The 72,089-nt window shown below is 43.0% G+C and overlaps 2 protein-coding genes across 13 annotated transcripts in view; one reads left to right on the top strand and one right to left on the bottom strand.

Moving 5' to 3' along the window:
- Positions 1-5,869, bottom strand: part of POLA1 (DNA polymerase alpha 1, catalytic subunit) — a 348,901-nt gene extending 343,032 nt beyond the window's left edge. For 4 of the 10 annotated variants that reach the window (XM_039494445.1, XM_039494462.1, XM_039494452.1 and 1 more), the window contains exon 1: positions 5,679-5,867. In XM_039494445.1, coding sequence (XP_039350379.1) covers positions 5,679-5,706 — 28 coding nt within the window. In that variant the 5' untranslated portion in view covers positions 5,707-5,867. Of the gene's footprint in view, positions 1-5,678 lie in introns of all 10 variants that reach the window. The other 6 variants (XM_039494437.1, XM_039494480.1, XM_039494475.1 and 3 more) reach the window with 3 other exon arrangements.
- A 17,545-nt stretch (positions 5,870-23,414) lies between these two features.
- PCYT1B (phosphate cytidylyltransferase 1, choline, beta) lies at positions 23,415-69,064 on the top strand. Of its 3 annotated transcripts, none has more exons than XM_039489820.1 (8): positions 23,415-23,732; positions 37,567-37,666; positions 41,535-41,651; positions 43,784-43,935; positions 46,107-46,185; positions 53,243-53,385; positions 58,386-58,574; positions 65,634-69,064. In XM_039489820.1, the coding sequence occupies exons 1-8, from the start codon at positions 23,616-23,618 to the stop codon at positions 65,844-65,846; spliced, it is 1,110 nt and encodes a 369-aa protein (XP_039345754.1). In that variant the 5' UTR covers positions 23,415-23,615; the 3' UTR covers positions 65,847-69,064. The 3 variants fall into 3 exon arrangements, with proteins under 3 accessions (XP_039345754.1, XP_039345769.1, XP_039345762.1); XM_039489828.1 differs by having other exon boundaries at positions 23,658-23,732; positions 37,595-37,666; XM_039489835.1 differs by lacking the exon at positions 58,386-58,574 and having other exon boundaries at positions 23,515-23,732.
- Positions 69,065-72,089: the final 3,025 nt, after the last annotated feature.

Below are 72,089 nucleotides of genomic sequence, written 5' to 3'. Positions count from 1 at the left end.
GTGAGGTGGAAGGCAGTGATGGGGATTTGAGGTAGCTCAGGGCATGCAGGAAAAGCACTGCTCTCCCTCAGTCCCTGCCCTGGCCGGGGCTACAGCACAGACAGGCGCTTCTCTCCCTCGGCCCCAGCCCTTTTTTTTTTAAAAGGGAGATCTTGTGTTACAGCAATTAAATGTTTCTATTCTTTGTTCTGCAATGCCCCTGTTAACACGTGATTTATGAGGCTAAACAGTACTGGTACTTTATCTGCCAGAAATATATACCTTATTCAGTCTGATCCACATCCAAGATTTATACAAGACCGTGAAATCCCCACCTTTAGCCAAAGAAAAATACCTTCAAGGTACCACAGAATTTTCATTTCATTTGGGTGAGAAATCTCCGTTTAGGTTCAGCTGTGCACTGCCAGCCACCAGATTAAATTCTGAGCAAAGGGAACTGCAACCTGAAATATGGGTTGCACATTATAGGATTTCATTGTTTCCCACCCTTAAGGAAAGCCTGTTATGTGCATAAGACTTCAGTCTATGCATTTGCAACAGTGATAAGGAAGTCGTTCTAATATGATCCAATTGAAGAGCCAAATCCTCAGCTGTGTAAATCGAAGTAGTTCCAGTGACTTCATTGCTGCTGGACACCAGCTGAGGATCTCGCCCTAAAACGTCAGATTCCAGGAAATCTTTACAGTCCCTTTTACATGTACCATTGGCCATACCTATGATAACTTAAAAAAATTATATATATGTTTTTTGTTTGTACTGGTGGCGCACATCCACACATTACCTTGATATTGGCGCTGCATATAACAGAATTCATTCCGCACATGGATGGAAAAATTAGCGGGAACATTGGGCGGGGCTGAGCAGGTTGTAGCCAAAGAGCTAGAGCCCCAGACTGTGTGTGTTCACTGGCTGCCTCAGCCAGGAGCCTGAGGCTACAGTCTGCGCCGGCTCTGGCCCTTTGGGTGGAGCAAAACTTAATAATCTAAAGTACTGTCAGGCCCAGCGGAGGGGCTATGCACTAAAAACTACTCAGTGTTCTGCCCCAATCGAGGGTGGGGACAAGTGCCCCAAGCTGTTATTGCTATTGGAGCTACAGGCGGCTTACGACTCAGCCCCGCCAGCGCGACCCAAGCCCGAGGGATACCACCCAATACAGTGAGGCAGAGTGGCCTCCCTCCCCACTGGAGGGCGAGGGACCACTACAGTATCCATCTGCCAGATTCACTGAAGTCAGAAAAATCCTCCTTGGACAGGCATGATACCATAGAGGTCAGGGTCTCCATCTGAAACTATTTGCTTCATCCACTTGTTGAATCATTTGAGGTCTAGAATGGCTCAGATTCCTCCTGTATGCTTTTGAACAATGAACAACATGGGGTACGCCTTCCCTTTGGAGTCTCTCCCTGCTCTGCTCACGAGCTCCTGGTCTATTTTTCTCCCAGTGGAGTTGCAGCTGCTCTGGTGGGCAGGGGATCCCACCTGCCTCCCCAGCTCATGGCCCGGGGACTAAACAGAGTTAGAGACCGAAGGCTGAGCACAACTCACCATCTGACAAGGCCAGGAAGGCTGTCTCATAGACGAAGCACTGTTTAGATTTTGTTCAGTGCTTTTTAGGCTGCTCAATCATATCAAAAAGGTGTAGAGGAGTCAGCAGTGAGGTTCCGGGTGGGTTCAGTCATCTGACTAAAAACCAACCCAGAGAGGAGGAAAGGGCTAGTGTGGAGACCACTGCCCCCCCCCTTTCAAAAAAACCACACTGAAGGTAGACGATAGGAGGGTGCAACAGAACTGCCATCCACATGCTACTGCGGAGGCAGAGAATCTGGCCGCAAGTGGGTGCAGAAAAGGCATGAACAAAGCAGTGGTGCCAAAATGCTGATCCAGTGCCATGAAGCAGCTGAGTGAGGAGAGTAGCCCAGACATCAAGGATTGTTGGAGCTGCTGAGCTGCAGAATAGGTAGATTGTGGTAACAATGCACCTATAACAGACTCAGGAAGGGAAGGGTGATAATTGTTAAGCTGCCACCCAACCTCCTTTAGGGGTGCATCAACTGTCACTATCCATGATTTGGAAAGGAAGGTTATTTTAGAAATCTAACTTTCTTCTTTATGCTTTTATTTAGTCTCTCACTGACAAACAGTCCTAGAATGCATCAGGCAAGGTATTTTCAGTAGAGACAGGGAAGTATTAATACCATTATACAAGACACTGGTAAGACCTCATCTGGAATACTGTGTGCAATTCTAGTCTTCCATGTTTAAGAAAGATTAATTCAAACTGGAACAGGTGCAGAGATAGGCTACAAGGACGATCAGAGGAATGGAAAACCTACCTTATGACTTTCCTCCATAAGGAAAACCTACCTTATGGAGAGGAGACTCCAAGAGTTTGGCTTGTTTAGCCAGCCAAAAGAAGGCTGAGAGAAGATATGATTGCTCTCTAATCAGAGGGATAAGTAGCTGGGAGGGAGAGGAGTTATTTAAGTTAAGCACCAATGTGGACACAAGAACAAATGGATATAAACTGGACATCAAGTTTAGACTTGAAATTAGACAAATGTTTCTAACCATCAGAGGAGTGAAGCTCTGGAACAGCCTTCCAAGGGGAGCAGTGGAGGCAAAAAAACCTAACCAGTTTCAAGACCAAGCTTAATAAGTTTATGGAGGGGATGGTATGACAAGACTGCCTACAATGGCATGTAGCCCATCTGTGACTGCTATTAGCAAATATCTCCCATGGCTGGTGATCGGACACTAGATAGGTGTCCCACCGACACAGCTTCCACCTCTTGTAGAGGTGGAGTAATTATGCTGATGGGAGAGTGCTCTCCTGTCAGCATGGAGCATCTTCATCAGACACGCTACAGCAACGCAGCTGCATCAGTGTAGTGCTTCTAATGTAGACCTGCCCCCATGTTATGTCAGACTAACAGATTTATTCTTTTAACCCACACGACTGAATAAAATGTAAAGACCTGTTCTAAACCAAAATAGGTAATAAAGTAGCACATTGTCAGTTACTGTTTGCAAAGCTCTATCACTGAGGTCCAGAACCCACACAAAGTTCAACAGAGGTCAACTCCCACTAACTGTAATGGAGCTCATGCAGACGCAGTGGTACACCTTCACAAAGCTCTTTGCAAGATCTTGCCCTGATTATATCGAGGGCCCTACCAAATTCACAGGATCTCCCACTGTTCTACCCAGCCTGAATGGCTATAAGCCAAAATGTCAGATGCTGAGTAGGATCTTTACTATGGGACCTCCCCCCACCACCACTTTTTTGGTCCACTGAACATAGCTGGACAGTTGCCTCTGAAGTATTTGTTATAATATTGATAAAAGTTTTTACAGCTTTGGAATAATTTGTCTGCCCATGAGCGGGACCAGAGGGGGAATGGCCAGAGCAGCAGCAGCATCAAAATGCCACTCTGCCTCTGTGAAGCTGCAGAATGAGGAGAGCAGCACAGATGTCAAAAATTGGGGAGGGGCAGGGTCTATATGGGGATGTTGTATTTGGGCTCCCCTTGAGCATGTCTTGGATTTCTTTGGTGGGGGGGGGGAGGGGTAATGCTGCAGGATCTGCATGCGGTGAAAATGCATCCCCCACAGCTGCTGACTAGGAGCAGAGTTCTGAAGGCATTGCAGAAGTGAGGGCAGCTATCAGCCCCCCAACCCGGATGGGAGGCTGCCAGGAAAACCAGAATGTATGGTAATCCATCCCCCAATACCCTGCGACCCTCACTTCTGCGCTGCTGTCGGCGGTGGTGCTGGCTTTAAAGCTTGGCCATTGCTCTCCAGCTCTGAAGGCAGCACCAGACAGCAGCAGCACAGAAGTAAGGGTGGCAAACCCACGACCCACCCCTACAATAGCCTTGCAACCCCCACCCCAACACTTTTTTGGGTTGGGATCCTCATGGTTACAACACCCTGAAATTTCAGCTATAAACATCTGAAACTATGAAACTGACTATTTTTAAAACCCTATGACCGTGAAACTGACCTTATAACCATTCAGAAGGCTGCTGCACAGATTATTTTCCTAGCCTGCTTTGACCATGTCACCACTCTTGTTGCACCCCATCCACTGGACCCTCTTTCTCTACTGCATCAAACATAAGTTATTTGTCCCCACCCTACCTTCACTATCAAGATGTTGACTCCTGCCTCCAATCTACCCATGGTGCCAGCCTCCATTGCCCACTTGTTAAATTTTTGATCAAGTGCTGTCATAGAATATCAGGGTTGGACTAGATGACCTCCTGAGGTCCCTTCCAACCCCCTGCTCAAAGCAAGACCAATCCCCAGACAGATTTTTGCCCCAGATCCCTAACTGGTCCCCTCAAGGATTGAACACTCAACCCTGGATTTAGCAGGCCAATGCTCAAATCACTGAGCTATCACTCCCCCCCACCTTCTGTTTGGTCGTGATGAATTTTAATTTGCATGGGTCTGAACACTACAGCTATGTATACACTTCAGAAGAGTCACTGGAGCCAGAAAAATCATGCTTTCTTCTATGCTGCTCCTCATACTTAGGAGAAGCTACCCATAAACATTTGCAAAACCAACACATTATCCTTCTTAAAACTCTCCTTTGCTGTGATACCTACCAAAATAAAAACTTGTTAATGGTTAGGTTGCTACTATGCTGAGCCCATTGCCTATCATGCTAACCAATACTGTCACTGTCTCTTGGTACCCCCAGTCTGTCTGTATCCAGGTATTGTCCCTTATCTGATACTAGACTGTAAACTCTTCAGAGGCAGGGATCATCTTTTTGATCCATGTTTGTACTGCACCTGGTCCTGGTCTATGATTAGGGCTCTTAAGTGCTATAACATAAATAATAGTGGTTTCTAGTTATTGTTAAGCCAAAACAGCAGTTTAAAAAATGTTTATGTCAAATACGCAGAATTAAACTTTACTTAGAGTGAAAATACCTCAGTGCATGCAAACAAACTGAATACAATTTCTCGGTATCCCAATTTTGATTTTACTAGATTTAGAGGGTGAAGACATTCAGGGCTCAAAACAGTGATGTTAGGGCTCAAAACAGGGATATGAGAAAAGTCAGAACCTATCAAGTATAGAAAACTGTCCTAAAAACAATGACATCTTGTGGGATGGGGGGAAAGGGACAGTACACTTCTGATAGGCATGATTTTAATCTACACTAGGCTTTCATGAAACAACGGGTTTCTTTAAAATTAAAAAGGGTTAGTTCTCTCTTTCCTGTGTTTACTTCATGCACTTGACAGCAATTCAGGTACAGCCATTTACCTCTATGTATGAGCTTAAACCCAGGCCAAAAAGAAGAAAAACCATTCTTGGGGAAAAAAAAGTGATGCAAAACCACAAATCCAGCAGGATGACACAGGGACCAGTGTCAGCACTAGCGTCTTTTAACACGCCGGTGTGTTCATTTTTAAAGACAGACTCGATTTCAACACACACTCTCCCTGTCACCTTCCAAGGAGAATCTTGGGGACACCAATGAAGTGCTCCCCCACCCCCCAAACCCTCCCCAAAGCGGCCACTCCCAACTGCCCCTCCCAGGAAATCGGAGACACGCTCCAGGGGAGCCCAAACACAACCCCCCCCCCCTCCCACCGCCGCGCCCCGGGCAGCTCCTGCAGCTCTGCCCCCGGGCTGCGCGAGCCCCGCCCGCCTCTCACCGCCGCGCCGGCTCTCGCTCTCCGCCATGGCCCCGAGCACGCTCGCGCCAACGCGCCCGAAAGTGGCGCGAGACAGGAGACCCAGGCGCCCCGGCCGGACGGGCAGCCAATCAAAAGCCGCGGCGAGTCTCGTCTTTCTGCAGCCCGCCCCGTTCCACCCTCTTGTGCAGGTCGAGGGGAGGAGCTGGAGCTGCGCGCGGGCGCACTGGGTGTTGCGAGTAATCTCTGTGTTTGCGGCTCCGGCTGTGGAGGAGAGAGGCGCGGGCGGGCGGCTGCTGCGCCCTGACTGGAAGTTATGGCCAGGCTCACCGCCAGCGGCGAGAGGGGGTTGCCATTTATGGACAGGCGCTCCTGGGGGGCGGTCGCCCCTGAGTTCCAGGGGAGTAGGGTGAGGCCTTTTGTGTCCGGGGAAGGGAATGAAAGGACACAGCTATGGGGCTATTTCCTCCTCCTGGCTGCAGGGAAATAATTTGCAATTTGTAAACTCATGCTGGAGGCTGCAGAAAAGAGCCATTTCAGCCCACGCTAGGGGTGGCTAGGCACCAGCATTGCTATCGCTGCAGCCTGCACCTAGGCCAGGGCGGTTCATGTGCCCTGCTGGCCCATGGGTAGGGCGCCTAGGTGCTAAACGTGTGTACGTAGTAAAACTAACATTTCACAGCTTGCTCCCTCAGTGTATGGATAGAAAATGAACAGGGCCAGCTTTAGGCTGAGTCCCCCAAATCGGGCCCCGCACCCTAAAGAAGAGCGCCTAACTTAGGCACCTTGTTAATTTTTACTCACCCGGTGGCACTTCAGCAGCAGGTCCTTCACTCGCTCTGGGTCTTCGGCAGCGGGTCCTTCAGTGCCACGGAAGACCTGGAGCACCAGTGGGTGAGTCATCCCTGCCGGGGCCCATTGAAACTATTCAAATCAGGTCCCGCACTTCCTAAAGCTGGCCCTGAAAATGAAGGCTTAATCCACAGCATTTGTCCATAGGAACAGGAAAAAGTTGAGCCATTTGAATGAGGGCCCTGATGTAAGCCAATTTAAATCAGTGGAGTTACACCAAAGATGAATTTGATCCACTAAGTTAACTTCCCCTCCTATGTTTCAGAGAGCAGACATCTGATCTTTGTCCATTGCAAAGAGAAATCAGCAATCAATGAGGCTAGAACAGTGTTTATACCAGCTTGGTAATCCATCGATCCGATGATGACAAATCTGTGCAGATCATCTGTTGTTGGTCTCATGGTGTGCCCTCTGATGACTATACAAGCCAATTCTAGAGGTGCACATTTTGCTGCAGATGTTGCATGGGAAGTTCGCAGTCAGTGGGTTGTGTGCTGCTGGTGCTCTGTGACGTCGTTTGCGTGCCTCTTGTAGACGCCAGTAGCGGTCTTCCTCAAAGGCGATGCAGGTATTCCTGACTGTTGCACGCCACTGTGTTCTGTCACTGGCGGCGTCCTCAAGATCCCTAGGTTTGATACTGCTGTACTGCAGATTGGCTTTGATGGTGTCCTTGTAACGTTTCCGTGGACGACCTATATGCCGGATGCCCTGGGAGAGCTCACCATACAGAAGCTGGCGGGGGATTCTGTTGGCATCCATGCGGCTGACATGACCGGTCCAACGTAGCTTGTCATTTCGATGCTTGTCATCTGGGCTCTCTCTCGAGGACCTCAAGATTGGGCACTCTGTCTTGCTAGCGGATCTTCATGATGTTGCGGAGGCAGCGCATGTGGAATGCTTCAAGCTGCTTGATGTGACGCCTATATAGTGTCCATGTTTCACACCCGTACAAAAGAGATGAAAGAACAACAGCTCTGTACACAAGTAGTTTTGTTGACATCCGGATGTTGTGGTGGTTTAAAACTTTGACATGCAGACAGCCTCGGTTTATACCATATACAACTCATAAATTCATCTGCAAAGGATCAAGGAAATATGAAGGTTCCAGATTACCTTAAAGTCCTCAGTCCCTTGGTTAGAATGCTCCCATCAGTATATGTTCATAGTCCAGAGGCTGGAGCAGGAATAAAAAACACTGTCTAAACACCTTCCATCCCCCGCACCCCTTCCTCTTGAGGACTCCTGACCAACGTAACAGCACAATACACATGCTAACAAACTTAAACAAAGCCTTTGTTTAAGTTTGTTAGCATGTGTATTGTGTTGTTAAACCCACATAAAGAATGTATGTCTTTCCAAGCTGTGTTCTGCTCCAGTAAGGAGCAGAGTGCAGCTCCCTCCCGCCCACTCCAGAGGGTGGGGAAGCCTTGCCTCCCCAAGTCGTTCCCCATACCCACTAAAAATCTCTTGCCAGTACTGCGTACTGGAGCGTACACCCTATTTGCACTCCTGCCTCGAAATCAAAAGAAGCTGCAGGATTCCTAATCAGCAGAAACTGTGGCTTGTGTAACTTAATCATTTCAATGGCCAAACCGAACACTGTGAGAGCAGAGGTAAGAAGGACTAACTGGAGCTAAGTCACAAAGCAGAGCAGAGTACTGGCCTTTTGCATCAATCTTGCCAGTAGTGGAAGATGCTGACTCTTGGCAGAGGGCTTATTTGGGGGAAGACATTTCCTCCTGCTGCTTAGCACCAGATTTCTAAATTGACCAAGCAGCTGGGGACAAGGCAAAGAACCTTGTCTCCTTTTTCCCTGTCCACAACTGGGGGAGCATACCTCAACTTTGCCTGTGTTACTCCTATTGCTACGTGGATGTCTTCAGTCACATGCATCAGAGCAGTGACCCAGCTTCAATCCAGGAGCAAAGCTGGGGTCTGGAAAACCATACATTTAACCTGAAATTACACGAAAATAAAAATTATTTGAAATGGTTTTTAAAAGCCTCCGTTGAGATTTTACTAAACTTTTACTATGTTTCAATTGATGGGATCTCCCTGTAACAAAGTGATATTTAGGGCCCTAATGAAGCTTTGTGGTCAGCATTTTCTATTGGGATGATGTGACCTTTGACTTTTCTTCAGAATGGCAGTTTACCAGCAGTGCTGACCAATCACAATCCATATTACTCAATCCCTCATTTGTATACAGATTGTGTTCATTTGAGACGCACAAGCTGCTCACAAAGGGAGAAATGCGGTAACTCCAGAAATGGTGTGAGAATTCCTAAATGCACAGACTGCTTATAGCCCTTCATCTTTTCAGCATCTGAGTGAGTAGGATGTGCACCATCATATACTTGTTTCCCTGCTGGTGCTAGGTCCTTACAGAAATGGTAAGTAGGACAATATTGTTTATCCTCCAAAATCTACTCTTTATGGTTCTAAAACAGACTGATGACAACTATTTTACTTCTTTACAAGAGGATTGGATATTCTTTTATATAGATTAGTGAACCTGTGCTGTGAGGAAAGAAGGAATGCTAGTTTTTAATCCTAGTTTCTTACCTGTTTACGAGCATTTTACCTACCACTATCAGAACATTGTTGGCTCTCCTTGTCATACTGAGTCTTAGACCATGAAGGAACATTGAAGACAATAAAACAAATTCTTGAGCTACCTATAAATAACCCTCTTCCACTTGGATGTGTGCACATTTTCCCCAGTGTATCCATTGCCTCTTTAATGTGTGTACAGCACAAGATCATAGCATTGAGGAAAAATGGACAACAAGCAAACTAGACATTAAAAGAAATTAGTCCAGTACTGCCAATCCCAAAGGTTCAAAATTCATGAGTCAAACCCCCCAAAATCATGTTGGAGGTCTCTGTGTGTGCATGCACATATGTGTGTGAGAGAGAGAAGATTATTGGTCTTTTTGGTCTTTTCGGTTTTTGAACTGCCTCTGTCTGGCCTCAGTGTGTGTAAGACAGTTATTGATGCCAACTCTCTGAAATTTATTGAGTAAAGTGATTGTCGCTCTTACTGCAGGAGCTCTCACTCCTCCATCTGCCAACTAGAGTTGCCAGTTTTGGTGGGACATATTCCTGGAGGTTTCATCACATGACAATCTTTAATTCCTGCAGACTCCAGGCCAGTCCTGGAGGGCTGGCAACCCTACTTCCAACCCCCAAACCAGTCCTGTCCCCACCCAGTCCCCACATCAAATCTGCCCCCACATTAGCATGACAAGGTGGGTGAGGTAATATCTTTTATTAGACCAACTTCAGGTAAGAGAGAAAAGCTTTTGAGCTTCAGGAAGAAGAGCTCTGTGTAAGATCAAAAGCTTTTCTCTCTTACCAGAAGAAGTTGGTCTAATAAAAGATATTACCTCACCTACCTTGTCTCTCTAATATCCTGGGGCCAACATGGCTACAGCAACACTGCAAACCACATTAGCATGTCACACCAGTTCTGCCCGTATCTCAGCTCTCCATTCACATTAGTTCTGTGCCTCCAGGCCCCTCCATCAGTTCAACCCTGACATCAGTTTTACCCATCTCTCAGCCCCCTCACATAAATTCTGCCCTCAGATCAATTCAGTGTAAAATATGTAAACCATTTCAACAGTTTGTTCATTCAGTGTCTTTGTAAAATACTTTGGAATTTTGAACTGGTCACATTTTTTTTTAAATTTAAGCAAAGTAAATCCATTCTGGCTCTGTGTCATCTGTTGTATACCAGAAGAACATCTGTCATTCAGGCAGTACCAGCATTTGAGTCAGTACACAATGACACAGTTAATTTATCAAACAAATTGTTGCCAAAGCTCCACTGTGGGACAGTGCAGTTTAAACAATGTCCTTTTCACTAATGCCGGGCCAGTTCTGATATTCAGTTCCGGAACAACAGCAATGAGTTTGTTTCCCAGAGCATAACAAGTGCTGCAGAAAAAGGGACTGAGGGCTGCAGAAAAGAAAAACAGCTAGTCAGATTTGGGTCTTCATATGCTAAATGGCCTTATCACAGCAGATTAGTTGGAGCTGATCTTTAACCTCTCGAACAATTTGGCATGACCTTTGTTTTAAGTACAAGAAGTGGAAATTTCATTTTGTGCTCAAAGTAACACAAGGTCTGATCAAGGAGAGTGTGAAAGGAAGATGGTAGGCTGCCAAAAACGCAGGACAGAGGAGGAAACTCAGGATATCTATGCACCCAAATTTCAACAAAAGGTGATTTAGATTTTTTTCATGTTTTTTTCTGAAAACTATAACAAACATACAGTTATGAATAGTAAAAATTAGGAATTATCATTGCAGCCTTAAGAAAAGCAAATAAAATCATTAATAAGAATTTTTTTTCATCAGCTCATCTTTATGTCTAGTTGTAGTATGTACTTGATCCTAATAAAGTGTAGTATTATTGTAAGATAAATAGTTAAAATAATACTTCCTGGTTGAGGCATTGTACACCAAGTTTATACTTGTACATGTTAGAATCTCTTGAAAATGCAGGAGTAATATTTTAATAGAATGCAGGCAGATCATAAATTATAGCAGTGTTAGCAAATTTCACTGCCATACTTTGTTTAGAAATGTCTAACCATTATTTTATCACTTTTATATACTATATATCTTTTAGTGCATGTCTATATATGCACATGCACACGCACACATATTCAGTGTGCATATAGTTCAGTAATTCTTTTATTTCTTCTATGTATTGGTCTGAATTCAGTCTTGCTGTAACTCCATTATCATCAGGGTTTATACCAGGGATGAATTTGGCCCTTTGTAACTATTCCAGGAATGACTTATCAAACTGTGCTATTTATACCACATTGCAACATGACCTATTTAAACTAATGTAACCCTTAAAAATGAAATACTTCAAGGAATTTTTAGAAGAATACACCTTTATAATGAGACTAGATGAAACAACAGGTTTCAGATAAGGATCCTGATGAGAAAGGTTTCCCCCCGTATATGTGCCACCTACTTAGGTGTTATGTTTGTTTCTAAAACATGTTATTTTTCATGTATAGTTAACTGATTGAATCACCAAAACGAAGTGTGTATTTTTTCATTTATGTTTGTGTAATATTCTGGTTAAACATCTATATTTAAACTGCAGCAATCTGCCTGTTTACTGGGTCTTCTGTCTGTTAGACACTGTCTTCATACTCCACTTTAAATCACCTGTTAGGGTCAGGCTGAAGAGAAATGGAAATTGAAGTGCAGACATGAAGCCTTAAAGCCATCAGATTCAAACAGTTCCTAATGCAGTAGGCTATGAAGCTGGAAGGTAAAGTTCAAGATGGCACAGTGGCAGACACAGCTTTTTTGTTTTATGGCCTGACTGCATTAGTGACACTGAAAGAGTCAAAGAAGAGTAAGTGAGCCTGATGAGAACACTTTTTGAAAACCACAGGCAGGCCAATTTCTTATTGCAGTGACGTTAAACTAAATCAAAATAACTCCATTGACGTTAATGGAGTGACACTGGATTTACATCACTGTAACATAGCAGTTTCCAAACTTTTTGAGCTAAGCTCCCCACCCCTTTCAGATGCAATGTTTGGTTATACTCTCCAATACCTACCCCTCCCTGCTCGGGTTTTTAGGGTGGCGGAAGATGAGTGTGATGGTCTCTGGGATCAGAGCCAGCACTGGGCATGGAGGCACTGATACTGACCCAGAGGCTGGGTGGCCCACTGTGAGTCAGGGGGTGGACGTAGCTCTCCCTCCCCCCAGAACGTTGCTCTGTGCCCCCCTCACGGGGCATGCCCCATAGTTTGAAAACCTCTGCTGTAACAGATATCAGAATCTGGCCACCTGCCTATTTAAAACCCTATTCCCATCCAAACCGAGAAGAAAAATACAAAATATTATAATATAAATTAAATAGGGAAGACAAGCCAGAGCAAACTCACTGAGAATGAACCTTTACATTATTATAATGTCTAACAATTAATTCTGGTGCCAGTGGCTTTCAAAGCATGTAGTTATTGCCACAGCATGAAAGTCTCTGTTTTAACCACTTTCAGCACTCTCACTCTACAGTTTCACAAAAATGAATAATGAATATATAAGCAGCACATTATTGCAGAGAGCCTGTTACAATCCAAGCCCTGGCTGAAGTTCAAATACACACCCACTGGTGAACTAGAAATAGATGCGAGTTCTGAGTTAGCTCAGTATCTGTGTGTTCACTAATTCAAGTTTTTTCAGTAGATAAAAGGAGATCATCATGATAAAACATATAGTTTCAAATAACATAACATTTCAAATAATTAGTAGCTTACTACTAAACACACTAAGGCTTCAGTCTTGCCATTAGATTTGTGTGTGTGGACCATCATACCCTTGTAGATCTTATTGCAGAATCAGGGTCTAATTTATCAAAACAAAAACTTAAACACTGAATTGCTTTCACCATTTATATTTGGTTATTCTTTTGCATTTCAATCAGTTTGGACAGTGAAACTACACAAGCCAAACTTCATTCTTGTCTATAGTCACTTGAACTTTCTAGTCCATACATAGAGATATTGGTATTTTTAACAACATTTGGCCTAATGACAATAGATTATTATTGTATTTATTCAAAAATTCTCCTCATGCTAAAACTGGAAAAAGAAAATGATTAATCCCACTCCACCTTTCCCTCTGCTTGCCAAACATTATTTATAACCTCCCCTTCACACTTTAGCTAGGCTTGCAAACCCCTTCATATGTCTGTCTTCCTCCCTTCCCATTAGGATCATGGTTTGCTTTATCTACATTGTATCAGTCTCTTGCTGCAGCCTTTTCTTTGTGAAACTGTCTTCCCAAGGTGGCTGTGCTCCAGGGTAGTGTCTTGGACCATGTTTGTTTTGTTTTTTATTCTATTCTCAGGTTCCCCATGCCCTCTCTTGATGTTTAGAGAAGACTATTTCTGCAAACTCTAGGGCGTAACTCCTTTGATTTGTCCAAAGATGAGATGTACCAGTGTGGCATACCAGCCCATATTAGCTCACTTCAAATACAGAGGTGAAATTCACAAAAATACCAACACTGTGTTTGTACATGAGAGCCAGGAAGTGAAAATTGTCTAGTTTCATTGTCCATTCTGAGTAAAATGCAAAAAATAAACTATAAAAATAGGCCTGGAACTTTCATGGAGTTACTGTGAATATGCTTGGATGAGGTCAGCAAAGCGTTATTAAAATAATATATCATCAGTGTAGACGGTTATAATGTTGCTTGCATACTTAAAGCATAGTGTTGGATAGGAATGTATATTAGGCTAAAATTTTGTCTTACATTTAATATTTGTGAGCTGGAAATTGTACTATATTTCTTCCCGTCTCCCACAGCACCACTATATAGTAAAAGTAGACAGTCTCTTGTGCTCTACCTTTGGCCTTGTCTACACACAAAGTTGAGAAGCTCAGGCCTTTCTGTTCACTGAATGAGGCAAAGTTTAGTGGAGACATAGTATAGTTCCATATATAACATAGTATTGATCATGTAATTAAAAACTATCATAATACATACTCACAGTGGAGCCAAGTTAAGGTTGTACAGGCAGCCTTAATTCTGGCATTTCCTAACTTTTTGGGTGCTTGACTTCGCAACCTTAATAAATATCCTTTTAGCATAGCTTTTGTGTGTAATTTTGTAGTTTATTAAACTGTAAGCTGAGAAAAAAAGCTTTCATGCCATCATATTGACGCTATCTGGTTCTTCAGCTGGGTTAGAACATTTATATCCACCACACAGACCTTTGCCACATGAGCTACAGGAGTAACTGATAGCAATAGTAGGTTGTCATCTGCTATGTGGACCACCACTAGAAAGGGAAGAGGAACACACTTAGCTAGTAGTTTTCACAAATATATTCAGATAGCAGATACATGATTCCATTCCAGGCTCTGTGGTGAAGTGGGCACAGACTCTTCTGCCCAGGTCCCCCAAGTTTGACTCCTTGTGCCCCTTCCCTTAAAACCTGTCCCTGTCCCATTCCTGTCTCTTCTTTGTTCTCAATTCCAATGCCCAGCCCTACCCCAGGTCAGAGCAGCTCTTTGGGAATGACACACACACACAGTCCAATCAGCACTAGGAGCTATGAAAGTCTCAATCATACTCATTAAGATTGAACTGTTAAGCGATTTTAGCAGCTAAAATCTAACATCTCTACTGAGCATGTACAAATAGTGACTTTTCAAAGGCTTATAAGTTGCCCAAATTTGGGTGGATTTGCGGGAGGATGGCAAAAGATACCTCCCTGACACAGATGCCACTCCCCCTACCAAATTTTGAGTCTTTGCTCCAAAGCAGGGGGGGGGGGGGTTCTAGAGCATTTGAAAGAAAAGGTCTCCAGAATTATTTAACATTGGTAAACCAACATATTAGATCCTAGCCTTGTTCTTGGAAACTGCTAAATCATTTTAGCTGAAATTTTTCAAAAATACTGAGCCTGATGCAGACACCAGGCTTGGAAAATTTCAGCCCAAATTGTTAAAGATTGGAAAAATTATAAGCAACTGAAAACAGGGTCTTATAATAGAAAGTGTCAGGCAACCTTAATAATAGGCTGTGCTATTTAGATTTTATGAGTATAGTTGTTGATCCTTTGAGTTCAAAGATGACCATAACATCACTGATTGATTTGGTTTTGTGAACATCTGAGTGGGTGATCAGGCCAATTTGAGCTTTGAATTATCTGGGGCACACTGAATAAGAGATGCCACTATGGGTTACTTGATTAATAGCAGACATGCTGGTGCTCTGAGATTCACGCTGCTGGCACTTCTGCTCTGCCTCAGTATTTCTCCTCTGCTCATAAACTGTAGCTCCAATATGGATGAGACTTCACTAGGTAGAACGATCATGAGTGAGATATTCCCAAAACTGTGTCAATGTTGAAACGCCTCCAGGATAATTTGAGGGAGTCTTTGAAAGGTTTCCTCTGGCCTCTCTGAAAGTGCTTTCCCTCCTTTAGCTCACCACAAAAGATCTTCTCTGACAGTCACTCAACTGACATTCTGGTGACATGGCCTGCCCATCTCATCTGTGATTTCATACACACACATTTTTTAAATAGGAAATTTATCTATTTTCTTCTCAGGTTATTTCACAAGTTTATAACAGTAAGTAAGCAAGTTTTATGTGAGCATCACAGCAAAGATGGCCCTTCAGAGGGGAACTCGAATGCAGCAGGGATAGGATCCTTTCAGATGCACCCAGAAAGTGCACACATCTGGGGTATGGGGTATGAAGGTATGGAGACATTTGTATGAAAATCTGAGAAATGGCCAACCAAAGCTGGCATCATTAGTGGAGCAATTGGTGTTTGGGGTGATTCTGAACAGGGCCAAGTGCATAAGTAGGGAGGGACAAGTTGTAGAGGGAAAGAGCTTTGAAGATAGACTCAAGAAGCTTGAACTTGAGACAGTGGAGGAGGAGAATGCAGCAAACAGTCTGAAAACAGGTGGGGGAGAAAATGATCAATACTATGGACAAGGAAGGCAATTTTAGCAATAGCATTTTGTGTAGATTTGAAGTAGCTGATGTGCATGTCAGGGAAGCCAGAGAGGAGGAGGTAATATTAATAAAAAAAGAAGACATAATGAGGGTCTGGATGTGAGCTTTCACTGAAGGGATACAGAGAAAAGAATGGATTTTAGCAATGTTGAGGAGAAATAAGCAATAGAATTTGGACACGAAAAAGAAATTGTTGTTCTTCAAACCCAATAGGGAGGTAAAGGCTCTAATTTAACTCTTCCTAAGGCCTCCAATTTTGGAAATGTTGAAATGCTGTGTTGTAAATTTCTGGTGTGCATCTCTAGTATTAACTTGGGGCCAAATTCTGAAGCCAATGGGGTAGTTGTACATGTGTGTATAATTTGTACCCATGTCTTTGGTTCTATGGCCTATTAACAGCTAGCTGAGTTCATCAAAATGCTTCACAGTCTCATCCCTGGGCATTCAACAGATGAATCTGACTACAGAAATGTTTTTTTGGCAATCCGTCCTTCCTTGACAACCAGATAAGTGAAAACCTGCTTGTTAAAATTAGCAAAGAGAATCAAGCCAGCCACTCAGCTAATGACAGAAATGGTAGGTCTACTTGGTCTTAACACTAATTGGTCAGCTATTTATGTATCTAACAGAAGTGCAAGTGTAAGATACAAACTGTTATCTTCTTGGGAGGAAATCCACTATCATTGCTCATCAACTGGAACTTTGTTCCAAATTAGTTTACAAAAGCAGTGCATATAAAGCCCAATCCCCTTGGGGGGAAGCAGGAAATGGGGGGGGGGGATAGGGATACATAGAGAGGCCATAGCATGGGGGAGGGAGAATATAGGATCCTGGTATGGCAGGAGAGAGGAGAAGGGTGCGCACACACACACACACACACACACACCCTGGCTGGTGAGTTTGGGACCGTGGTATGGAGGAAGGGGAAATAGGGATGCACGCAGATCCCTTGGCATTGGTAGAATGGGGGACTCTGCAGTAGGAGGAATGGGGGCAACAGAGCTCTTGGCATGATGAGAGGGAGATTGGGGAATCCTGATCTGAGTGGAAGGAAGTACACACAGAGCCATTGGGGATGGAAGAATGAGGAACCCTCATATGGGGGAAGTAGTAATGGGTGGCACACACAACCACTGGCAGGGGCAGATTGGGAAACCTTGATGTGGGGAAAAGAGGTAATGGGGGATATGGAGGAAAGTGGGAAATGGGGTCACACAGAACCCCTGGCTGGGAGAGACTGGTAGACCTGGTACATTGGAGAAAGTGGAATATGAGGGAGAAAGGGGAGAATGGGGGAACACAGAGCCCCCGGTATGGGGGAAAAGGAGAATAGGGGTCACACAGAACTTTTGTTCTGGGGGAAGGGGTAGAGGGGTAACACTGAGTCACTTAAATCTAGGTGAATAGGAAAATGACACATGAGAGCTTGTGTGTTTTCGGGGTGGGTGGGAGTGGAGAGGAAGTGAAGAGCCCCTGGTGTGTGCAATGAGTTTGGCCTACAAAAACCAGAGTGCATGATCCCCTACCATAGCAAAGTTCTTCATGTAACTTCTGCAAAATGTGTATTAAAGGGCCACTATTAAAAGCCCCTGTTTTCAGGAGTTTATGACTGTGATAATTCACCTTGTGATAAAGTTATTTGTACGAAGTGTAGATGTCTATACATTTAAATTATGTAATTAGAAGTAAATTAAATCTTACAGGCTTTGTGCCTTCTGACCATACCTAGTTCACTATGTATTTAAAAATATGTTTTCAGATAAATGGGAACACTGGAAAATAAGCAAACTTTATATACACACATGTTTTGTCACATGCACTGAGTCCAGTGGGATTGTACTGGTGCAAATGACTGGAAATTGATCAATGGCCCTGTTGTTGATGCAAAAGAAGGAATAGAACCCAACTCGCTCTCCTAGCTGTGGTAGCTGTACAGAGCTAACAGGAGTAAAAAGCCATAAAAATCTTATTTTGTCACTAAAGTCAGCAGATATGACTCAGAAGAAAATCTGTTGAGTAGGCAGGTGCTGTTTTTACATTAACTTTCCCGAGTAGACTCACATTTCTCAAAAGCCATAAACATGAGTATATAAAACAAGAACTCAAGTATATGTACTACCAAATCTCCATTAAAAATGATATCCAGGTTGTAACAAACAAAACTCACTAACTCATAGAAGACTGCTATTCTACCTTTACTGTTGTTCCCTTTCTTCCCCCACGATGTGAGTTGCTCTTAACTTGGAATTTCCTGACTTCTTAATTTAGGTCAGAATATTATTTTAAAATAATGAAAATGCCACCCTTTGTTGTCCAGGGGGTAGACTAAGCACTGTGAGAAAATCACTTTGTTTTGTGACCTAAAGCAAATCATTCAGGACCCAATTCACTAAAGCATCATGTTGAGGACAGCACTAAAATACATGATTAAAAGCAAGCATGTGCATAAGTTCTGTCCTGGATTGCAACATTAACTGCTCTCTCCCAGACTGGCCCCCATGCAGTCAATGGGACTACTCACATGAGCAAATGTATGCACATGCTTAAATGCTTTTTGGGATCAGGACCATTATCAATATGTAAAATGGGTATAGTATTATCTACCTCAGAAGTGTTTTATGAGGCCTAAATAATCTTTATAAACCACATATAAATCTTTGGATGAAGTGCTTATAGAAAAGTCTGACCGAATTTAATATGGTAACCTTTTTACGGGTCCTTTAAGTCTAGAGAATTTATAGAAATTTGTATCCCTTCTATAGAATGACTCAAAAAGTCTATAGAAAGGATATCAGGCTATATACAATTCTATATATTTTAGAATACTTTCTAAAGAACCCTATCATATTTCTATAGAACCTTAATGATTTAACCTTATTAAATTTAATAAAGGCATTTCCATAAAAAAGCCTTTATTAAAGGGCAACATATGTTTATTAATTATTTTTTCTGTTCAGACAAATGGCAAAATATTTTAATCAAGATTTTTCCCCCAAACTGGGATATACAATGAGCAGCAGCACTTCTATCTTGCATCATTGGTATAGTTTAGAGAGGCTGTAGTATTACTGCAAGAGAGAACCATTATTCTTTAATGCTGCAATAAGATGAAAAAATAGCTGTACTGTAAACTGTAAATCAGAATGTGGACAAGATTTAATATGCAGACCTTAAATGAAATGAGTATAATTTACCCTTCCCTGCACAATGCTAGAGTAATGGACTTTGCACAGTTAACTAAAGAGGAGCATGAAAAGAAGAAGAAATTTACATTGCCAACTCACACACAGCCATTGAGCTGGAAAAATAGCTACATCCCCTCAGCATTCCCTGATGGGGAGGGGTTTGGACCACTGGGTCCAGCTGAGTATATATCAAGTGGTACTCCCACCTCTGCCAGTTATTCTCTCCACACTGGTCTTTTAAGAGCTGGCATGCCTGGAAAAGTTTGCCGAGGGCTGCTTATGTCGACACTCTGCCCAAGTGCCAACCTTACTCAGCCCCACTGTGTGATGTGAAGGGCCCTGCATTTACTTTCCACATCTGGGTGAATATTACCCTAAAAAGCACTGTATTTGTTTCTTAAGGAAATGAATAACAAATTAAGGTCATGGTGCTTCATTAATCATGTTTTTAATTATTTCTCCTGAGAATGTCTTTAATAGTGTGTGGCAACTTAATTACAAGAGAAAAGATTCAACAAGGGGGTTTAGTGACATCAAAAACAAAAAACCCAAAACAAAAACAAAACATGTTTTGCCTTGTTCAGAGTTTGCCTCTTTTTAATGTGTTTTCTCCTTTCTTTCCCCAATCCAGTCTCTCCCTTGCACTCTTTTTGCATCTTCTCCCTTTTACATGCCCTTTCTCATCTCCTCTTCTTCATCCCCACCTCCCACTCTCTTTTGAAGAGTTCCTCTTTTCCTCTTCTCTACTGCCTGTGCCATGTCTGATATGACATTTTAAATCAAGCTGCCTATTTATGAAGAACGATTGTGAGTCATGGTTCTCTTATAGTTCATCATGGTGTCAGCTCACTTTAATTTCCATTTTCCTTTATTAAGCTTGAATTGGAGCAACAAAATCTTCAAATTATGTTTTAAATAAAAGTTAAATGTAGCCACCATGGCTAAGTGCTACTGAAAGCCACATCTTTCAGACTATTACATTTCAAGCCAACCAATGTATTCTCTTCATTACAAAAGCACCAAGTCAAAGTTATCCTGACATTACTGCTGTGTACAACAAGTCTGAGAAAATCTGGTATATCAGTAGTGAAAACCCATAACCTATGTGTCATAAAATGGCCGTACAGGACGACTAAAGAACAAGTCAATTCTTAAGAAGACACTGTCCAGATTCCTACCCTAATCACATGGGGTTAGGGGTTTAATTTGTATTTTGCTGTGGTAAAAATACTTGGTTATATTTTGGACTGAGGGCACATTTTGGATCAAAGGTCTAATCCCTAAAACTGTGCCACTTTCTGTGTATCTATAACACAAATACTTTTTGTAGAATACTAAATAAATTTCCTTTATATCAAAATAGCAATTTTAGTTTTATTACTGAAAACTACAAGCACATATAATGATTAGACTTTTCCACATAAAGTGAAAAAAGCACATACATACATCAAAGCAGGAAAGAAATCTACAACTATGGATGTAGGGGCTTGGAACGGTTCCTCTCTGTCTGCATCAGAGGGAGGCCACTATGCCTCACTATGCCACTTAACAGCTGAGGGCCAATCAACAGGGGATTAGCACTGTAAATCAATAAGGAGTCTATAGCCAGCTCTCTGATTGGGCCAGGCAGCAAACACAGCCAGACTCAAGCCCTCTGGGCAGAGCCAAGCAATATTAAGTAGTCAGGCTCAAGCCCTCTGGCTGGAGCAGAGCAAAAGTAGTCTTTGGCAGACAGTAAACAGTTAGGCTCAAGCCCCCTGGGTAGGACAGAGAAGAAGCAATCTATGGCCGAGCTCCCTGGCTGGGGTAGACAGCAAACGAATACAGGCCATGTGGCCTAAGGTGGAAGGCTGCCATCTGAGGGGTTGGTTTGGCAGCTGGGGGTAGGGAGACCTGGGCCCACACTACTCTACCGGCTCTCAGCCCAGGGCCCTAACAGTGGCGGGATTCCCTGCCACTGGGTTAGTGGGGATCCTGCCAAAACATGCTGACTGTAGTTTCAGCAAACAACTGGACTAATGTCTGGTTCCCCTAGGCTACTTCCTACCCCTACCTACTCATAGGGCTTCATTCCTCATGGGCACTCGGGCTCCTGGGGACTCGGCAACTGGCAGTTCCAGCAGCTCCTTGGGGTATTCACCAGGTAGCAGCACCTCCTCGTATTCCTGCAGAGGCAGGGTTGATACAGTTCAGTCCCTGGTTCAGGGGCCAGCAGCAAGGAAGCAGTGTCTGACTCCGTAACTGGCTCTTCCTCAACTGAGTGGGAGGCCTGGCCTCTTATACTTCCTGTTCCACCCTCTGCTTCCAGCACAAGGGGCAGGCCCAGCATGGCTCCACCCACTAGGGGGCAGGAAGTGGTTCCTCAGTGTCTGTGTCAGAGGAAGGCCAATTCACCTTTCTACAATGGATAATAAATGCCAATATCACATATTCAATACATCCTTATAAATGGTCTAAGTACAAGTGTCAGGAACTACAAGAAAATATATTCAGTTAGTGGGAGAAGTAAACAAACATATTAATCAAAGATTCTACTACAGGCTCCATTACTAGCTCAATGAAGGACAAGCCACTCAACTGTTTATCAGATTTCTCATTCTCTCTCTCTACTAAGTGCACCTGGTGGTCTGAATTGTAACAATTAGAATTTGTATTCTGAGTCATTTGACTTTGGAGAGGTACCATAGCCTGAAATCATGTAAAAGATATAAGTTGACTGTTTTTCCTCTAAAATGTCAAAAAGAGAGTGGCAGTAGATTTTTGCTTTCAAGCTACCTTCAAAGTCCAACTCTCAAATCCCTTTAGTAAAACATAGCTTTGCAGATTTTAGTGGTGTGCTAGGGAGCAAGTTTCAAACATTTACGACTGTGTGCAGTGCTTACTACCATGAGTGGCTGTGGCTAGATGAGCAGGTCTAGATAACATGGTGTTAAAAATATTAGTAGTCAGTCTTTGTTTGCGCTTCCACAAAGAATAGCAAAAAGCGAGCTCTATCAGTAATTAATCACCAGTGGACAAAGCCACTGAAGACACTGGAAATACAGTAGTAAGAACTATGCAATATGATAAGTGTTAGCATGAACAGGACCGGATAACCAGTCCCTCTCTATATCTATTTTTCACTAATTGATTCCGCATGTAAAGTTTCCACTCGGAGGAGCTGTCCTTTCAGCACCAAAGAACCACAAAGACATAAGTCAAGAAAGAACAGCAAAGCCACATAAGACTGGGTGAATTAAGACTCTCTCTATATAAACAGCATTACTAAGTCAGTAGTACACATCCTCGGCAACAGAATGCTGTATAGGTCACTGATCTTTAGTTAACAGGTATATCAAGCTGTTAATTGCCTTGTGATTTCAATTTAGAAAACCAATACTTTGTATTTTTATAGTGCAATAAAGAAAAAGATCTCAGAGTAAAGTATTATTAGCCCACTTTATTGTGAAAATTGAAGCAGATATAGGTTAGGTGACTTGCCCCTGTCACATGGGAGGCTAATGGCAGAGTTAGGACAGTTGTCTGACTCCCAGTCTTACACCCTGTGCATGGACAAGCTTCAAGCATGGGCAAGCTTCAATGCAAGCTTCACCACATTACCTTACCATTGTGTCTCAGCCAGGACTTTAAGGAATCACCTGGACTCTAGAATGAGCTTTTACATGCATATCTGGTATCTGTATGTAACAATTTGTAATTGTGCCCGCTGCAAGTATGGGTTTTGTATGTGCAATAAATGCACAGATTTTTGCACATGCATCTTAGTCCCCATATATAAAAATGTGGTCCTCAGTTTTTTGTCTATAAATCTCCATCCAACAGAGTGCAATACTAATTAAAGCTTGGTTACATGCACAAAAATGAGTACATTTCTCCATTAATCATGTCAAATGGGGGTATAATTTGGGAGAATTTTAATATGTATCTTGGGAAGGGGAGTTGTCTGATATGTAGAGTGCAACTGTGTTTGTTCACATTAACAAAAGTCCTAAAGTGCTAAATAAACCCTCCTTCCAAAAGTTCTGGTGCTGTGTGTATCAATCGCTTCTCGGCCTTCTGGCTGGGAAAGCATTATCTAAATTGTATCTATTGTCAATACAGCACATACATCAGATGGAGTGGTACTATGGTGACAGTAACCAACCAGAAGACATCATGCAAATGAGAATACTGTATCCCACACCAGCTGCTCTGTTGCTGACTGGTTGTTATAGTGATAAACTAAGGCCTTGCCTCTTCGCTTCTCCTTGAAAGAAAAACCTTTAATTCCTCAAGGGAATGGAGAGAGAAGAAAGGTGAGGTGGGGGAGGGAATTACATGACAAAGAAAAACATTATCTGGCTGCAAAGAGAACAGCAGAGAGGGCATCGCGGAGAAAAACAAACATTCACTGGCCATGCCAGTGCTCACCACCGATGCTGAGTCAGAAACAGGTATCCCAAAATCCCTTTCTAATGAGCTTCTTTCAGAAACCATGGAGGAGATAGAACACACATGCCCTCAGCCTCGGTTGGTAAGTAAAGCCAAAGATGCATGTATTTGTCACCGAAGAGCTCTTTGCCTTATTAGAATGTAAAGGAATCAATTGTTCAAAGATTTAACATGTAAATATGAATTCAACTGCAGCCTAACCTATCTCAGCTGATTATGCTTAGGGTCTGCACTGGGAGAACTTGGATTTCAAAAAACTATTGTGCCAGCTGTGGAAAAAATACAGACTATTTAGGATGATTGTGTTTTTGTCTGTGAGGAAGAGGTTAATATTCTGTTATGGCAGGTCTCTTTCTATAACAATGTCGGAAAATGTAAAAATGGCATTTTTCCTTAGCCTTTCTTAGGTTCGGATTTACAGCAAGGCTGTTCATTGTATCCTCGCCTGTTCTTTGTCTTTGTGCTGACTTTGGGAAATAAAATGACAGATAAGCAGAATTGCCACATCCCTGAATAAAAGACAGTGAATTAAGGATGCATGTGGGGGAAAAAATGATATGGCAAGATCACTCACATTTCTAAAAGGTTCTAATGAGATTTCCAGTGTACACTTCCATGATTTCACTTCAGGTATAGAAAGCATGTGACTCAGGAAAGCTGCATTAAAAGAAGAGCTGCAGATCTTAAATAATTAGTGTATGACAACAGTGCATTCAGAGAAGCTGGCTGCACAAACGGTAGAGAATTCCTTTATCGCTGTACGTCTGATGTATTGCATTAAAAACCCTCTTCCACCATCAGTGTTCAGTTTCACTCCCAGGGTTCTGCAGGTTCATTCTGCATCAGGCAGGATTCAGCTCTTTAACAAATAAGACAAGATAATGAGGTGTTACTGGCTGCTTTTCTAAAGTCATAAAGAACTTTGGAGGGCAGGCTTCTAATGAGATTTAGGGCTCTAAATTATAGTAAATGCCACCAATCCTTTGTATCTGAGAGGGGAGCTTGCCAATTGATTACAAGAGGCTGTTTGAAGGGGCAGTGTGGAGAAATGGGACTGAGGGGGGGTGGGGTGGGGAAGGTGTGTGATAATAAAACAAGTTGTTAGTCTTTGACTGAAGGTGACAAAAGGCTCATCCAGGCAACCCAGGCCACTTCACAGTCAAACAAGCACAGGCTCCATTCAGGGTGCTGCAGCCTAAGTGTAAACATCCTAGAGCTGTGTATTTTCATGTGCTAATCTTTCTTACATTTGGAATGTTTTTATTGTTGTTCTGCATTTAAGATTGTCTGGTTTATTATTCTAGACAAGGGTAATAGTTAACCTTTCCCTATATGTGTTACCACAAGGCATGGATAATGATGATACATATGAAAGAAGCCTGAGAAATGGATATCAATAAGGTGTGACACTATGACTTATGCAATAGTTTGGCACTGGAAATGAGATCATTTGCCACCAAAATTAAATCACAACCTTAACTAAAACAATTTAAAAAAAATCCAACTTCAATAATTACATTTAACATCATATTTCAAATATTATACTGTTCTGACAAATAGCAACAGTTGCTGGAGTTGGCCTAAATTAACATTTTCCACTGCTCTTCTTATAATTAACTAACAACTTTTTTAAAAAAACTGTTAATTTATAACTGGAAAGGCTTTGGGTGGGCTTTTGTTAATGTTTGTACTGCACTGTGTTTACTAATGCTGTTTGTTAAGGTTTTTCTTCCACATAATACAACACTTTTGAATACATTATATCCCTTCTATCCTGCCACATAAAAAGAATTTAAAGGAAGAAATGTCAGTGTGAAGCAGGTATTTACAGTATCAGTCATTCCAGCAGAATTCCTATGGAAATGAAGGTGGCAACCAAAATACATGAATAAAACAGGAACTCATAATGATCTGTTTTAGAGCTTCATGAATATTAATAAATCAGTAATGACAATAGAGACACTTGGAATAAAGATTTATAGAAAACTCATAGTTCCAAGATGAGATTGTGGGACTAAATATCTGCCTTACCTCCATACTTGCTGAAAGAAATGTGCCAGGGTTGAAATAGAGGAGAAGTCAGAATATTTAAGAATACAATATACTCCACCTAATAGTGAATGGTCCTGAATATTTAAGAATACAGTCCACTATCCCCATGATAGTGAATGGTCCTGACTTCTGCTTAATCAGAACTCTTTTGGCAAAAGTGTGTCTTAAAGTGGAAACATTGATAGCCAATGGCCAGAAGGGTTAAATGGAACTTAACAGAGTAATAAAAGGCTTGAATTTCTAAGCTTTGTTCTTTATGTACAAAAATGATAAAGATTAAAAGAACTAATAAAGATAAACTAAAGATGGAAAGTAGTGTATATGTGACCAGATCCTTATCTGGTGTAAGTCACCATAGATCCATTGAAAACTATGGAACTATGCCACTATATCAACTGAGGATTTAGTCCATTATTCTTATTCAGCACAGTACTTGATTTCATTTTAAGTCTTTTCAGATTTTTTAAATAGCCTCTTTTCTTAGTTGCTGAACCAACTCCTTTGAGGTCAATGGGAGTTGGGTTGGATCATTAATTGGGACAGCAACTTAACTGGGATACAAGGCTCTCTACTGGGAAGTCCTAATTAAAAGAACTTTACTATAATTCTATTACACTGTATTTTAATTTGTTACCAGGCGATTATGTAATACTGGTGAGCTGAGTTTGTGTTATTTACAAATGATTTTTTTTTCATGCAGCTGGGTGGTCATTATGTTGGTCTGAGAGTAATGAATAGTCAGCGTGCCCTGAACTTTTTGTATAGGCTGTTTAAAAAACAAACAATTTTTAAAATCTAAATATACATATTCAAAATTAGATCAAATAACATGAAATGCTTGAAGAAAGTGTCCATTAATTAATAATGAAACTTTGCATAGGTCAATACATATTTTCACAGAAGCAATAGGAGTTAGTAGGACTTCATAAATGGATATTTTGTATAGTAGATATCTACTGTTATTGGCTTTTAATTACAAAAAGAATTGCTTATTTGGTTCCCCAAAACAGCAAATATTTTAATTAATATCTGTCACAATGTAAATATTTCTTTTTCAGTCAGTCAATCCCTCTGACTTTATGTCATGGAGGCTGCCATCTTGGCACGGAGTGTCACAGTAGGATTAAAGGAAACTTCTGTGTCCTTCAGTGAATGAGGAAAGCAGGAGACACTGAAGTAAGTTTTCAGGTAAGTTTCAATGTGTATTGAAATATGAGTTTTTCCTATATATAGCACTGTTTTTATTTAAATTGCTATGACTTTCTTTTTTCTCCAGGCACTGTCTGGGATTTTTGAACTAAAAAAAGCCAGTCAGAGGCTCCACTAAGAATTCATATTGAAGTAGATACTCCTTGTTCCATCCTTCCCTCTAACTTTGCCTACTCTGTGTTCCCTATTTTCATGCATCTGCCTGCCAATTAATAGCTCCGTTCTTCACACCCCTTCAGTGACCTTTGCCTCAGACACTGAAACAATCTATTACATTGTAGTCTTGTCTACAATGTGGGTTTTAGCCACTGGTGCAGCTATCCAAGTGTTGCTATTCCAGTATACACCTATACTGTAGACATGGTCTGGTTATGGAAGCACCAACTGTTTGAAAATGGGATAATTTGCACCAGTGCAAATTGTATTTTTTAAACTGGTGCACCATGTCTACACTAGGGGTTTGCGCCAATGCAGCTACCTAGGTGGCTAAAAACCCACAGCATAGGCAAGCCCTTAGTTTAGCTGGGAAGCAGAGGCACGTAGAATAGAGAAGACTGGAGGGGAGGGAGAATTAATTTGGAAGATGCAGCTGTCTGAATCTATTTATTAGTTTGTTTATGATGATGCAGTCTTTGGGCTTGATTCTGCAATTAATTCCCTGTGGATAGCTCCTGGCTCCTTGCAGGATCAAGGCCTTTGTCTTCGTCCAGGTTGGGAAAGCATCTATTTCCCAGTGGGAATTACCAAAACCTAAATATTAAATAAATAATAACAACAATTCACATCCTCAGGTGGGGTTAGAGACAATCCCAGACAGTGTCTACAACAAAAAGAAGCAATGGCAATTTATAATTACAGTGCTGCAGTTGAAAACAATACACATAGAAACTTACCTGAAAACAAACTTGAAGGACTACCACTTGGTTTGACCTTTCACTTAAGTGCAGTGGGAGTTTTCTTTACTCATACTGTATGTCTCTTCCTTCCAAAATAAGTCTCTACAGTAAAATTTTCAAAAGCACCTATAGGACTTGGGAGCCTAAGTCCCATTAACTTTCAATGAGGCAGGTTCCTAAATGCCTTCAGTTCCTTTAGAAAAGAGGACTTAGGCTCTCAAGTCACTTAGAAACTTTTAAAATTTTTATTTTAGGGGCTTTAATCATTTTTACAGTACTTTTTAAAAATATGCTAGTTGTGTTGGTGAAATCATTCAGGAGCTTTGAAAAATGCTAACATTTCAGTTAAGAGTAGATGAGAAAGATTACTATATATTAGTCTCACTTGGTGGAGCTATAATAATGGTTTAAACTAGAGCTATAACGGCTCTATTCCCCACTGATGCGACTAAGTATGAAATTTGAAGAAGCTATTTCTAAAAATTGTATTGGCCTTGACTTTCAATATTTTGATCGCTGACTTTTTTTCCTTTTTATTTGATCTGATATTTAAACAATGACTCAGGATGATTCATACATAACTGCTCTAGAAATATTTCAGATATTCTTACCAGTTCACACAAGTAAACTTCTCAACAAATGCATATGATTTTAACTTTTATAGTTAGTAACATAGATATAAAGGGCTTTATTATAGTTACAAAACCAGCCATGCTTTTGTTTTTCCACAATGTGGTGTGATTTAGGGAGCCTGACCTCGGCTCTTCTTCAATTTGGATCTATGCTGGGGTACAGATGTCATGGGAAAAGGAGCATTAGAGCAGATGACTGTGTAATAAAGCTGTGTCTGAACAGCTTAAAAGAGGCATGGCTTGACTAAATGTAGGTGATCTTAGCCCTGCACAAGTTGTGTACTGTATTTGGACCCGAAACTAGTATTCATGATTTCTGGCTGTTTTGGACCAAAAATTTAAAAATGGTATCAAATCTGGCCTCTGTTTGTATGCACATAACTTTCTTTGGCACACTTTTAAAATATTTTTTCTTTGCCTGCAGCATGTCACCACCAAGAATTAGATTGTGATTTGCCTTTCACTTCACTGAGAGTCACACCATTGCTACATATCTAAATATGCTGTACCCCTGGCAACAAGATGTTGCATTATTTATTGGTCAGATATATAGAACTACGGAGATGTCTTTGCTAGAGTCACACATAAGATAGGAGAATTGGTGCAAATATTATATACTATAGAATGTATTGTATTTCTTGCTCACATGTATGTGTGGTATGCTATTTGGAATTTGATGTTTCAGTTGAACATTGTCTAGTTCTCAAACAGTGCTTTTTTCAGTTATTGTGAATGTCTATATCACAGCCTAGGAAGATGAGTAAAAAGGCTAGTGTAACTAGACAGCAAAAGCAAGGAATTTACTTCATAAAAAATACTAAAGCAGAAAAAACCCATAGGAAGGAGCTAAGAACTATTCACATTTGTCAGAAATACATATACAGAAACCACTGACACAGTCAGCTCTATATACAAAGATAGGCCGAAACTAAGGGTTGGTCTACACTATAAAGTTAGGTCAGCTTAATTACATTGATCAAGGCCATGAAAAACTTCATGCCCCGTGCGATGTAATTAAGCTGACCTAAGACCAGAGGTAGATGCTGCACGGTTGACGGAAGTATTAAATAATGGCTTGCCCTCCGATTGTTCTTTTGTGGTTCTGTGTTGGTGGCTAACCTCCCATGAAATGCTTGTCTGTACTGAGGCAGTGCTGAATTACAGAACCGTGTCTTTTTCCATCTTGTGTATTTGATGTTTGGTACATATTTAGTTCTTTCACTTGTGCTTTGTTTGAGTTTGGGACCCAACATACCTCTAAAATATGTCATACTTTCTAAACAATCATTTCTGGTTGAGCTAGAGCCTATGGGCTTGATGCAGAAACCACTTTTTGAAATGCAGGTTAGACTAGATCATAATAGTCTCTTTTGGCCATACAAAGCTATGAATCTATACATATCACCACACGCTTTTGTAAAATGATGGGAAGAATTTTCTGCATTGTTCCTTTCTTTCTGAAACTTATACTTGCATCTTATGATTATTAGTCAGTCAATAATTATTATACAAAGATTAGTAATGCATAACATGACTTTATGGAGGATGAAGCCCAGACAGTACTTGAAAAAAGGCAGTCTGGATTGTTTGCAAATTGGATGAATTTTTTAAAAATATTATTAAAAATATAAATAGAGTATTCTGAATGACTCTATTCATATTAGCTCTGCAGAGCCGACAGAAATCTGGGAGAATGAGCTGGATTCTCTTCTGGTTCATGCATCATCAACAGAACTTTTAACTAAATTCCACTTGCAGAATCTTTACCTGGAGGTACACAGAGATAAGGGGCAGTTAAGTTGTAATTGCAGTGTAATACACCTCAGCTGGGTCATGGTTACTGGTAATATAGTTTTAATTTATAATTGTGAGGTAATATCATGAAACAATAGATACAAAAAAGATAATCTTAAATCAGACACCTATCCCCAGGAGTAAAAATTCACTCCCTGAACACCTGGTCCTTCAAGAAGCATTCCTTGAGTACCCAGAGGCAGACCTAGATCGTCCTTAAGGCAGCATTTCTCAAACGGGAGTCCACGGGCCCCACTGATCAACTCTTCCCCCTCCCTCCCAGTGCCTCCTGCACGCCGCTGAGCAGGAGGAGGAGCGGGGACGGGGCACTCTTGGGGCAGAAAGAGGCGGGGAAGAGGAGGGGCAAGGGTGGAATGGGAAGAGGAGGAGCGGGAGTGGGACCTTGGGGGAAGGGATGGGGTAGGGGTGGGACCTGGGGGTCCGAGAAAAATTTTAAATCAAAGTGGGGGGTCCTTGGGTTGCTAAAGTTTGAGAATCGCTGCCTTAAGAGAGTCTTCATTTGCAAGGAATGCTCATGTTTTAGCAGACCCAGCATGTGTATATTTCTCGTTCTTCAGTTACTTATAAGATTTTTGGTAGTATTTTATTCTTAACGAATGTGTTGAATGTGCTTTAAATTTTCCCCTCAGATTTTCACGTTTCCTGATTTGTAGTCATTGTTTGCAAACTATGGGTCCAGTGCTACAAGTCCTTACATGAGTAGTCCTTATGCATGTGATTAGTTCCACTGAAATCAGTTTACTATTTTGGAACTGGTCCAAAGTCTCTCTCTGCTTTTAAGAGACTGTCAACTTGAAATCTAGGGAGTTAAAAAATGAGATAAAAGTAGTGTAAAGTATTGTCCCTGAATCCTTCTGCTAATTCTGTGGTTTTACAACAACATTTTCCTATTTTCAAAAAAAAAATTCTCTCCCTTGTTGCTGTGTGAAAGACCCACACAAACTAAACTAACCCATCCCTATTCTAAGGGATATAATGAAACAGACTGTACACTAAATGCTGTCAAACATATCAAATAAACCAACTGAAAAACTGCAAGATGATGGTGGTAGCAAAAAGGGCTGAGTTCAAGATCTACAGTTCCTCTTAACATTTTTATAAATGTTCCTCTTAACAATATAAAACAGAACCACCTTGAATCCCCACCCGGAAAACGGGGAAACTAAACACCACCCTTACAGCCATCCAGGGGAATGTCTACACTGCATTTTAAAATCCACAGGAATGGGTCTCAGAGGCCAGAACTACAGACTCAGGGCTTGCAGAGCTCACACTATGGCACTAAAAACAGCATTGTAGACATTGCAGCTGGTGCTGGAGCTCTAAAATCTATCCACTTCTCTGGGCCTCAGAGGCCAAGCCCGAATGCCTATACAGCTTTTTTAGTGCCGTAGGTCAAACTCAAATTTGTAGACCTAGAGCCTGAGACTCACGGCTGTGGGTTTTGAAACACTGTGTAGACATTCACTAAGAGGCAAGACATCCCCTCTCACAAGCGCGGAGTGTTTGCACAACAAAAGAAAACTTTTATTACGAGAGAGGGAACACAGTATTCCTGTGTGAAAACACCACAGTGACTCAAAAGCATGCAAACTATAAGTAAGCACCTGCCCCCATGGTATCTTGGGCAGTCCTTTGCCTCAGTTTCCCACCTTGCTGTGTGAAAGTCCAATGGACAAATGGCCATTGACATACCACTCCCCTTTCCGTCCACTGAACCCACTCACGGTTTGTTGTGTGAGGTCAGCAAAGTCCCAGAATCCAGCAGAGCGTTAACACAGCTTCACCTCCCACTCCTGAAGGGGGGAAATGGTTGAGTGATGCCGCCGCTGCCAAAGGTGACCCCTGCCGCAGTCATCCCTGCCACTCCTCACCACTGCGTCTGCTTGCCACTCACACTGCTCACTGCCTCTAGCCGCAATGCTAGAATGCAAACCACCACGTAGCCCACTTTTTAAGCGATTTCGCTGGGTAGCGGGGAACCTTACTGTTGCTGCATCCACTGTGCTGCCTTTAACCATGACACTGTCCACAAACCAGGTCTAATGTTCAGGACTCTAGACCTGCTCAGTGATTTCAGCAGCAGTGATTAGGGAGCAGAAATAAGGACCCTCGATCGAGTCTGTTTTTAAACACTGGAGAGGCAGGGTAAAATGATATCTAGGACTCCTTAAACAGAGGTCACGCCTCTAGGTAGAAACCCCTGTCTCCACCTCCTCTGACTTTCACTTGGAGTTGGCATCCCTACTCCCTGCTTAGCAAATGAGGTAAGCTTAGGGTAACCCCCCTGAATTAGGGCAGGCTAAGGACAATTCTGCTGCCCTTTCGTTATACAATAAAGATCAACATTTCATTACCCCTGCACCCAAGATTAAAGTACATTTTAACCCAAAGCAGCCAAAATTGATCATTTTGCAAAGTAGGTCTCTCCGCTGATGACCTACACAAAGTAGGTGCGTCTGTGCAAATACAATCTGCTCCTCAGGTCTTTTGTTTCAGTTTTACAATAGATGGAAGGGGAGAGAGCTCCTTACACAGGATGACCAGATAGCAAATATGAACAATCATAACGGGGGTGGGGGGTAATAGAACCCCATATAAAAAAAACACCAAATATTGGGACTGTCCCTATAAAATCGGGACATCTGGTCACCCTAACCTTACATCAGTTACCACCCCATTCTCACAAAGTTATAGAAATTGTAGGGGTTACAAGTAACAGCACCTTGTAAAATATATTTAGACAGTGTGCCTTTAATCATTGTTGTACAGCTATCTGATTTAGAATCCAGGAGCCAAATTCTTCCTTGTATAGCTCTGCCAGTTCTACTGTGTTGAATGAATTTATTCAGAGTAATTGGAGAAATCTCAGCAAACTCGTCATAATCTGAGATAAACTCTGCTAGAAAGTTTCCCTGGCAAGAGGAGGAAAGCGGGGCCTATAGGTCTATTCTTACTAGCTTAAGGAAGTGATCTGGACTGGGGGCTTCTCCTGGCAAGAGTTCTGATGCTTTTTCCTCCCCTTTGGAGACATTTGAATTCCTTGCTAGCACACAGAGTCAGAGGAAGGGAACTCAAACCCTTTATAAAAACTATTCTCTTTGAGGGGAAAAAATGAGGAAGTCAGTTCCAAAATTTTCTATAAATTATTGCCTCTGTTCACCTGTGTCCTTTTCAACAGCAAATCAGCTAGGGTTCAACAATCAGAGCGTAAAACACGAAGAAAAATAAGGAGCCAGGCTATATTCTGCAAACCTCCCCCCCCCCCCCCGACACATACCCCTACCCACCTCCCACTGCAAATGTCTGGCATCGGAACTGCACCAGAAACGGACAGCAGATCCTGAATAACTATATCCAGGTAGATGCCACCATGGCAGAATTAACCACACTGTTCATTAGTACTCTTCTTTTTTAACTAAATTATTATTTGTTTACATTTTCTCTGGCTCAGTGTTTTTCTGCAGTCACTGGCAGAGGGGGATAAATGGGGAGAAAACAGTTACCTTCAGTGTCCTGGTTGGTAATCTATTTGAAATATAATATGCTGGCAAATGGATGGAGAGAGATATTTCCTTGGTGGGGACATAGCAAGCAAGCAAGCCCTGTTATTGCAACATTCTTTGTGCACTCAAATAAAAAGAAACTAAATAATCTGATCTGTGTTTGTCAGCCACAGCTAGGGATATTGAGCCAAGAATACATGGGTACCTTAGAGATTACTCATGTGAATGGACAGAAACCAGGTGCAGAGATAATGTGGATCTCAAACCACTCCTAGTGCCAGATCCTCCACACCTAAACTTGATTGGCAGGGAGACATGCAAAATTAGATCCACTGCTCAGCTGGTGCACAGGGATCTTCAGGTAAAGGGAGATGGCTTGTCTACACCAGGGAGATTTCCCCACAAATTCTAACCATTTTAAAAACTAATTGGAGCCATAGGGTTGGGTGGCCTGAACCATTTATACCAGGGGTGGCCAACCTGTGGCTCTGGATTCAGATGCGGCTCTTCAGAAGTTAATATGCGACTCCTTGTATAGGAACCGACTCCGGGGCTGGAGCTACAGGCGCCAACTTTCCAGTGTGCTGGGGGGTGCTCACTGCTCAACCCTTGGCTCTGCCACAGGCCCTGCCCCCACTTCACCCCTTCCCTCCCCATCCCCTGAGCCTGCCGTGTCCTCTCTCCTCCCCCACCCCCTCCCTCCCGAGCCTCCTGCACACCATGAAACAGCTGATCAGGAGGTGCGGGGAGGGAGGGGAGGCGCTGATCAGTGGGGCTGCTGGTGGGCGGGAGGTGCTGGAAGGGGGGAGCTCATGGGGGGCTGCTGACATGTTACTGTGACTCTTTGGCAATGTACATTGGTAAATTCTGGCTCCTTCTCAGGCTCAGGTTGGTCACCTGTGATTTATACTCACGTGATTTCAAAACCACTGATTTTGCTGAATTGGTTTAAGGTGATTTTGAAACTGATTCAATAAAAACAGTTTGGGCCACCCAAGCCTGGTCTATACTATGACTCCAGTTTAGCTGAAACAGTTTTCAAGCTGGTTAGAAGTGGGAGGGGGAATTTCAGTGTTGTCAGGATGATTTCACATTGTCTTTACAATTACTATAGCCCAGGGCTAAATTTGACACTTATGCCCAGATTTTTAAAGGCATTTAGGCATTGCAATTTACTCCCCTCAGCGTTCAAGGGCTAAGTAACTTGGATGGCCAGTTCCATTTCCAAAAGTGACGAGGTTCAGCTACAATTTTTCCTCATCTAGATTCAATGATACAGCCTCAGGTACCAATTGAAAGTGTCCTTTGTGTTTTGTTTGATCTATAAGCACATTATTTGTATGCATTTCTGAATGTGTGTTCCTCCTTGACATATTCCTGATTTTAGTCACTTGTCCCTAATTACTGTGCATTTTAATGTCTGAAGGTCGAGAAGTCACATGGTAAGAAAAGAATGGGCAAAACCTTTTCCAACAAGACCCAGGCTAGTGGGAAGCTAAAACAGGATGTGCTTGGCTTTAGTTGGGGCCAAGAGAAAAAGCTGCTCAGTATTGCAATGAAATGGATATGGGTAAAAGGTTTACTCTGTTTGACTAGCAAAAAAATAAAAATAAAAAAAATCTCTTGCTGCAAACCAGACCTATTTTCTTCAAATAATCTCCCAGGAAACAGCCTGTACCTAGCTAGGATGTGATTACCAGTTGCAGGCCTCAGACCATAGCCATTATTGTTTTAACATTCCTGCCTTCCTCTTTATCCCAGCATGAAGCACCCTGTGTGGGATGTTGTGTAACTTGACATTGCTTAGAGATAAAAAGGCAGTTTAGCACTCAACAATCACGGAGACAGAAGCAAAAAGACAGTGATTAGAAAATAAAGAAACGAGTGTGCACTGTGCTATGTGGGCAGCTAGTTGAGCAGGATTCCCTTCCACAGAACCCAAACAGAAAGTTTGATTTTCCCATATTTTATTTTTAATTTTGTCAGTGCATGGCAGATGCATTTAACATGATGAAGGCATCAGTGAAAGTAGGGCAGTTTCACTGCAATACAGGAGATTTTTTTAATCTGTAGGAGTGATGAGAGTTTTATAAAAGCAATATTGGTGGTGAATCCCAACCAAGATAGGCTACAAACAAATCCTAGAGCTCACCTTTATGTAACAGTGGAAGCCACCCTCTCAGGTCAAGAAACAAAGGGTCCCATTGCAAGTGCCTCTTAAGTTTGGAGATTTGTCATAAAAAAAAATATTTACAAGAATGGCCTAAATTAAGAGCAACGCTAGTAACCAATGTGAACCCATATCAGCCATTCCAAGAAAAGAAAAGAGGTACGTGGGAAATTTTTGCTAAAAGGAGATACGGTGGTCTGGCATTGCTGAAAAATGCCCACTAAATGACATAGCAGTCTTCTAAGTATTGAAAAATGTAACTAAAGGGCAAGAAATATTTTATTATGGCCAATAATGAGTGCTCAGATAACAGATATGACAACTGGGTGTGCTCCATGCAGTCTCTTCCAAAGAGCAAAACAACAAGACAGATGATGTAAGGTCATGAAATCCCAAAGACTAATAGGGGATGTATTTGCTTTTGATAAAGGAGAAAACCTTTTTATTGTTAATTGATTACTACTTTCAACTAATGGATTTCAAACTAACAAGCAAATGGTATTTCCCCCCTTAATAAATCACAAGGTGCAAGGCATCTAATACCCAAGGTTATAATTGCTGATAACTTCCTGACAAAACATTCAAACTCTCGTTGCATCAGGAAGTTCCTATCTGTAAAATGGGGATATACCACCTGATTTCTCCCACCCTTTGTCTTTCTTGTACCTTTCAAGTATAAACTCTTCAGGCACTGTCTCTTAGTATATGTATATATAGCCCCATCTAATAAAATGGGGCTCAGACCTCAGTTAGGGTGTCTAAGTATTACTGCAATACAAAAAAATAATAATAATGAAAGGAATTCCAGATAAGTCAGTCAGACTTAGTCCAGCCCTGACTTTGTATGCCCTTTATCAATAATAAAATGAAGTATCAAGGACGCTTGCTTCATGAAAAATTCAACAGAGGTAGTTTATATCTAATTTTTGTCAGTGGGTGGAGTTTGTGCCCAATCCACTCAAAAGCTAGTGAGGAGATGGTCAGTTAGTGTCTTCCAAAATCCTAGTATCTAATCAGTTTCAGTTACTTCTAATATAACTGAACATTTTACCTCCTGGACACTGATCCAAGTGCAACTATCCCATGCTCACATAATAAATGCAAAAAGTGGATGTTTTATCTGAAAACTGCAGGAAAGACACTAAGGAAAATGGAACCCTACTCATCCTGATTGAGTCCTCCAGTAGACAAGTTACTGTGCCAGCTGATTGTTTTGGATTTCCTCAGTAGACAAGACATAGCCCAGGGAAAGAGAAAGCTCATACAATCAACAGTCCAAAAACTAAGCTTCTTACACACTGGGCTGGTAACCCGAGAGACCTGAATTCAATGTGTGGATAGATTGTTTATTTTCCTGAACCACTTCCAAAACATTAGAGCTTCTTGACTAAGACCAAGGTTTAGTTTTAGAAACACCATAGTCTCCTCAGTACTTAATTGACACTTTTTGTATAAATTCAGTGAGCTCATGAGTGATTTCAAAAAGGAAACAAGCTATCATTATGCACAGTTAGGACTCGCTGACATACAATGAAATGATTCAGGTTTGTCTTCCTGTTCGAAGAATGAACTAGATATTTGCTCATGTAATTTTTGTTTTGTTTTTTTCTGTCACTACCCCTCCATTGCCTTCCAGACTCTGATTGCACCTGCTCCATTTGCAGATGAAATAAGCTGTCAGTGCCAAGCCCCACATGAGAAACTAACCATCACTCAGGCCCGCTTGGGAACACCAGGTGAGTCTTGATTAATTGGACGTCTTTGCTGACAGCAGCATTAACAGCACTAAGAGCAGCTTCCACAGACACAGCCTTTCAGTTGTGAATGTATTTCACTATTACAAAAGCACTCTTCAGTTGAGAGGAGGAGCAGCATATGTTACCTGACCGGGGCTCAGGGAGGTGTAACAAAAGGATATTTGTGTTTTCTTAGAGATACAGACCACCCACGTTAATGTAGTTGTTAAATGTACAGTTTAATTTTTGAACAATTATAAAAATGCTGGGCAGTGAGATTTGGACATAAGAGGTAACTCAGCAAATCTCAACACACAGATTATTTGCATACTGAAATCATATGGGATACTGGCTAAAATGAGTGTTTTCCTCACATTTTGAAACACACTTCATGGCCTCTGCATCACAGCTGTGATATATCTCCTCTGACAGCACCACAGCTTATGAGTATATATACACTCTGCCTGAGTACCTATATGGTGTGCTGAGAAACCACTTTTTCCTTTCTGATATTACAATGACAGTCAAGGCCTGCAGTGCAGGCAACAGCAAAGTATCAGGGCCCCCACAATGATAGTGTGATGTTTGGAGCCCATTCTCCAGTTCCAAATGGTGTGGGATCTGAGCTAATTCATGCTGACTGACTAATTACAGCCCTGGAGAATCAGGGAGCCTTTCCCTTTATTGAGACCCTGGGTGGCCACATTACAAATTCCTCCCTCCACCTGTCTAAATGGAAATGTTGATCCACTATTTTTCTAACTCCCTTTGCATAACGCACAGCCAAGTGTTAAACACCTCATCTGTTCCCCTCTAATCTGGTATCATGGCAGAGGAGTTTATGGTAGGTCATACTCTGGATCATGGACCTTTCAGATGGTGGGGAGGATCCCAACTGATGGTTTTACAGGGGGCCCCAAAAAGCTGCCGATTACCCTGCTTTGAGGAAGCATCCCCATCTTCCCAGTGAGTTTTCCAAGAAACATGTTTTTCTCCACATTTCATCTGAGTCATGGGAGATATGGTCATCCTGAGCAGTGACATGTCTTTCTGCTGCATGGCAGCAGCAGCTCTGGAGCTCAGAGCCCCAGTTGTTTCTCTTCCAGTTGTACAGGGACTGCCTAGCTGTAGCCAAGTGGCCAGGCATGCCACTCAGTGAAGCAGGTCCTCTTTAGGCCTGCAGCCCACTGCCAGGGCATGAAGAGTGGGGTGCAGGAAGAGATGGGTAGTAGGGAGCAAACAGTAGGAGGCAATAAGAATGGGAAAGATAGAAAGGTTAATAAGAAAGGAGAAGAGTTTGAGGGAAGAGGAAAGGTGTAGATGCAGGAGGAAACAAACGTGTGTACAGCTGAGGAAGAGAAAAAGTCAGGGAGCAGAGAAAAATGTGAGATGACACAAATGGAGTGAGATAGGAAAAAGGTCTTTTTCCAAGTAATAATTCAGGGACAAGGGAGGATAATAAAGAGGCCAACTTGAGGAGAAGACAGTAAAGAGGATTCTGATGGGATAGGACTCACCACTACAGCGCCCCCTGCTGGATGTTCCAGGGATCAGCTCTGCTAGCCAGGGCTCCCTCTTCTGGTGGCATCCCGCCAGTCACTTCTACTCCTGGGATCCATGTCACTTCCAGGACCAGGGCATTGTCTTTGTGACACAGCCCTCCAGCTGTGCCACATGCTGTACTCCTCGCTTCGGGGGGAATGTCATAGTCCCTTAGTCTAGTCACTTCCTCAGTGGCAAGTGGGGGAAGGGGAGGGACTCATGCCTGCCCACTACTCAGGATCCTGGCCCAGGGACCCTGTAGATGGCTGCTGCTTGCGGCACGCCCTCTTACTCCTCAGTAGATTTCCCTGGGCCACTTCCCCACAGCCACAGCACCCTCTTTACCCTCAGGGCCTTAGCCTGCTGATCCCTGCAGCCCGCAAGCATCTGCCTTTAGCTCCCTGGGTCTCTGCCTGCAGCACTGCTCTGTCCAGGGTGCTTACTGCCTTCAACCTGCAAGGCAGCCAGTCTATCTCCCTCCTCAAGCTCCAGGGAGTAACCAAAGCTGCTCTGCTGCCCTTATATGGGCCAGCCCAGCCCTGATTGGCTGCACCTCGCAACCCCTCTCTGATTTGCCGCCTCCTGTGCAGCTGCCCAAGGGCTCTATTAACCCCTTAGAGCCCAGTGTGGGACAGGTGCCCCATCACAAGGATGTAGAAGAGTAAGTGGAATAAAACATTTTACATTTACCCACTGTAATTCTGCATATCTGAGGAGAAAAAAAAAACCCACAACATTCTTACTAGAGGCCAAAACTGATCAGCTGGATTTACACATGATTCCTGTTAAAGCTGAAAATCATAAGTACATAAAAATGGCATAGTGGGTCAGATCAAAGGTCCATCTAGCCCAGTAGCCTGTCTTCCGACAGTGGCCAATGCCAGGTGCCCCAGAGAGAATGAACAGAACAGGTAATGATCAAGTGATCCATCCCTAGCTTGTGGCAAACAGAGGCTGGGGACACCATCCCTACCCATCCTGGCTAATAGCCATTAATGGACCTATCCTCCATGAACTTATCAAGCTCTTTTTTGAACCCTGTTATAGTCTTGGCCTTCACAACATCCTCTGGCAAGGAGCTCCACAAGTTGACTGTGCGTTGTGTGAAAAAATACTTCCTTTTGCTTGTTTTAAACCTGCTGCCTATTAATTTCATTTGGTGACCCCTAGCTCTTGTGTCATGAGGAGTAAATAACACTCCCTTATTTACTTTCTCCACACTAGTCATGATTGTATAGTCCTCTATCATATCTCCTCCAGTCATCTCTTTTCCAAACTGAAAACTCCCAGTCTTATTAATCGCTTGTCGTATGGAAGTAGGTTCCATACCCCTAATAATTTTTGTTGCCCTTTTCTGAGCCTTTTCCAATTCCAGTCTGCCCACAGTATTCAAGATGTGGGCGTACCATGGATTTATAGAGAGCCAATGTGATATTTTCTGTCTTATCTATCGCTTTCTGAATGATTCCCAAAATTCTGTTTGCTTTTTTGACTGCCACTGCACATTGAGTGGATGTTTTCAGAGAACTATCCACAATGACTCCAAGATCTCTTTCTTGAGTGGTAACAGCTAATTTAGACCCCCTCATGTTATATGTATAGCTGGGATTATGTTTTCCAGTGTGCATTACTTTGCATCTATCAACATTGATTTTCGTCTGCCATTTTGTTGCCCAGTCACCCAGTTTTGTGAGATCCTTTTGTAGCTCTTCGCAGTCGGCCTGGGACTTAACTATCTTGACCTATTTTGTATCATTTGCAAATTTTGCCACCTCACGGTTTATCCCTTTTTCCAGATCATTTATGAATATGTGGAATAGGCCTGATCCCAGTACAGACCCCTGGGGGACACCACTATTTACCGCTATCCACTCTGAAAACTGACCATTTATTCCTACCCTTTGTTTCCTGTCTTTTAGCCAGTCACCAATCCATGAGAGGACGTTCCCTCTTATCCCATGACTGCTTACTTTGCTTAAGAGCCTTTGGTGAGGGACCTTGTCAAAGGTTTTCTGAAAATCTAAGTACACTATATCCACTGGATCCTCCTTGTCCACATGCTTGTTGACCCCCTCAAAGAATTCTAGTAGATTGGTGAGGCATGATTTCCCTTTACAAAAACCATGTTGACTCTTCCCCGACAAATTATGTTCATCTATGCATCTGACAATTTTGTTCTTTACTATAGTTTCAACCAGTTTGCCCGGTACTAAAGTCAGACTTACTGACCTGCAATTACTGTGATCACTTCTGGAGCCCTTTTAAAAAGTTGTCATCACATTAGCTATCCTCCAGTCAAATCATTGTTGTGTTTCTTTCCCCACAGTTGACAGACCAGTTAGAGTGTATGCAGATGGGATATTTGACCTCTTCCACTCCGGCCATGCTAGAGCTCTTATGCAAGCCAAAACTCTCTTCCCAAATAGCTACTTATTAGTAGGAGGTAAGAGCACATCTATTTACTGGATTTTTGCCTCTGTTCTGAAGTAGCAGAGGAGCAGTATTGCCATGTTCTCAGCTGCAGCTGTTTATACACTCTGACTTTGAGCACTACTTCCTGTTTTGATGATATTTTACACCATAAAAAATAGTCCATCTTAAAATTATGTCAAACAAAGTAAGAGTCCAGTCAAACTCTGGCCTCAGCTGAATATGTACAGTTCCCAGCCTCGTTAAACTGTCAACCATCAATCTCCACATAAAATTTGCGCTGCACCAGAGTCTGGTGTCACATATCTCACTGTGTGCATCTTGTTGTCTTATTTCTTGTTGTGGAAATATTTATTTGGAGTTAAGATTTTTTTTAAAGTAATTCACTAAATAGATCTTATAAACAGGGCCGGCTCGAGTCACCAGTATCCCAAGCATGTGCTTGGGGCAGCACTTTTCAAGGGGCGGCATTACGGCCCTTTGGGGTGGCAATTTTCAAGGGCGTCACTCTTTTTTTTCTTTTTTTGTTGCTGCTACTACTGCTTCAGCTTTTTTTTTTTTTTTGCGCTTGGGGCGGCAAAAAACCTGGAGCCAGCCCTGCTTATGAATACGTTGCAAACCAGCAGGCCCAGGAGAGTGTGGTAACCAGAAAGAAGCCCTTGATGGCTGACGGGCATGTACCATAGGTGGACAGGCACAATTAAAAGGAAATACTTCTATTTTACATCTTATTCAACCTCTATTTTACATCTTATTCAAAAGATGACACCTTCAGCAGAAGAGCATCCACTAGCACAGGGGTGGGCAAACTACAGCCTGGGGGCTGCATCCGGCCCTTCAGACATTTTAATCTGGCCCTCGAGCTCCCGCTGGGGAGCAGGATCCAGGGCTTTCCCTGCTCTGGCGCTCCAGCCAGGGAGCGGGGTCCGGGGCTTGCCCCGCTCCATGTGTGCTGTGGCTCCTGGAAAAAGAAGCCTGGAAGCTGTCCCCTCTCTGGCTCCTACACGTAGGGGCAGCCAGGGGGCTCCGCACGCTGCCCCCGCCCCAAGTGCTGCCTCCGTAGCTCCCATAGGAGCCGGAAGGAGGACATGCCGCTGCTTCTGGGAGCTGCTTGAAGTAAGTGCCGCTCGGAGCCTGCACCCCATCCCGCGCCCCAACCCCCTACCCCAGCTCTGATCCCCTCCCACCCTCCAAACCCCAGCCCAGAGCACCCTCCTGCACCCCCAACCCCTCATCTCCAGCCCCACCCAGAGCCCCAGCCAGAGCTGCACCCCCCCACACACACCAACCTCCTGCCCCAGCCTGGAGCCTCCTCCCGCACCCTGAACTCCTTATTTCTGGCCCCACCCCACAGCCCGCACCCCCAGCTGAATCCCTCACCCCTCCCACACCCCAACCCCCAATTTCATGAGCATTCATGGCCCACCATATAATTTCCATACCCAGATGTGGTCCTTGGGTCAAAAAGTTTGTCCACCCCTGCACTAGCACTGGAGTGTTAGATCAGCGCTGATACAGAAGGGAGCGTGTCCAGCTGCTGAGACATCAATAACCCTTCCTGCAGCAGTAATAAGATTTAGCATTTGTATAGTTCTTTACACCTTCAGAATGCTGTATAAACATTAACTAATCCACACAACAGCTCTGGGATATAGGCCTTATTTCCCATCTTATTAAAAACCGGATTAGAATATAACATTTCCTAAATCCACTTCCTATGCAACATTCCTCCAGAGCACACTGCCTCTTACAATCCCACAACTGGGTTTTCATCAGAGATTTCCTCTTTGAATACGGATCAAGCCAAACCTCACATGCTATGAAATCTGCTAAATCCATAGCCCAGGCCACTATGACTGCACTTGTTTGCTCTTAATTTGTGCTGGTTTCAATATAACTGTCCAACAGTGATTTAGAGATGTGTAGGCAAATTTCTGGAACTCTGCAGATCATTTCTCCTATTTAGCATGCACTTCTGGTCTCTGTTCCAAAGACAGAATGAGGCACATCTTTATTTGGTTTGAAAATGGAATGTAACTCAACAAACTTTAAAATAAGGATATTGATCAGAAAGTTCTTACCAGCCAGATGAGCTAATTGTGCAATGTTAACATAGAAATATTTTGTTGGTTGTTCTTATGTCAGTTTGCAGTGATGATCTAACCCACAAGTTCAAAGGCTTCACTGTAATGAATGAAACCGAGCGGTATGAGGCACTCAGACACTGTCGCTACGTAGATGAGGTCATCAGAGATGCTCCATGGACGCTCACACCGGAGTTCCTAGAAAAACATAAGGTACCATTCTTCTCCAAACCCCATCCCTTCCTTCTGTAAATTAACTGCTGGGAATACATAACAAGGATATGAGATTCTATTAGCTGGAATAAATTAAGTAATTCAACTCCTGACAGCTAATTATTACAAATCACCTGTCAGTTCTAAATCAGAAAACTTTCTGTTCTCTGGCTCTTTTTGATGGAAATGGAAGTGGGCACGTATTCTGTTTTTTGGAGACTGACTCAAAGTACCAGCACATCAATAATGCAAACTTAACTCACTGACCTGTGATAACAGGACACTCTTCTCAGATCTCCTGCCTTTTGGAGCTAAGCATATATCAGGGATTTATATCATGAGACTTCCAATGGGTTAGAAAGTGACTAAGGATTAAAAATATCCACAACTTGCCAGGTACTCCCATATTCAGAGGCACCCAGTTGTTATTTCATATAGTTAAAGTCTAATTCCCAAGTCTATAATGTAAGTGAAGTGCATGTTGTCTTCTTGATGCCATGGCAAGTGAGATCCACCAAATAAGTACGAAGAACAGAGTTAGCATTTTTTAGGATTTGGATTAAAGCAATAGGACAAGAGATCGTGGTGACATCCCTCATCTGGATTAATCAAGTGGATAGTGATTAGATAATTTTTGTTATCCTAGCTGTAACAAATAAGAATACTCTTTTGTGTTAATGTTCAGGGGCAGATATAAGGGACTAGTCTAGCAATAAACTACATATGACCATGTCTACACTACAAAATTAAGTCAATCTAATTTACGTCACATACAGTAATTACATTACTTGTGCGTTTCTACACTTTGCTCCTTCTGTCAGCAGCAGTGCTTGAACCAATTGAACTGTCAGTGCGGGGCATTGTGGGACAGCTTCTGAAAGCTAGCAACAGTCACTGTAAGCAACGCAGTGTTTACACTGACACAGCATCAACCTAACTACATCGACACTGACTCTATGCCCCTCGTGGAGGTGGAGCTATTAAGTCGGAATATCGGGCGAGTTACGTGGGGGGAGGGGAGTGAAATTTTAGCGTAGACACTTACAGTGTTGGGTTGATGTAAACTGCCTTGTAGTGACCTAACTCTGTAGGGTAGACCAGGGCTCAGTCTCTCTTTAGGGAAAATCCGGGGCCCAGTTGCTTGGTGTGCTTGGGCGGATTTGCATAGGGGGATCCTCAGGTGGCATAGAGCTGCTGAAGAATCAGTTGCACCAGGGTTATCATTTGCTATAGGGTAAGGGGGGCTACTGCTCTCCTTGACCTTGGTTTGACCTCCTCAAACTTTTCATAGCTCTATGAGCTCCACTTTTGTTTTCCGTCCCCCCAGATTTTGCAGCATATAATACAATCACATATAATCTTCTATACACTGACAGAACTTGTCCCCCCTGCCCCTGAATTTTTCTGAAATGATGTCCCTGAACTGCACTCACAAAATGCAGGTACAGAAAGTGGGAATGGACTTTAACAATCGGGTCCATACATACTGACTAAAGTCCTGCTCCTGCTGCTCCCACCGAATCAAGGGCAAATCTCTCAATGATTTCAGTGAATGCCATCATCAGCCAAAAGTATGTATGTGTGCCAGTGTCCTCTAATGGCTAGAACTTCAGACCTGGTGAAGTGCATGTGAGTTTTTGTGCACCCTACTGACTGCCCTACTGTGTATATAAACCCAAATGCAGCTACAGCTCACTGGAGTTTACTTTAGCTCAAATGAAATAGTTCTTTGTAATGAATCTATGGTTTGCTAGACAGTTTCTAGATAAACAAAACGCAGACACACAAATATGGGAAGCTGGGAAGAGAAACCCTGCTCCTTCAGTTTTAAAAGTCAACTCTCTGCCACTTGAGTTAAAGGAGATCTCCTGTAGGTGACAGTAGCAGCATTAGGTCCCTTATCCTTTGTGCATAGAGGAGGACATCACACACAAAGCAAGGGTATGTTATATCTGTGCTCTTGGAGCCAAAAGTCCTGAGGAGTTCTACCATAATTCCACATGGTGCGCTCTGTTGCAGCCCAGCTCTAGTGCAATGTTTTAAATAGTACCTTTCTGATGAGACTTTCAAAGGGAGGCAGACGCAGTTCAGAAAAGAAACTGTCCTTCCAAAACCAATGCAGATTCCCTGATGGCTGCATCTGATTGTTTCTTCTCTTGTATCTTTTGCAGATTGATTTTGTAGCCCATGACGACATTCCATACTCCTCCGCTGGCTCGGATGACGTGTACAAGCACATAAAGGAAGCAGGTGAGGGCATTTTTCTGTTTTTAACTCTCTCCATTTCAGCCTTTATTTAAAGCCCATCTACATATGTTACCGCCTTGTAATCATACCCTCTGGAGGAAGGAAAACAGAGATAAATGCACATTCCAGTCTGGCCTCTCAACAAGTAAGTGCTGCTGACTTCAGCAGAAAGGTTCGCATCTTGAAACCACTGGTGATGCCATGGGCTGGATAAACAAAAATAGGTTACAACTGTAACCTTCCGGAAGCCATTTGGTTTGCCAGTAAACATTCCTGCTTGGGTTACTGTTTTGATTTGCGGTGGTTCGTAAGCACTACTGAAATGCTGGAAAAGGAGTTTAATTCCCATGTGCCTATAGTACCACGGCCAACATTCAGTCACCTATTTTACCTGGGCTAAGGTGCAGCTCTATTCTGACCCACAAGTGTGACTCCTATTATGGGGAAAGCATACAGTTAGCAATTAAAAATCATTAGGACCAGATGCACATTTACACTAAGGTCCTATTACATGACTCTGGTACTGCACGGGGGCCTTACAGGAGTGTAATGCGGCCTTAGGATAAGTGAGAAAGCAGTTCATTCATGTCTTACTTTGAGTGTGAACCCCTCTTCACATTCCCTCTCCAACCATAGTGTAGCTCAAACATATAAAACAGAAAGGAACCTTAATGTTAAATGAAGCAAATAGAAACTGTTCTTGCCACAGAGAGCAGGCTTGATTCTCCACTGCCTTGCACCATTTACATTTGTAGGTGTAAAAGACATTGCTGGTGTAAATGAGCAGATTAATCTGATCTAGTGACACTTTTCAGCCACTTTGCACGGGCGTAAGGCAGTGAAGAATCAAGCCCTACCTCTTCCTCAATGCCCATGGTAACAATTGAGACCAGCTGAGCATAGCTTTCATTCCTGGGGTGTGAGGATAGGTCTCTAGGTGGTCTCAGTGCAGAGTCCCAGGTGTGGAATTTGCTCCCTTCCTTGGTCCACCAGGGACTCAGTTTGGTGGCCTTAATGGAGTCTGTCAGGGCACGTTGTAACTGATCAGGGTCTGGTAGCTGTCTCCCACTAAATCAGTGCACCCACCAGCTGTCCTGGCCATATCCGGTCCTCGAGCACACTGTTCTCTTTGGGGCTCTGCTGGCCATCTCCAGGGCCACTGGTGGTTGTGCCATGGCAGTCCTCACCCCGCCTAAGGCTGACTTTTCACCACCAGGGCCTTGCAGCCATAGGCATAACCCAATATTGAATCAAGACCACTGCAGAATATAGTATTTTCTAATCTTGTTTTTCTTTTCTTTTTTTCTTGTTAACTGTTTAGTTTATGACAGATAGCTAATGAGTGAGTATGGATTTGTATGTGTATGCTGTTAAAGGTATACAATACATTACACAATGATATTCTAGGCAGAACTGGTAGCACCACCTACTATGAAGATTGCCTGACACTTCCCATTATAAGACCATGGTTTTGGTTGCTTTATAACTTTGTCAAACCGTAATCATATGGGCTGAAGCTTTCCATGCAAGGTATCTGCCTCAGGCTGAATTTTTTTGAAACATTTCAGCCAAAACAGTTTGGCCTTTTCCAAGAAAAAGGCGAGGGAAATGCACGGTGTTTTGCCCATGTTAATAATTTCTGGTGACTGTTTCTTTGAGAAGCTCTTGTGTCCCTATATCAGTGATTCTTAAACTTTTGTACTGGTGACCCCTTTCACATAGCAAGGGTCTGAGTGTGACCCCCACCCCCTTATACATTAAATATACCTTTTTATATATTTAACACCATTATAAATGCTGGAGGCAAAGCAGGGTTTGGGGTGGAGGCTGACAGCTCACAACCCCCCACATAATAATGTCACAACCCCCTGAGGGGTCCCAACTCCCAGTTTGAGAACCCAGCCCTATACTTTGGAGCAAGGACTTGAAATTTGACATGCTGGGAAGTCTGGAAGCCTGGATTGCTAAGGAACTGAGAGCTGGGGCTTCCAGGCTCTTGGCTCCCTGTCAGTCCAGCACATGGGCTGCTGAGAAGCCAGTGGGAGAGGTGGCAGGAAACCAGAAAGGTTCCAAAATCTGCCTGACAGGAAGGTTTCTGTTGGAAACCTGCCTGGTTTCTGGCAGAATTTCATAGGAATTGAACTATGTCCACGGAACAAGAGATCTGAATTAAGATTGAACAGACGACCTTAATTCTGGCATTTCCTAACTTTTAAGTGCTTGACTTTGTAACCTGAATACTGTTCTTTTTGCATAGTTTTGGTGAGCGTAGCATGTATAAACACAATGGGCCAGGTTTTCAGAAGAGCTCAGATCCCAGTCAGACACCTAAATGTCTAGCTGGATTTTCAAAAGTGCTGAACACTGAAGCGTTCCGACTAAGAGCAAGGAGCTCTTTTGAAAATCTGACCAATGTGCAGCATGGGCAAAGCTCCCATTGCTGTAGGAATATCAACTTTTATACAAGCCCCGAGTTGATTTTATTTCCCAGCAGTTTTCCCTCTCCTTTTCTTTAGCAAGAAGATATTTAAATATATTTCAAAAACTGTTTATTGCTCTAGTACCCAGCAGGATAGCATCTAATCAGTACCCAGGTAAACTAGAACTGCATTGGGAGGTCCACATTGTACTGCCTCTACCCTAGGTATGTTCATCCATAGCGTCTGCCATGGAATATAGGCAGAAAAGGCCTCAATTTTTCTTACAAAAACCAGTAAGAGGAAAAAACCAAATACAATTTTCAAGCCTTTTTTATGCATCATAAAGCAAGAAAAATAAAGGGCACAAACCCATTTCCCCCCCTTCACATGTCACCTTGAAGTCAGACAATTGACAGAATATTCCACCTGCCATTCTAAATGAAGGTTATCATGAGAGGATGTTGCCCTTTTTCTACATTCTACATCTTTTTTTTTTTTACAAAAATCAATCCTTTAAATGCCTTGCTGGCTTCTGTTACTGTTGTGATGCTCGCCGACTCACTATATCTGCTGTGTCTGCTCTCTTGCACCTATGTCTCCTCCATGTCAGACAAATGATGTGCCGTGTGATCTGTGGGTTCATTGGCAGTGGATCTAGTCCAACTCTGAAGTGAATGGGACTCTTTGTATTTGTCTTTAATGGGAGCTGGATTGGGCCCTGTGAGAAAAAGTTAAACCATTGTGATGTCAAAAGCCTCTTTATCATGAGCAGCTATCATAACACAACGAACGCTGCAGAAGAGGGAAGCAATTAAACCTTCCTCTCACAGCTCTCTGGCGCAGACTGTTTCAGGCACATGAGACATTTCCCTCTTCCCAGCCTACATCAATACGTGCACATCTCTCTAGAATGTCAGAATCTACTATCCGGTAATTTGCAAGTGTTAAGTGAAACGCTCACTGTGTTTGATAACTATTACCTTGCTGTGAGCTAAAAGCACGAGCATCTATGATTAAGCTAAAGCGCCAGGCTATAACAGGGGCTCTATAACAGAGGAGAACACACAATACGCAGTGACCAATGGGTTAATTATGTGTTGATTCCTTGAGGAATTCACATTGTCAAAAATGAACAGATTAACAGCATATTAGTCAAACATTACAGTGACATTACTAATCACTCTTTGACAAGCGCTGACAGTGAGGGCTAATCTAGCAATTCTGGGGCTGCTGCATGGAGCCAGCACTTACTTCTCCATTACTGTAAAACAAAGGTGTGACACACAGAAGTTCTGACAAGAAATTGAAACTTCTTCACTTAAGTCACATAACCTAGGTCAGGTTTCAAAGGCTAGTCCCCATCACAACGGGTTGCTGGTACAATTGCGTACTGCACTCTTCCCCTGTGACCTCAGGTAGATTTCTCAGGTACATTTGGTTAAAAAGGGAGCAGAAGAAGCCTTTATACTTTTTTTTAAATGGCCATTATTTGTAGCTGGAATCAGTGCTGTGTCCATAGGTTTCTCAAGCACTCCACCTCTCCTGTTCCTGTGGCTGGCCTGGCTTGCAGATTTCATTTTACATTAAAATCTCACGTTGGCTCTGGCTAAGGGATTTTGATAGATAATTGAAATAAGCAGATGTGTATTAGGGGTCTCTGATGGGCTAACGGGAGATGGAATCTGTTCCCCAAGACTGTGGACCATCATAGCTGAGTGAAGAGAGAACTGGCCTGGGTTCTATTCCAAGCACTACTACTGGCCTGGTGTGTGACCATGGGCAAGTCATTTCATCGCGCTGTGCCTCTGTTCCCACATGTGATACCTACCTCCTTTGTAAAATGCTTTGAGGTCTCCTTAGGTGATATCCTTGGCCACCATATGAAAGCATTAGTACTGTAGTCAGTCCTCCCGGCCTGGGGGGTTTGGTCAATGAATCTGCATAGTTGTGAACCTACACACTTCTCACTTTCTTTACCCCCACCACCCCTTTCACATTGCCACATAAAGAGCTGTTGGGGAGCAGTGCTGTGTATGGGGATTGTATAGCCCTTTACATAGGTTCTTCACGGTGTGCACTCCCGCCCCTCCCGGGTTTTCTGCAGCAAATTGGGTCTTCAACACCATGGAAAGGAGGCTAGGTTTGATGCTGAAGAACAATAGCATTAGAACAGGTGAGGGGAATGGAAGAAAAGGAGACAACCAGATTTAATAGATGAGGAGAACCTTAATAGAAAGGGACTGTATAGTTTTAGAGTAACTATGCAGTGGGCTCAGAAAATCCTTAACTTTTTTTAATTGATGATTTATAGAAATGCAATATATCAGAAAGTTGTACTGAACCATGATTAATTTTATTTCTCAGTTTTGCAAGGTTATCTGTCCTACATATTCCCCAAACAGTTAGTAATATGACTTGTTTAGCTAGTGACAATTAAGACCATTCAGTAAATGACTAACCAGCATAAATTTCATGTTTTAAGAAAAGTAAGGGCTGAGTTCTCCTTTTCCATCCACTCTTATCCTCACTGTGGATCTCTGGTGGATGTTTTCACTTGATTCTTGCACCAAACTACCTTGGACAGCAATAGAAGATTCAGACACAAAATGACTATGGGACAGGTAACAGAGATTGACAGCAGGTAAAAGCTGGTCGGAAGGGTGATTCTTAATTTCCTATTGTAAAAACAGCTTTGTTTAAGACTATAAAAAAATTTCAATTCTGTAGCAACCTGCATGGAATTTGAAAGGAGGAACACAGGTTACAAGAGGGAGGGTTTGGAGGAGGTGCCAAGAAGTCAGCCTGTGCGCACTTGGCTAGAATGCTAGCTGCAGGTGCAGCATGTCTGCAAATAGTTCCCTTAATAAAGAGCCATTTTCATTTTAGAAACATAAGTGTTGCTCTGCTACCAATATTACATGCCAGAGTCTGTTTGTGAAACTGGCTAAAAATGCAGTTTAAGCTAAAACAATTGTAAGCAGTATTTTTTCAGGCATTCTCTTAGCTCTAACCTGTGCTTAGATATGTTTTACTGCTTTCCATAATAGCTTCCTTAGCAACTGCTGCAATTCTGAAAAGCATGCTAGGGAGAGTATTGTGACAATGATTAAAACTGTTTAGCAGAATACGAATTAGAATATAGAGGGGGGAAATGATGTGTTTATCATTAAATCTCTTGATTCCCTCCCTGAACCCTGTGAAATTGGGCTAACAACACTTACTTAACTCACAGGGGTACTGTGAGGATTAATTAGTTAATATTTGTACAATCCTTTAAGACATTAAGTAGTAAGTACTATTATTTCACAAGACTATTTCCAATCCAGCCTCACAACTCTGTATCACCTGCAGTTTCATATATAAACTATTAAACCAATGGTTGGATATGGAGCCTTATTTGGCTTGTTTGGACGTGGTTTCTCTATTGGCCCTCAAAGTGGGTGACTTTTGCATTTCTATCTGGTCTACATATGTCTGGGCCAGACAATGCTCTGAGGTTCTCCTCTCTTCATTATTTAATATTTTACATATCCTTCCATCTCTCTGACACTCTGAGTTGAAGGAGGGAGAACAGTGTTTTTTCAGCATAATGCCACTATGGGCTGTGAATCATTCACTAACAGTGCCTTTAAACTGCTCTCCCTTCCAAGCGGAACTATGAAACCTGAGCTTCGCTGGCCCAAGACTCATGGAGTGGGTGGCCTAACCTCAATCTCCATTACCTACTTAGGTCATTACTAGGGCTGTTGATTAATCGCGGCTAACTCACACGGAACTATCAAAGCCATTACTCTTCTTCCAGGTTGACCAGTAGAATTATTTTATGCAAACTAGTTTGCCCATCCCTAGTAGAGAGCTTGGAATGCTTAACACAGTCATCTCGACTTCATAAGCCAGACACTGGCTCTGGCAGTTGAGTTTTCTTCTTTGCATGGTGTGCATTATTTCACTGAATGCTGTACGGAAGATGTATTCATGGTTACGGCTAATATTGCTTCTGCCTCTGGCTTTATTTAACAGTACACATGAGCTAGTCTTAATGGCAAGCAGTTAAAAACTAGTCAAATATTTTGAGGAAATAAGCTAGTAATAATAATAATAATAATTAATAATAAGTAGCCCTCTTCACCATCCTGGTTGTACTTCCTCTTACTGTGAAAGAGTACAAGCAAACAACACTTCCTTTGTACTCCCCCTTCAGCGTAATGAAGAATCTCTGCTATACGAGAGAGTCCAAGAGCCCAAGGGAATGAGAACAGCAATATAGAATAAAATATAAGCTCTAAAGATCTTATAATGCCACAGACAGCCAACTAAACCTCACAATAACACTGGATACTGGCAAATATTATCCAAGTTTTACAGGCTGAAAAAATGAAGCATAAGGCAACAAAATGACTTCTCCAAGGTCATACAGGAAACCAGTGGCAGACCCAAGATTAGAACACATGGATGAAATCCTGGGCCCATTGAAATTAATGGCAAAACTCCCATTAGCTTTAGAATTTCACTGGATATCTCTCAGCTCCCAGTTACACACCTTAACCACAGGCGCATTCATGCTAAAACATGCATCCCTGCCGAACTGCTGCGATATCTCGTCATGTCACTCATCTCTCTTTGCTTTCCATTTTCACCAGGAATGTTTGTGCCAACACAGAGAACTGAAGGTATCTCAACATCAGACATCATTACTAGAATTGTACGAGACTATGATGTCTATGCTCGACGCAACCTCCAAAGAGGATATACTGCCAAAGAGCTGAATGTTAGTTTTATAAATGTAAGTAAGCACATCTTCTCTTCTCCCTCGTCTGATAGGGTTTCCATTAGAAGCCCAACCTTGGAGTAGGAGTTAAGATACGCTAATTTTTCTCTTGTGCTTTTGAAATGGGAGATGGAACAAGGCAGGAGTCGGTTAAAACTAACTGAGAAAAATGAACATCGGTGGGTTTGGGATTTATTTTTAAGAAGTCCTGGCAAGTTTCAGCTTCACATATACCATTTGGCATTGTTCTTGGAAACTGTAGCTCTTTAAGTAAAGCCAATGCTCCCAATTTCCCATTGTGTTTCCAAACTACTACATACTTCTCATGGAGCTGCTGCTAATTTAATAACACTACCGCTAAAAAAAAGCTGCTAATTATGTAGGGAAGATAGTCATGGTCTCTCCAAAAAGCAGCCTGACTTTGTTTCATAGAATCATGGAATATCAGGGTTGGAAGGGACCTCAGGAGGTCATCTAGTCCAACCCCCTGCTCAAAGCAGGACTAATCCCCAGACAGATTTTTACCCCAGTTCCCTAAATGGCCCCCTTAAGGATTGAACTCACAATCCTGGGTTTAGCAGGCCAATGCTCAAACCACTGAGCTATCCCTCCCCCCTTAGTGTTGCTGTGATGTGGCCAAATGCCAGAGATCAGAAGGAAAAGGCATAGAAAGCACAAGCTTCATTATCAATTTCCTTCCTCTACAAAGCAATTACATTAAAAAAATAAGATGTTAAAGTAAGCTTAAAGGGTCCAGTGTAAGCCCAGGGGGAAATAAAATCTACGGTGAGCCGCTGTTTTGACAGGTATTGCAGAAGTCAGAGAGCAGTGTGTCAAGTCATATAACATGTATCATAAAACCTAAGCAGAACGGAATGAATTAGAGAGCCAGTATAAAAGCTCAGAGGTTGCTGAGGATTGGTCTGGAGGATGCAGTATTTCAAATTAAGCAGCTTTTAATGACAGAACTCTCTGTACTGTCCAGGAAAAGGGTAAAGCTGTGAAGGAAACATACGTTTTCCTTCCTTCATTTTCTCTTTCAAGTCTTAGCAGCATAGCCCCGTGAAAGTGACAATGCTGAAATGCTCCTCTGCACTGTGCCATATTACAAAGGGACATTGTGAATGACTATAGCTAGTTAATGAGGAAAAATTTTAAAGGAAGGACAATGCATCACAAAATGTACTTTTCCCATGTATTTGCTATGTGCAGGATAGTTGTATTTATTTCATTAGCCCTCACTTTAGCACTTTGCTATAAAGAGAAACACTTAAGCAGATATCTAGCCAACTTTGATAAAAAATGAGTCAAAAGTATTGTCAAGTCTTACACCTGTCCCTGAGTCCCCCTGCCAATTTTTGTGGGATTGCAATTATATTTTCCTACTTTTCCTTTAATACTCTATCCCCCTTTTTGCTGCGTCAAAGAGCCATGTGAACAACAGGGGAAACTGTAAATAGAGTGCTATCAGGTCACAAGTCGCAACGGGGGAGGGGGGATTTTTCTCCCTCCAAATTTTCATTTCCAGTAATCTGAAGTGTTACTTGTTCCGACTGCAAACAAACTTATTTCAGACAGACGTCATTTTGAAGAGGACAGTGCCCCCTTAAATATTTTCTAAGCAATGAGGACAGTCTGCATGTGTTGGATTAGACCCGGGGTCGGCAACCTTTCAGACGTGGTGTGCCGAATCTTCATTTATTCACTCAGATTTAAGGTTTCGTGTGCCAGTGATAAATTTTAACATTTTAGAAGGTCTCTTTCTATAAGTCTATAATATATAACTAAACTGTTGTTGTATGTAAAGTAAATAAGGTTTTAAAAATGTTTAAGAAGCTTCATTTAAAATTAAATTAAAATGCAGAGCCCACCGGACTGGTGTCCGGGACCCAGGCAGTGTGAGTGACACTGAAAATCAGCTCACATCCCGCCTTTGGCACACGTGCCATAGGTTGCCTACCCCTGGATTAGACCCTGAGACTTGCAATGGGAGTTAGGCACCTAACTTGATTAGGCACTTTGGTAAGTCCCACTCCGTGGTTAATTTGTGTCAGGACTTGCCAGGGCTAAGCCCCAGCATCTCTCAGCTTGGTGGTTCATAGTCCCAGCACCTCCGGGCTTGCCGCATCAGTAAAAAGTAAAACAACTGCTTGAGCCTGGCACCTCTTTCATTACAAATTAAGCACTGGTCCCACTAGATGCCTGTCTGTCTCTTTAGGCACCTAAGTACCTTTGTAAATCTGGCCCTTTCTCAAGCCAAGGAATGACAGGCTGAGTGGCACAATTCTCCTGTACTTGAGACAGAATAAATCACAGAGTGTATAGATTTTTTTTTGTTTTGGTAATATGCACCTCTCAGCTGGAGTTGGAAACACAGACATAGGCATTTTCCTTGTTCTTTGTTTCATATTTCATTTTGGAGCATTGGCTTTTCTATTTCCCACCTGACTGAGCTGTATATGGCACATAATGAAGGGGCTCACTAATTTAATTCAAGCAGCGACTCAAGATTTATCAGTCACTCCAACTTAGGAGGATCCTTAGATTTTCCCTCTGAACCTTCATTCTCAATCCAGGTCTACTGTATTGCTAGTTTATATGTTCATGTTTGAGGTGGAAGTGGGAGTATCTTGTGTCTCCTTGTTGTAGGCCTAGAGGCTTCCCCCATATTTTCCCTGCTGTAACTATCCACGCAGGAGGATCAGTACTGCAGCCATCATTCCGACAGAGGAACACTGCGTGTGAATTGGCTTTGGAGCTCTTGATGAGCTCTGTTCCTTAACTGGTCAGAGGCTATTACTGTTGCATAGCACATGCAGCATTTCTTCACCCCACTTCTAGAGACTAAGGCTATGGCTACATGAGCACTTTTATCAGTCAGGGGGGTGTGAAAAAACACACCCTTGACCAACATAAGTTACACCTACAGAAGCGCCGGTTTGGACAGCGCTATGTTGGTGGGCGACACTCTCCTGCCGACATAGCTACTGCTGCTTGTTGGGGGTGGTTTAATTATGCCTACGGGAGAGCTCTCTCTCAGGCTGGCAAAGAGCGGCTACATGGGAGACCTTACAGCTGTGCCGCTGCAAGGTCTGTAGTGTAGACCTAGCCTAATGCATTCTGAAGTCCCTGCTGGCCTAGGGTTACAGCAGTTTAACAGGAGAAGCTCTGCTCTTCTCCAAGGGCTTCTAGTGTTTCAGAACAAATAAAAGGGCACCAGTAGAAAATGAAAATGCTGGCGTTTCTAAATTAAGGCTTGGTTGCCTATGTAACGGTGGGGTTTGGGGTGTGGGGGGGGTTATCCTGACTTAGCCTCTTTGGCTAGTCCTACTAAGCAGCAAAGCAAATGCTCCTGTGTTGTTTTGAATTTCTGTGTCAGCTACAGCTTTGAGGTGCTAACATTTTGAGTTTAAGATAAAATGCAATTGCTAGTTCCATTAAATGTTTAGCATAAAAATGACAGTGAAAGTATGGGCATATTTTAGAACTTGTAAACTTTGAAGCACACGTCAACTCTGAAAGTAGCTCTAAAATGGCATTGTACAGCTCCTTTTTCATTGTCCCCTGGTGCTAATTTTAAAAATTCAGAGGGGTGTGTGTGTGCGTGCGCGCACACGTGTGCCTAATTTGTGTACTTACCATAACTGCCTGCTCAAATTGAATATTTATGCATGCAGATGACCAACTAGCTGCACCAGAAGCACAAGTACTAATTTGCATCTGCAATGTGGGAATTGTGCATGTAAATCAGATGTGTGAATGCTCACATATTTTGGTGTATGTATTTGCATGGCCACATCTGAAAAATCAAGACCCCAATGACTCCATCTCATATCTGATTAATTAACAGGTTTACAAAAATGTTTTCTGAATGCCAACCCTGAAAACTCAAACTGGAAGCTGGAAGCCAAGCTGTGTATTTTCTGGCTTGTTCTTCCTCACTACTAATAAAGATTCTGCAACTGGACTTCAACAATTCTACTGATGATACTTGAGCTAAAATAAAATCCATCTCACACTCAACTTACTGCAATGCTAACAAGACCAGCAAGGAAAATATGACTCTGGCTATACATAGATCCTCTTAAGTCATAAGATGCCAAATTTACACTCCCACTTCTCTGACCAAAGCTGCACTTTTATAGTTTAAGCTACCATAGTGGAGCTAAAGAACATTTGTCTTAGAGGAAAATTAATTAGTTAATTACTGTGTAATCCAGATTTACTCAAATTCCAGTTAACTGAAGTTCCCAGGCTGCCAAAAGTTGGTTATGACCTGACTGAAGCTCTGCTCCTACAGAGCTCATAAGATCTCCAGAGACAGAGCGTCAGCCCCACAGATCCTTTAAGCTTTGCATGACTGGCTGTACTTCTGAGGAGTTTAGAAGCTTTTCAAAACTAAAGCTTTGAATCTGAGGCATTTAGCAGCTCTGAGAGCCCATTCTTTTTCTCTTCTGATGAGCTGAGTGGATCTCTGGACATTGATCAGCCCCTTCTTTCCCTCCACTCCTCAACTGTTTGGTCAGCTAGCCTTCTGGCCTAGACTCCTCTCTCAGGTATAACCAGGGGACCTCTGATTATCCAAAACCCCAATCATGAAGATTCTCTTCTGTTCTGAAGAGACCTCTTCACAGGAGATACCTTGGACTGGGATAGCATCAGAGCTGTAAGCCAGTATTGGGATGCACTGGCAAGAGAGTGTGGGGAAATTTGCATGTTGCCTGCTACAGGCCTGGGGTATTAGTTCTTTACTTGCACGAATACTAAATTGACATTTTTAAAGAACACCCTATTTTAATATATCTAGAGCTCTGGTTTTCTACTGCGGAACATAATACATGATAAGCACTAAATGATAAATATTTTCAGAACATTCATACATTTACATATTAAACTATTGCACATGATAGTAGTCAGAAAAAGCCCTGTGTATTTAAGCACAAATAACAAGCTTTCTTCTTTCCCCAAACCCACTTGATAATTTTTTTGTCTGTCCACACATACTTTTCAAACAGGAAAAGAAATATCGCTTTCAGAACCAGGTAGACAAAATGAAAGAAAAAGTGAAAAATGTAGAGGAAAAATCAAAAGAATTTGTTAATAAGGTGGAAGAGAAGAGCCATGACCTCATTCAGAAATGGGAAGAGAAGTCCAGAGAGTTCATTGGCAACTTTTTAGAGCTGTTTGGACCCGACGGAGCTTGGGTAGGTACTTCATTCCAGGAATCTGTCTGCCTTTGATTTATTCCTCTCTTAACACAGACCCATAGCAAGTTCTTTTGCTGCAGTCTTTGTTTTGAAAGCCAATCTAGCAGGTCAGTGCCAATTCCACTCATTTCATCCAACAACATGTACCAGAACCACAGTGCAAACATCTCCCACTTCCAATGTCTTTTTCAGGCCAATTTCTGCGTTTGTATTTTTAAAAGGCACTGCCAACATTATGCAGTGCCCAAGTATGTAACAGTGTAAGACTGCATTACGTAGTACTGTGTATTAACAGACACATTGTACATTTATACACTGAGGCCTATTCCCCCCTTTTCACCCCCCGCCCATCATCAACAAACAGGAGTTATGAACCTATATCAGGAAGAGCTTATACTCCAGAAAATGGCAATAAAGAGACAGGGAAACATTAACAATCTGAATTTGGCAATATTTTACAATAGCATAATAAATATAAAAATGGTCATGTTGTAGTAGCTGTAACTTTATACTGAGAAATTATTTCAGACCCTAATAGTTAGACTCATAGGGATGCCTGCAGAGAGAGAGACATTTTAGGCCAGGCTTCAAGATGCACTTTTGTAAGTCACTAGTTTTTGTGAACAATTGACCCAGCCACTTTCATCCAGAAATCTCAAGGCGCTTCCCAAAGGTGGTCATAGTATTGTTATTTACAGTTCTCATTTTACAGTTGGGGAGACTGAAGCACAGAGGGATTAACTGAGTCACACAAAATCACCCAGTGAGTTAGTGAAACAATCAGGAGTAGACTGTCTGACACCCAGCCCCAGGAACTGATCACCAGAGAGACTGCATCCCACGCCACACCTAGAGATCTTACGTTACATTGGAATTAGTTGCAAAACTCAATAGTATTGTAAAAGCAATCTGTAGTTGACACAGGAGTTATTAAGGTACTATTGAGTTTTTTCTAACCAAATCTATGAACTTACATTTTGTTCAAAGGATTCTATACTCTGGGTCACCATGTAGATCTGATCCAGCAAAGCCCTTACACATGTGCATAATTTTTAGCATGAGTGTACTCACATGCTTAAAGTTATGCATGTGTGTAAGTGTTTTGCAGAGGCTGATGAACACAGGACCCATCCAGCCACAGGTTTCCCATTGACAAACTGCAAAGGAACTGAGGGCAGCAATGTACATAACCAGCAAGCGGCCCACCAGCATGGCCCCAGGAGAATGTGGGCTCATTCAAAGGTACATTAGGATTTAGTCATGCAGCTTCCATTCAATTCAAAGTGGGTCAAGTGGCTGACAACATATGCAAGGCTTTAATTATTTATGGGTTCCACTTTGCGAGGAAGCACAAATAGATGCAACCAGTGAGCTTAAAAAGTTTAATAAAATAATAATAATAATGATAATACCTAGGTCTGCCATACAGCTTATCAGCACTAGAAGTCAAAGTCATTTACAAAAGAGGGCAGTATTATTACCCTCATTTTACAGTGGAGGAAACAGATTTAATATGAACTTGAAGCAAGAATGATTTGCGTATAATGAAAACTGACTATGAACAAATGAAATATTTTCTGTTATTGCTTTTTATAGAACACAACAACAACATACACTTACAACTTACTGATCCACATTGCTAGTGCATTTCATTGAAGGATCTCAGTGGCTTTTACAAGCATTCATTAATTAAGCTTCACAACTCCCCTGTGAGGTGGACATGTATTGTAGCTGTTTTACAAATGCAGAATGAAAGAGTGGCACCAGCAAGGTGTATGCAGTGACTCTAAATAGACTTGTATTATTGCACCTCTGGGCCTACCCTTTCTTTTGTTCCCACGTTTGTTACGCTAATTTAGTGCGTCATGTGGAAAACTGGATTGTAAGCTGTTCAGAACAGGGAGTGACTCTTATTTGTTAGGTAAAGTGCCTAAGGCCAGGTCTCCACTACAAACTTTTGCTGACATAGCTCTGTTGGTCAGGGGTGTGAAGAGATGCGAGCTGACGGATGCAGCTGTGCCAGCAAAAGCCCCTGGTGCAGAAGCAGTTATAGCAGCAAATATGTGCTTTTGCCAGTATAGTTTATTTCATGTGGCTGGAATAAGCATTACTGGCAAAACTGCTTTCCCAAGATAAATGGCATCTGCACTATACTAGGTCATGCTCTGAGTCATTGGCTGAGGTAGGAATAGAGGCTAGGGCCTTGACTCAGTTCCTTGCTCTAAGCACTAGAAAAAATACTACTGAGAAATATTTTAGCTTAAACATTAGACATTTTTATAGACTGAAATTCCTTAGTGAAAAGCACTAGGCTAAAATTCCTGCTAAAGAACATTTGTTGGCCCTCTGATCAGGGGCGGCTCTAGACCCCAGCGCACCAAGCAGGCGCTTGGGGCGGCCGTTTCCCGGGGGCGCATTTTTGGTCGTTTGAGCTCTCCATGTCTGCGGCGGGTCCGTCACCCGGACGGGGACGACGGGACCTGCCGCAGGCATGACGGGCGGTCCCGCGCTCCCGCTTCCCGCTGAGCTCCCTCGCCGCGGCGCGGCGCGGCGGCAGGCCCCGGTCCGGACCGCCGCGGGCAGCCATGCCGCAGGGCCGCCAGGAAAAGGGAAGAGAGAGGGGAACCGCGCGGGACCCGACGGGCGGCGGCGGCGCGCGCGCGCTGCGCTGGGCAGCGCAGCGTGATTTGTAGAGCCGCCCCTGCCTCTGATTTAGGATGGCAGATGCAGAGTAGGAAACTGGATGTAATTTTATGCAGAGACATTTGCAGAGCAAAGTCCCATAAAAGTGTCTGGTGAAGAGTGAAATCAGAGCTGGCCCTGTTCTAAGGAAAGCTTTAGTGACAGTGAACTGAGGTGTTTTCAAAAATCATCTTCAGCCTGGCAACTGGAAGTCGGTTGTTTTTTTTAATAATGATAACTTGTTATTAGTGTCAAAACTGTTATTAACATTAATTTGCCACATCAGTGTTAGTTAGACGTTGCTTTGAATGTTGACATTAAAAGTCCAGGAATAGTTATAGGCATGTTATATTCCTAGATCAGTAATTTGCATCCCATTAATATGCTATTATTATAATTACTATTTGTGAAATAATACACTTTGTGCTGGCATCCTTTTTCTAAAATATAAACTGAGGTCTGGGCAACCCACTTAAAATCATACATAATTTCTGGAAAAGATCAAAATGCTGTTTTTCAAAATTGCAAAGGATGGATAGAATTCATTTGAGAATTTGTTCAAGATAGTTTTATACACAATGTATTTCCTTTAGAGAGTCCCAGAGATGCTGTGGTACAATAATGGTGAATGTGCTATAAAACTCTAGGAAAAGAGCCAGACCGAAAGCTGCCTTGCAATCTCACACTTGTATAGCGCAGTACAATGTAAAGCCGATAAGGAGCAAGTTCCATGCACAAAGCTGCTGGCAGGTGTGAGTATAACATCCTCTGGTGCTCTGGGTTGAACTGTGCTAGTTGAAGAAAGACGTTCAAAAAGGTCCATGTTTTTAAAAATAAAAATGCTTACAAAAGTCCTCAGAAATGGAGCAACATTATAGGAAACTAGTTTAAAGAGCAGCCCGCTCAGGTCCCGAACTGGGACGTCTCAGCGTTTGAAGAGCAGTCCTGATCATTGTTGGGAATATGTTTGACTGGCCAGAGCCTGAAGTCAGTCATACTGCCACAGTTTATGGTCAGTCTAATCAAAATCTAGGATCCCACATTTAGTGCACAATATACTTTCAATCTGGACCATGAAGCCCACATATGACCCCATTGAAATGTCCATATTATATTGTAGAATCAGAAGCTCAAATAGCAGCAGCTGCAAACCTTCAGAGGGAGTTTTACAATGCTTAGGTTCTTTACCTGGTCACTTTTATTTTGTAAAGAAAATGAGACTTCCATACATGGTAAATGCAACTTTTGCACAGCCCCACAGAGATCCCTAAACCCAACAAAGACTCTTGCACCAACAGCACTAATGGTTTACAGAGCCAGACCACATCTCTTTCTTCTCTTAACCCTCCACACTAAACCCTCTCATTGGGACTGCTACTGCCACTGATTGTGATGCTGCTACAGCCTTGGGATCTTTGCCAGCACTGATCACATTCTGACAGTGCTGGACTATTAGCACTATTAACTCTTTCTTGCCCGAACCGGTCCTCTACTTAGCAGGCTGGAAGCTACTGCAAAGAGCTAGCTCAGGAGATTTACAAAGCATTGACTAGTTCAGACCTAGCAAGCAGGACAGGAGTATGGACACATGGCCATTGCAGGGTAGGGTGGGGGGTGGGGCGGGGATACCAACCTGAATATTGTGCTGAAGTTGAGTTTACTGAGATTGTATCCTCTTCTGCCATTTGGTTTTGCAGCTGAAGGCAGAGTGTGACATTAAGTTGATAAAATATAAGGTTGGTGTGGAGGCTCTGGAGTTAATTCAGATTTGTTATTCTAGTTTAGTACTTCACTCCCTGGGCCAGTAGCAACCAGGAGCATGGTGGAAGAAACTAGCTTAGTCTCCAGAGGTCAGAAGGGCCTTCCATTCATTTCAGCAATGCCTCTAGCTGCTGTTGTAGTAGATCTGATGAGCTTCAAAGGGAGCCATCCAACCTTCTTGACCAGAAGGAAGGTCACCACAGCACAAGGTCTTGATGACTTGGGAGAAAAAATTAGCTACTTATGGGTTTTTTTATCATGCTAATTGTATTTGAGCACCTTGGCCAAGATTGTTAACACACCCATAGATTTATCCTTCTCACAGCCCTATGACTTGTCTAATAGAGAAATATTGTTATCCCCGATAGAGAATAGAGCCATAGAGTGACTGTGCAATTTATATAACCACACAATAAGTCTGGAGCAGAGCTGAAATAGAAGATCTCCTATATTCCAGTACTTCAGCTATGAGGCCATGCATGGCACTAGAAACATATGATGTGCCATATTAGAGCAGGCCATTCATTCATCTAATCCTTATCCTGCCTCCAGCAATGGACAGTACTGCATATTTCAAAGGAAAGTTAAAATAAAATTAAATCATAACAGACCTTGCCAGTTATTCCTCTTTAGAGCAATGGAAAATGAAATCCAACCCAAGGTTTTTGTTAAGATTTCTCATCTGTATTTGTATGGGTTGTGTGTGTTGGGGTTAGGTGTGTAGATCCAGCCAGTATTCAACAGGTGCAGAATTAGAACTCTAGCACTGAGCAGGAGGGGGACACACATTTCCTTCTGCCATGCAGCAGTGGAAGCCAGCCATGAGAGGGTGGGGTGGGATTCAGCTGGAGATTATTGTCCAGCTCTGACCGGCAGAAGTTCTAGCAGCAAAAAGGGCCCAGAGTTTGGATGGAGAGAAAACCAGCTTCATGAGACAAAAGGTGACCCAAAAGCTTAACACAGCCACATGAAGTTGCAGCTAGTTGGCAAAGGGCAAGTCATGCAGTTTCGTTGGACAAGATCTGGCTGACAAGGCCTTGCCTTGCTGTGTAGAACTGTTAGCTAGAAAGAGCTCTTCTTATTTTGCATGGAAATACTTTGGAGGAGGAAGCCTTGGGGCACAAACTTAAGGTGTGCTTTTAAATCATGTTAGTTAAACTGGTGCCAAAGCTGTGTGGACACACTTATTTTGGTTTAAACTGGGCTTATTTAGGTTCTTTAGCCAAAAATAAGAGTTTGCACCAGTTTAGTAGGTTTGTGGTCCAACTTCTGCATGTAGATAAGGCCTTTTTCTTTTCATTAGAACTCTGGCTGCAAGCAGCCACTTGCTCTGCTCCCATGCAGGCTAGAAATACAGGGCATGTGTGAGCAAACACGATAACTAACCATCTTTCTAAACAATGGTGTAAACAGGGTTTAACGCCTTTCAAACCGTGTTAGTGGGTTGTGGTCCAATCCTAAAAGGAAGCCCAGGAGTGGCCAAGATTGTTAACATTGTTGTCAAAAGTGTCAACCCTGCCCATGCTGCTGTTCAGAAACACGTTAGTTACAATGTGTTAGCTCACACACGGTCACACCTGACCTACACTTTGCTCTGAATAAGTGCGCAGCCCAGCTGAAAGCTGTTGAAAGAATTACCAATACAATTCAATGACTCAGCCAGCAGTGAGAGCTCCACAACAAGTAGCCCAGACAGCACCTTCCCCACTCCACCTTGAAGGTTAAGCCCCACATCTCCTTTGTAACAAACTTAACAGTACATTGCTGCTCTGAAAAGCGACTCCATCAAAATGTGGCATCTTTTTTTGCTCAGAAGATCCATTCCATAGGTGAAGTCAGTGGAGAACCTCCCACTGACTTGAATAAGGTCAGGATTTCACCCCATATGTGTATCCAGAGTCATCTCTGCTGGCTACAACAACAAAGTAAAGGCTGGTTTGTGTACACGTCACATAAGCGCAATCCCATTGACTTCAGATGTGAATAACCAGGGCCGTCCCTAGGGGGGTGCCTGGGGGCCTGGGGTGGAAGTGACGAATCCATCACTTCTGGGACCAACCCTGCTGGCCAATTGCACCAGCCCGTGGAGTGGTTGCCCCGATTCACCCTACCCAAGGGACGACTCTGTGAATAACCACCAGGATTGCCCAATCTGGCTTTACATTTCTATGACTGATTCCTGTTGGTACTGTGGAGCCAGCCCAGCTAAGTGGGAGTGAAACGGAGTCTGTTCTGGCTCACCCAGGAACCGAACAACTAACTAAATTCTGCCTTCAGCGTCCCCTCAGAGACCTGCAGAATGTGTAGTGTAGCTGGAAAGCTCCCAGCATTACTTTCACATCCACACTAGTTTGCTGGGTACCAAAAACCATTTGGCTTGTAAAGTGTGAGCATTTGCCCAGAATGAGTGAGGCAACAACACAGGGGACTCCAGGGTGCCATTTTGACTGGCCATATTTCTAGAGCAGAAATGCATGTTAAGCCTCTCCCTTTCCTGAAGGCCAAAGAATCTCTCCCCTTACGCAGGTAACTGTCCCCAACTGGCCTCACAGTGTCCAAGCCCCCTGTTGTTGTGCCTGACTTACACAGCCTCTTTTTCAAACTGCTTTTCAGAAACAGATGTTTCAGGAGCGAAGTGGCCGAATGCTCCAGGCCTTGTCGCCGAGGCAGAGCCCAACCAGCAGCCCAACGCGTGGCCGCTCTCCATCCCGCTCTCCATCACCGCCCTCCCCCTGGTTGTTCAATAAAGCATCACCCCCTTCCTCTCCGAAAGCGGCCTCGGCCTCCATCAGCAGCATGAGCGAAGGAGATGAGGATGAGAAGTAAAGAAAAATAAACAATTTGAAAACAAAAGATACGAACACTCATATAACATGCAGGTGGCTGGGAGACGAGGAACGACAAACAGCTGTTTCTGACAGAGGCGAGTGCGCTATAGGAAAAAGCATTGCAAGGAGAGTGGTGCATTGCAAGGGAAGAGTTCTCAGGAACAGCTCACCCCTGCCCCATTTCCTCTTGGGGCTCAGAGACACACGGACAACTAACTGACACACGACCTTGGAGTAAGTACCTGTCACTAGTCACTACTTGCTGCAGCTGCTAGTGCCAGCCAAGACCCTTGGGGAATTTGTACTGCACGGGAACATTCAGCCCCTGAGCTAGACTGAGTCAGCATGTGCACAGCAGCAGCACTGTGTGAAGAGACAATTTAGCCACTTCTGGACTCTGCATGCACCTAGGGTGACCCAACAATATTAGGGGCTTGATCTTATATAGGAGTCTATACCCCTCCCCCCCAACCTTTGGGGGGGGAAAATGTCCTGATTTTTCACATTTGCTCTCTGGTCACCCTATTAAACTTGAGCCCTGCCAGCGCGATGAGGTCTCTCGTCACAGCAGCAAAAAGTTTCTCCAGTACAGGAAATGTGTTTTTTTCTTTCAAAATAAAAAAAGCCACCAAAAAACTAAACCAGGCCAGTGCAATGGGGATCTGGCCAGTCGGCACTAGAGATGCATTGAACAGATTGAGTTGAATGAATGTTTGCTGACCAGGCCTTTGTCAGAGCATGTGCAAAGGTTAATATAGTGTGAATCCCATTTGCTTTAGCAAATCTCACTCCTTGTTCCTAGTGCCTCAGAAGCCACCTGTTGTGTTCTGGTTTTCTTTGTGACATTGCTTTGAAGGCTGCAGCGTAGGACAGCGAATGTCCTTGCTGGGATTTCTTGTCTGGGAAAAAAAATATTTTAAAAGAATTGGGCTATTTTAGTGATCATCTTAAGAATAAACTGGAGCCAAAGCCCCTCAGCCACATTTCTCCAGGGATTACCACACCTTTGGAGATGTCAGTTATCAACCGACTGTCTATGCAACAGTGTTTCTGCCCATCCCGTGTATCAATCAGATCAACCTTAAAAAACTTTTGGCATTTCTCTAAACAAGACAAAAGCATGTATGCACTGTATGTTCTTTTACAGATAGGTATACAGTACATGCATGCTCACACATGGATATGCATTCCCAGTCTGGGATCCAGGTTAACTGCCCCCTGACAACTGCCCTTAATACATCCAAACATTGGCAGCCCAACTGGAAAATAATGAAACTTTATACATAGAATTGGATGCTGGTGTTTTCCCTCCTTCCCTCAGAGCATCCTCATATCCCTAATGGAGCCACAAAGACATCAACTAAGAAATTTTTTCCTTTTTACATGATCATGTTGACATCACCAGCCTCTCAGCTCAGCATGAGATGAGACTTCTCTCATACGCCATCTATGCCAGATGAGCAATGACTGGAAGTGGGGGGGCGGGGGGTTGTTGGATTGTGTGACATGCAGCTCTGTGGCTGGCTGGCTGAACTACCTCCCATCAGACTCCCACGTTCCTCCCAACCTGGAAAATGAGATTAGAAACTGATCAGACAGCACTACAGAGAAATGATCTGCTCCATCCACCTCTACAGCAGGGGTCCACAAACTGTGCATCATGCCCCCCTAGGGGGGCACGGAGGAACATGGGGGGGCAGCCCCCATGGGGGCAGGGAGGGAGTGCCACCCCGCTCCACTCCCACCCCCGGCCCTAGCTATGGCCCCAGCCTTGGCCCCCTTACTCCAGTCCACATCCCCACTCCTGGCCCCAAGAGTGGTGCAAGGTAAAAAGCTTGGGGACCACTGCTCTAGACGCTGCTGCACTGGACATACCTGTGTTCTTATGCTAGCATGTCAAGTGTTTCTCCATCCAGGCCACTGAGTGGTTTGGGCACCCAACCAGCAAGGCATACAAACCTGCAATACATTCCAATTTGCCGCCTGCACAGCAGCCAGAACAAGGAATGGCCTGGACAACAGTAGCCAAAAGCCAACTGCTCCACTTGCTGCCTTCATGCTGCAAGCACATCACAGGGTGAAAGTTACTGTAGATTTTAGTATTCTTCATTTTGTTGGTTTCCTGTACAGACAGGACAACACAGCTCCAGTGGGGAGGAGAGAGAGGCAGAGGGATTAAAAAGGATGAGACATCAACTAGCAAAAGAAGAGGACTCTGCTCCAGCCCATGAAGAACAGACTAGCAGTAACAATTCAGAAAGGCACCAAGGAGTTTGTGAAAAACAGGTGTTGGTGTATAAATGTACAGTGTGTATTCATGTACATCAGGGTACTGGCAGCAGTTTACCCTCTGGCTGCATTCCCTTGCCCTGCAGAGTTAGAAATTATTGGTAGTGAGCCCTACCCTCAGCAGTTTCCAGGTGGGCCGCTGAAGGACCTTAGCACCAGGCCCCAAAGCCAGCCTTGTGGTTTTTTCCTGATAGCCAAGTATTCCTTTATCTACCCAACAAAGCCTAGCTAATTTTTCATATGCAACCTCAGCCGGGTCCTTATCTTACTCTCTCTCCAGGAGAGACGTCCTTGCTGAGTAACTGGTTTTCTGGAGACACAAACAGTCCCTTTACAGAGTTGCAACAACTGGCAGCTATCATGGTACCAGGGGCACTCACTGCTTCTTTTACCAGTGAGAATGACAAGAGGGCCACAGTGTCTGGCTGTCACCTGCCCTGTGAGAGAGGATGGTGTGATTAAAACCTTCCTGTCCATCTTAGGCAATGAGCTTCTGTAATTTCATCCCTGGGGTGTGCTTGCTTGTTCTTCTGATTTCTCCATCACAAACCACCCCTCCACAGTGAGAGCAGCCTGCTCTCTATGGTGCTGTCTATCCCAAGGAGCCCTGTGCAAATGAGATGGAGGCTGTCAGGGTTAGTGGGTTTTTTATTGTTAAAACAATGCCCTCTGTTCAGCAAAGTTTTGGAGGAAAATTAACCTGCTTGGCTAGTAATGGGAAACAGGAGAAACACTCACCAGAATGACCTCATTTTAAGCTTAGCTATTGCTCCCAGAGTCATGTGTGGTTTACCAAGTGACAAAGCCATATACCTGTACCAGATGTCTGGTCTGTGTTTGGGATAAGAGAAAGCCCGAGCGCCTGTTCTCTTTGTATGGATACCACCCTCCATGCACAATCTCCACCATGCACAGAGAAGACAGCCAACCTCCTCACCATCTCTGGAAATACTGATGGTGATTTGCACTTTTTGGCCATCGCTGGGTTTCATTTTTTATTTTTAAACAAGTGTTGCTTTATTGTGTTCCTATTTATAAGCCCAAGCTCCATGGGGAAAATAAATGAAATACAACAGAGAGTGCATCTTGCCATCTTTATTTTACTATGGCTCTGCCAGTCATTACTGGAACGTTCTTGGGACCATCAAGCCAATGTTCTAACCCCAGTGGCTCCATTGTGGACATCCCCTCTTTCTACAGCCATGATACTAAATCAGCTGAAAAGCCAGCCATTCCAACCTGTCCAAACCCCTGCTGCTAAACTCATCCACCTCCCAATCGTCTCTCTTAGGAGCTCCTTGCCAACCCTCCTCCCACTCTCAGCTTTGCCGTGTGTGCCTTGTGTTTCCTGTACGCCAAGCACTTGCCTTCACCACCTTCAGACCCATGTCTTCCAGGAGTTTGTCCTGTGGGGCTGTCTTCAGTATTGCTTCCTCCCTCACCTGCACTGCTGTCTCGTGTTTTGTCTTCAGGCCAGAGAGCAGCCATCTCTTATATATTAGTTATATAATTAATCAAAGAGTAGAAAACAGGATTTTACTCTCTTTCTGCTACAGCATAGCTTCTGTTAGAAGGCACCCATAATTAGTAGGTGTGTAACCTTTTAATTAATTCCCATTTAATATTAAGTTGTTAAAGATAAGGTGAAAGAAAACCCAACTTAGCTTTCAGGTTCAAACTTCTAGGTCAGTTACAGAAAATGTATTTAGCAAGGACCACTTTAGTGATACAACTGAACTTTATTCAAAAGGAAGATGATTAGTTAGGCAGGCAGGCAGGCAGGCATGCAGTTACCACATACACAAATACTCACACTCAGAGATGAAATGGTGTATCAATGGGTGATCAGTCCACTGACAAGAATGTTGTACTGTACAACCTTATAATCCTGGAAACACCCCCGCCCACACAATGTTAATTGGAACTCCCATGCAATTATCAAAACTATTTTTATACTTCATAACACTGCTAATTAACATTAAACTCCCCTTTGTCATAAGTATATTTCCACAACCTTATTGGCTCTTTATATTATACATTATTTAAATTAACATCTGCATAAATGTCCTTTCCTTACTATCAATATAGATAGCATTTTAACAAAACATTTACAATTCTTAAAAACACTCATTGAAAACCTCGCTTGAACTAGTTATAATGAAACCATAATGGTCATGTCTTTGCTAACTCTTACTTTCCCATAACACACTTTCTCCAACTTACCTTTAACTTCTCACACTAGCATCTTCAGTTTCCCATATTCCTCTACACTTAGGCCTGGTCTACACTAGGAGTTTAGGTCGAATTTAGCAGCATTAAATCAAATTAACCCTGCATCCGTCCACACAACTAAGCCATTTTTGTCGACATAAAGGGCTCTTAAAATAGATTTCTGTACTCCTCCCCAATGAGGGCAGTAGCGCTGAAATCGACATTGCCGGTTCGAATTAGGGTTAGTGTGGCCGCAATTCGACGGAATTGGCCTCCGGGAGCTATCCCACAGTGCACCGTTGTGACCGCTCTGGACAGCAATCTGAACTCGGATGCACTGGCCAGGTACACAGGAAAAGCCCTGCGAACTTTTGAATTTCATTTCCTGTTTGCCCAGCGTGGAGAGCTCATCAGCACAGGTAACCATGCAGAGCTCATCAGCAGAGGTGACCATGGAGTCCCAGAATCGAAAAAGAGCTCCAGCATGGACCGTATGGGAGGTACTGGCTCTGATTGCTGTGTGGGGAGATGAATCCGTGCTATCAGAACTCCGTTCCAAAAGACAAAATGCCAAAACATTTGAAAAAATCTCCAAGGCCATGATGGACAGAGGGCACAACAAGGACTCAACACAGTGCTGCGTGAAACTTAAGGAGCTGAGACAAACTTAACTTCTATTTATTCTTAACCCAAACCATCTGATAGGGTACAGGTGCAATGAATTTAAAATAATGCAATTCTAAAACATCTGAGTATTTATATTCAAGAATCAGTCCCTACCTTTAGTATAGGCATGGAAAAGTTAGTTTACACATACCAACTATTTCCTTCCTTTATCAAGTTCACCACCACTGGCGTTGAGCCAAAGGTGCTTGCTGTTGGCTGGGTTTTGGAGGATCTTTTGTTGCTGGTTTTGAGAAAGATATCTCCCCTACTCCCTTTCGTTCTCCCCCCCTCCTTATTACAGCTTCTCCCTCATTCCCCTCTCGCTACAGGCCCTGATTCAACAAAGTATTTCAGCATGTGCTTAACTTTGAAGTCAATGGGACTGCTGACATACTTAAAAATAAACATGTGCACAAGTACCTTGCTGAATTGGAGGGCTGCAATCCACAAGAAAATGTAATTACATTTAGTGAAAGCCGTGTTTTCTAAACTAGAGGGTCACACGGGTGCTTCCGTAGGCCAGGTAGATTGCGTACATCAGCGGGGCTCCTTACGTTCCTCCGCACAGGGTCTCTGTGCACCGCTCTCCCATCCCCTGGCATTTATTTCAGGAACTTCCTGAACCTGAACTGCCCCTTCCGTGCACATCCTCTCCTCAGGCCAGATGCTCTAGATGCCTCCCATTTCCTGCTCTGCCACATGCCAGGGGTTCTGTGTTCCTCTCCTCCCATACCATTCGCTCCACCATCCCAGGGGCTCCATGTATGCTGCCATTCCACCCATGTCAGAGGCTCTGTGTGCACCTCAGTTCCCCACTTCTCTTGGTCTGAGAGATAAATCATTCAGTGTCAACATTTAAAAACTATTGGACAGAGCTGGGGTGGAGGGTGGTGTTATGCTTGAAGGCATTAATGGCTGCCATCAACCGGTTCTTTGGTCTATAGACAATTAAGCGCTGGGTGAAGCTGTTGGCTCTGCTAACCAGATGCCATGGGCTCCCCACGTCCATCATTTTCACCCTTTCGGTTTTTCAGTTTTACTCAAAATCAATAGGGTTCTGCCCACTGGTGCGGGA

This window comes from Mauremys reevesii, linkage group 1 (assembly GCF_016161935.1).
Source record: "Mauremys reevesii isolate NIE-2019 linkage group 1, ASM1616193v1, whole genome shotgun sequence".
Taxonomy (NCBI): domain Eukaryota; kingdom Metazoa; phylum Chordata; order Testudines; family Geoemydidae; genus Mauremys; species Mauremys reevesii.
Note: the sequence above shows the minus strand (reverse complement) of the source record. Positions and strands in the feature narration are given on the sequence as shown.

Coding starts and splice junctions, on each gene's coding strand:
- PCYT1B (XM_039489820.1), top strand. CDS start 23,616: ATGCCAGTGCTCACCACCGATGCTGAGTCAGAAACAGGTATCCCAAAA. Junction 41,652..43,783: donor TAGCTACTTATTAGTAGGAG/GTAAGAGCACAT, acceptor TTCTTATGTCAG/TTTGCAGTGATGATCTAACC. Junction 58,575..65,633: donor TTGGACCCGACGGAGCTTGG/GTAGGTACTTCA, acceptor ACTGCTTTTCAG/AAACAGATGTTTCAGGAGCG.